The sequence below is a fragment of the Peromyscus californicus genome, unplaced genomic scaffold (genome assembly GCF_007827085.1).
Source record: "Peromyscus californicus insignis strain IS unplaced genomic scaffold, ASM782708v3 Scaffold_8__1_contigs__length_139910024, whole genome shotgun sequence".
In the NCBI taxonomy this organism is placed as follows: Eukaryota; Metazoa; Chordata; class Mammalia; order Rodentia; family Cricetidae; genus Peromyscus; species Peromyscus californicus.
Genome location: NW_026294606.1, coordinates 57856177 through 57928265, shown reverse-complemented (window position 1 = coordinate 57928265; position 72089 = coordinate 57856177). Strand labels below are relative to the sequence as shown.

Below are 72089 nucleotides of genomic sequence, written 5' to 3'. Positions count from 1 at the left end.
TTTGGGTTTAGTCTTCCATGATATTTTCCCATTAATGTCATTTATCCCATTTTCTATTGGCTCATATTACGTGTTCTGTTTTATTTTGTTTGTTTCAGAAGTTTGTAGCTTATGTGATTTTTTGCAAACAAATTTCACTTTTATACTCAAATGTCATTATTATTATTATTATTATTATTTAGAATTGGTGTTGGTGTTGGGGATCTGGGCTGGATATATCTAGGTTCTTGTTATCTTGTTCAAGAACTAAATAAAAGTGCGTTCAGATCAAAAAGTAGTAAGAATACTTTCTCTATTCAAAGCAGAGCGATAATGCAAACCAGGAATGTGCTGTTAGCCAGGCCTGGTGGCACCCACCTTTAATCCCAGCACTCAGGAGGCAGAGGTAAGCCAATCTCTGTGAGTTCAAGGCCAGGCTGATCTACTCACTATGTAGACCAGCCAGGGCTACATAGTGAGATCTGTCTCAAAATGACTAAAGAAAGGAGGAAAAGAAAAGAAAAGAAAGAAGAAATATGCTGTCAAGTTGGCAGCAGGGCTCAGTGGATAGTGGCGCTTTGCCTCTGAGACTGATGGTCTGAATTGGATCCCTGGAATCCACACGGTGAAAGGAGAGAACCAACTCCTGGAGGTCATCCTCTGACCTGCATGCATACAGACATGCAATGAAAATAAACAAACAAATGAATAAATAAATGCAATTTAAAAATTGACAGCAGGCCGTGAGTGAGGATACTCAAGGCACAGATTATTGTTTGGAGATTCTTTTATGGGGTTTAAGAGAAGGAGGAGTTTGGTTACTAAGGGTATAAGTTGGGTGCATCTCCATTTTGATTGATAGTTGTACAGCTATATAACCATTTCTCTGTGTATGTCTCTTTCCATAATGCATTGAATTAATCATATGTATGCCCATATACATAAGACAGCAAGTAGGGGATCCTCCTTAAAAAATACATGTTGGAGATACAGTTTCCCTTATTTTACATGTAACCTAAACCAGTTCAGACAAGATTGTCCTCCCCACCCTTACAACCAGACATAACTGAAGTATAACTAAATGGGATCTGTCTGTTTGACTGTCATTAAGGGAAGCAGAAACATATCCCATTGTTCAGAGAGGGATGTGCATACAGCCTGGGGGTCCCATGTTGCTAACAAGTTGCCCAGTGCATTGTTCAGAAAGGGGTGTGTGCTCAGTGTGTTTAGGTAATCGTCTCAGGCTGTCAAGTGCATTGTTAAAAAACAATGTGTGCATAGCCCAAGACAAGCAGAGCCCCAGCTACTGAGATATTCCCTATGCTTGCCTGCTTCGGCAGCAATAGCTTCCCATTTGGAGTTAGAAAAAACATGGTTTGTTTATGTACCTTTTCAGGATTATATGTGTATGGGAAAAAGCATAAGAAGATTCACATTGAGCTGTTTGTCCAAGGACTGAGAATTCCAACTGTGAGGAGGATTTTGTTTTGTTTTGATCTTCTTTTGATAGTGTCTGATTAGATTTAACTGTCACCTTGATGAAACCTAGAGTCATCTGAGAGGATAGATAGTCTCAATTGAGGAACTGCCTAGATCAGACTGGCCTGGGTCATGTCTGTGAGGGATTGTCTTGATTGTTAACTGATGTTGAAGGGCCCATCCCTCTGTGGGCAGCAGCATCCCTAGGCAACTGGCCCTGAACTGTATCAGAAGCTCAGTATAAACTGACCATGAGCCAACAAGCAAGCAGCATTCTCCATGGCTCCTGATGTATTTCTTTGGCTGTGAAGTGGGTTCTTTAATTCAAGGTAACAATGTGCAGAATAGAAAGCAGGCCTACCTTCAAGTTCCAGCCCTGAGCTCCTACCTTGACATCCCTTAATGATGGACTGTGACCTGGAAGTGTAAGACAAAGAACACCTTTCCTTACCCAAGATGCTCAGCAGGGTTTATCACAGCAGCAGAATGAAACTAGAATGGACAGCCAAAAACATTGTAAAACTCTAGACCAAGAAAAAGTGTACATATGTTCACTTTGGGACATGTCTGCAAATGAGACTAAAAGTAATTGTAAAAATCCCCCCCCCCCCCCGCCCACCTAATGACTGTTTTAGGCAGTCCTTTTGCTTTTCAAGTAGGTTCCAGCAGACTAGAGTAGAAGACAATTGCCAGCACGTGCTGTATTTTGGCCATAATCTTTGAGCTCTTGTTGTTGTGAAATATTAGTTTAAGATGTGTTAAATGTGTTTATGCTGTGGAACATTTGTTTAAGGATACAAGGATGTCTTGCATTCCTTTATGTTGCATTTGTTTAACTCTGTGGAGCTGTGGTACTTTGCCTAAAATACCCGATGGTCTAAATCTAAAATACCTGGTGGTCTAGTAGAGAGCTGAACGGGCCAATAGCTCAGCAGGAAAAAGGATAGGTGGGGCTGGTGGATGGAGAGAATAAATAGAAGGAGAAAAAGAGAGATCAAGGAGCGAGAAAAGAAGCGGCTAGCCACCCAGGAACGAAATAAGAAGGACAGAGAAGATACACAGAAGCAGAGAAAGGTAGGCAAAAGATAGATGGGATCATTTAAGTTAAGAAAACCTGGCTAGAAATAGGTCAAGCTTGGGCTGGGCTTTCATAAGAAATAATAAGCCTCCGTGTGTATAATTATTTGGGATCTGGGTGGCGGGCCCCCAAAGAGTAAAGAGAAAAAAAAACTACACCTTGTCATACTGGAAATATGCCGGGTTTCTCTACTGCAAGTGCTTCTTGATTATATTTATGTGAATATTTATCAATTGATATATTTATATTTGCATGGGCTTTCTGGATGCTTACACTATTTAATGGATTGCAACCCTTACAATCATCAACTTTACCTACAAGGAGTCCATTTCTGTCTCCCCGGGACTGCCCAGCCAGTGGTATACCAACCTCTCCACAGATCGCTTTCTCCTGTACACACATATACATGGTCAATTTTTATTGAAAAGTTAGGACTGTGGGGGCTGGAGTGATGGCTCAGTGGGTCACAGTACTTGCTCTGCGAGCCTAAGGACACAAGTTGGGGTCCCCAGAATACATGCTTTTTAAAAAACCAAAACAGAACAAACAACACCCCCCCAAAAAAAAAGACAAGCATGGCAGTGCATGCCTGTAATCCCTACACCAGAGATGGAGACGGGTGGATCCCAAGAACTTCCTGGACAGCCTGACTAACCTAAACGGTGAGATGCTAATTCAGGGAGAGACCTGTCTCAAGGCAGTAAGGCAGAGACAATACAGGAAAACATCCTGATCTGGCCTCTGTGCACTTGTACACATGCAGGCGTGCACATGCACAAGGGCGCACACACACACACACACACACACACACACACACACACACACACAGAGTTAGGCACAGTAAGAGATTAAAAGAGTCCCTTACTATAGATCTTAGCAACTTCAACATACTATTTCTTTCCTTTCCTTATCAAGAACTTTCACCTTTTTGCTTAAAGGAAGCACCTTGCAGATTCTTTGGCATATCCTTTGGTTAGAGTTAGGGGTTAGGGTTAGGGTTGGGGTTTAGGGTTAGGATTAGGGTTTAGGGTTAGGATTGGGCTTTAGGGTTAGGGTTAGTGTTTAGAGTTAAGGTTAGGGTCAGGGCATAGGGTTAGTGCATAGGGTTAGATTTTGGGTTATGGTGCAGGGTCAGGGCGTAGGGTTAGTAATAAGGTTAGGGTCAGGGCATAGGGTTAGAATTTGGATTAGGGCACAGTGTCAGGGCATAGGGCTAGTGCATTTTAGGGGTCAAGGCATAAGGTTAGAAGTTGAATTAGGGCACAGGCTCATCGTGTAGGGTTAGGTTAGATACTATCATCATTACTTTTGAACTTGAGGACCATTCCTAACTAAGACAGGAGTTACTGGGACATCAGCACTTCTAGACTATAACCAAAATGACAGCTGAAGCGACTGCTGAGTGACCAGCGGGAAGGTAGTGTATACACTGCATATACCCGGGTAAAAGAATAACTCATGTCCCAGGAAGGAAAAGAAAGGTTTTATCTTGCTTCTTTGAGTGGTATACAATGCATAATCTAGATTATTTTATTTCTGGATATTTCCATTCAATACCCACAAATAGCTGAAACTCTGGAACATGTGGGTATGTGAGGTTACTGCACTTACATACATACACACTCACACTCCTGCAGGCATATACACTCGTCTATTCATCTACACACAAACACACTTTGCCACTCCACAAGCCCACACTACTCATACTTTCATACTCCCATTCATGCTAACACACACATACAGTCTATATCACATGAATATCTCACACACACACACACACACACACACACACACACACACATCCATTCTATATCACATGAATATCTCACACACACACATTCTATATCACATGAATATCTCACACACACACACACACACACACATTCTATATCACATGCAATATCACACACATACACACACACGTTCTGTATCACATGCAATATCATACGCACACACACACACACACATACACACACACTTAGTCTGTAAAGCACAACTCTGACTGCAATAAAATGCAAATTTTCTTTTGTGTGTGTGTATGTGTGTGTGTGTTGAGGGTGCATTTTCATGTGGGTGCTGGTGGGCTCCTGTACTTATGGAGACCAGAAGTCAATCTCAGGTGTTATCCCCTGTTCCTTAGGAGTCATTCACTTGTTTCTTGAGACAGGATTACTCATTGGCCCGGAGCTCACTGGTTGGCTAGCTGGCCAGGGAGCAGAGAGACCTGGCCATCTCTCCCTCTGAAGCACCAGGATTACAAGCACTGCCATTGCCAGCTTCTTACATGGGACCCAGGGATCAAACTCAGGTTCTCATGCTTTACTGACTGAGCTAGCTCTCTAGTTCAAAGTGCAGTTTTCTACAGGACAAAAGCTGTTGCCTTAAGGAATTTGCCCACAGTCCTGTAAACAGTCCCCACTCATGCAAGCTGCATTAATTAGACACAGTGGGCCACAGAAAGACAATAAACCAGGAGGAGGATTCCCTGGAATAAAGGGGAATGGGGTTCAGTGGTAGGGGTAGGAAGGTAAGGGGGAATGGAGGTGGACTTGTCAAAGAATAAAAATAATAAATAAGCTCTAAAAGGGGGAAAGACTAGCTAGAATAAATGTGACTACTGAGAACTTATTATTCATATTGTGATGGTTATTGTTTTATTTATTTCTAAATATGTGTTATGGGGGGAGGCAGGGATGTTGTATGTGAGTTGTTGTTCTCAGAAGCCAGAAGAGGGTGTCAGATTCCTGAAACTAGAGTTACATGTGATTGTAAGCATGCCTGGGTGATGGAAAGTGGGATCCTCTGCAAGATCAGGATACACTCTTAACTGCTGATCCATCTCCAGGCCCTAACTAAGGTGGTTAATTTTGATTGACAACTTGACACAATGTTGAATCACCTGGTGTGGTAGTTTGAATGTAATTTTCACCCATAATCTCATAGGGAGTGGCACTATTAGGAGGTGTGGCTTTGTTGGAGTGAGCAAATATGGCCTTGTTGGAGGAAGTGTGTCACTGTGGGGGCAGGCTTTGAGGATTCCTACCCTCAGGATACTGCCTAATGTCTCAGTCAACTTTCTGTTGCCTGCAAGATGTAGCACTCTCAGCTTCAGCACCACATCTGCCTACACACTGCCATGCTCCTCTTCATGCTGATAATGGACTGAACCTCTAAAACTATAAGTGAGACACCCCAATTAAATGTTTTTCATTTACAAGAGTTGCCATAGTCATGGTGTCTCTTCACAGCAATGAAAACCCTAAGACAGAAGTTAATACCAGGAACTGTAGTATGGCTGTGACAGGCTGGACCATGTGTTTGTTCGAAGGAATTAGGACTTTGGTACTTTGTGTTATAAAAACACTGAAATGCTTAATGGGCCATACTAGTAGGAGCATAGATGACAGAGGTGCTAAAAGTTATACCAACTGTCAGGGGCTCGCTCAAGAGGTTTAAGAGGAGAAGAATTTTAGTATGTAGCCTAAAGATCGTTCTTGTGATATTTTGGTGAAGAAAATGGCTGCCTTTTGCCCTTGTCTGAAGAGTCTGCCTGAGGCTAAAGTGAAGAGTTTTGGATTAATTCTGTTGGGAGAAGAAATCTCAAAACAGCCTATTTAGACTCTGTCATGTGGATATTACTGGTAACTCTAATGAAGATTTATAATGAAAAGGAGCATGTTGAGCAGGGTAAATTACAAAATGTAAATTTTAAGGAGAGAAAAAGCACCAGGAAGTAGAATGGAGCTAAATCCTGTGTTCAAGGAGATAAACAGATTAAGAAATAGAATAAAGGGAGTGGTGACCTTAGGGCAAGATCCCACCTAGCTACATTTCCAACTTGGGGAAAGAAACTAAAGAAAAGCTTAGAGCCAGATGTGGTGGGGCACACCTTTAATCCCAGCATTGGGAAAGCTGCCAGATCTCTGAATCTGAGGCCAGCCTGGTCTACAGAGCAAGTTTCAGGACAGCCAAGCTTAGAAAATGAAAGACAGAAAGCTGGTGAAGATATAATTGAGCTAGGAGGCCATGTTCCAGCCCCAGCAAGCAGCAGAACTTGGCAGCTTTGGCCACATGGTTCTGACTTGACAGAGAGTCATGGGATACTTCCAGAGGAGATCTGCTAACAGGAAGTGGAACCAGCACAAGAGAAAGAAGTGTGTTGCAGTCAACAAAGCAAAAACAAAAACGAAAACAGAATTGGAGATCTGAAGAGCATTTTGACATCAGACATGTGATGTAGAGTTTGGAGTTTGCCCATCTGGTTTTCGGTCTTACTTTGGTCCAGTATTTCCTCTCTGTGCTCCCTTCCCTATGTTTTGGAATGGAGATATATATATATATATATATATATATATATATATATATATATATATATATATATATATATATATATATATATATATCGTGCCATTATATATTGGAAGTATGTGACTTTTTGATTTTGATTTTGTAGGGGATTATATTTAAGAGATTGCATGAATCTCAGGAGAGACTTTGAACTTTGGACTTCTAAAGATTGCTGAGACTGTGATAGACTATGGGGACTTTTGAAGTTGGACTAAATGCATTTTGCATTATATTGTTACAAGCCTATGGGGGCCAGGGAGAGGAATATGGTAGTTTGAATGTAATTGGCCCCTATAATCTCATAGGGAGTGGCACTATTAGGAGGTGTGGCTTTGTTGGAGTGGATATGGCCTTGTTGAAGGAAGTGTGCCATTGTGGGGGTGGGGTTTCCTATGCTCAGGATACCACCCAGTGTCTTGGTTGACTTTCTGTTGCCTGCAAGATGTAACACTCTCAACTCCAGCACCACATATGCCTACCTACACGCCACAATACTCCCCTTAATGATGATAATGAACTGAACCTCCTATAAACAAGCCACCCCCAATTGAATGTTTTCCTTTATAAAAGTTGCCATGGTCATGGTGTCTCTTGCCAGCAATAGAAACCCTAACTAAGACACCTGAAAAGGGAATCTCAATGAGGCACTTTCTAGATTACATTGGGCTATGGACATTCCTGAGAGGGATTTTCTTGCTTGGGTGTGCTGAGGTGGGAAGTCCTGCCCTGAATATGGGCAGAACCAGTTCAAGCGCTGGAACCTGGTGTGAATGATTAGGAGAGAGGGAGCTGAGCCTCCTCCCTTCTAGGTGATTCTAGAGTGTGACTTGATAATGAACAGTAGCCATCAGTTTCTTTCTACACTCAGGTGCGGGCATCTCTAAAACAGAAGGAGCAGGAAGTGTAAGGAACTGGCTTACCACCTCCTGGGCACTAGTGTGATGACTGCTGTTATATGCCTTATTTCACTTACAAATGTTATTGCCAGGTTTCTATTACAACCAGAGCAACTGCTTCAAGAGAATAAATATGCAAGTTTAGTTTTAGTCCCCTTCTCAGGGAGGGGCAACTTAACATTATTTAACTGCCAAATTCTGTAACTAAAAGTCAGAATATGAGCCAGGCAGTGGTGGTACATGCCCTAATCCCAAGTGGCAGAGGCAGGCGGATCTCTGTGAGTTTGAGGTCAGCTTGGTCTACACAGTGAATTCCAGGAAAGGCTCCAAAGCTACACAGAGAAACCCTGTCTTGGAGGGAAAAAAAGTCAGAATATAGGTCCCAGTACTCAGGAGGCTGAGGCAGGGTCAGCAGGACGTCAGAGCCACCAAGGGCTGCAGAGTGACACTCTGTCTCAAAAAAATCACTTATGTGCACAGTGTGCAAATTCACCCCTCCAGAGATAGAAAAACGTTGTTTTTAGTGGTCTGGTTTATTGGTAACATAAACTGCTTTAGAATGTATTTCTAAATTAAAAAAAAAATTTAGTTAGGATGATTTGTCGTAGACATGGAAAGCTACTTCCGATTTGAACAAATTAATTCTAAGGCAAGGATTTTTCTAAATGTGTTGTGCATTTTATGTTGTTGGTTTTATTACTTTAAACAATTTTTTTTTACTGTGTATGAGAGTTTTGCCAGCATGTATGTCTCTGTTCCATGTATGTGCCTCGTGCCCTTGGGATCAAGAAGAGGGCTCAGAGCCACTGAACCTGAAGGGACAGACAGTTGTGAGCCTCCATGTGGGTGCTGGGAGTCACATCCAGGACCTCTGGAAGAGCAGTCAATGCTGTCAACCACTAAGCCATCTCTCCAGGCCACACTGTACATTTTAAACCTACATGATGATTTAGATGCCTTTTCACAAACAAACCTAAAGAAGTTTCAAAGAAAGTTCTTTTTCAAAAAAAAAAAGTTACTCTTTTTCTCCACTTTCAAAACTAAAAGCATAGCTAGTTGCTGCCAAGGCTGACTATATGGATGGCCAAGGTGCCCTCTGAGGTGGCGGTGCAGCAGCTGGAGGCCTGTTTGGGAAGGCTGCGGAACCTTTAGAATGCAGCCTCTCTAAAGGAAGCGGGTCACCGCAGCCTTTGCGGCTTCACAGCCTTGCCCTGCTTCCTAGTGTGACATGATGTACCCAGTCACCTCACACTGGGGCTTCCATACCTTTCCCCACCGTAATGGGTGCTATTCCTTCTTAAAATGGGATCCAAAATAAATTACTCCTTCAGCTGCTTTTGACAGGTACTGTATGCATACACTCTTCTTTCCTGAATATTTCTCTTTTCAATTCCATTAGATTTTTGCTTTTAATTGTGTGTGACAATCACAAGGGTAGAAGTCAGTATTTAAAAAAAAAAATCATTCGTGGGAAATTTTTATTTCCACCACAGCTCCCTCCTTCTAACTCCCCACATCCACAATGTGTTTCCCGTCTAACTTGATGTGAAATGTATATATAGTTTTTATTCCTATTGGTAAAATTAGACCTGAACCCTGTCCCTCAGTCATCAGAGTCTATGCCCCCCCTTTTTTTAACCAGTCGGTCTCCGGCCCTTTTTGAGTTTTGCAGCCTGGTGTCTTTTGCCTTCTCTTCAAATGTCCTCATGTGTCATAGACCTTACCATGGAGATTTATCAGACTACAGAGGCCTCTCCTCAAGCCCTCATACTGCACATACCTAGCAACTCTACTTAGGAAAAAATAATTGTGTGTGAGAAGAAAATATTGCTGAGGCCAGTAATTATCCATGCTTGCTTTTTTGGGGGGCAGGGAGGGGGTTGTTGGGGTGGCTCTATAGCCCAGACTTGAGCTCACTTTGCAGCCCGAGCTGATCTGAAACCTTCGGCCTTCCTGCCTCAGCCTCAAGTGCTAGGATTACAGGTCTATACCACCATGCCCAACTCATTCCTTCTTTTCTTTCTATATGAAATGAGAGATTATTAGTCCCCAACCACGTTCCAAACACTGGGAAGAGAAAAATCAGTTAGCAGCGCTGAGGCCCTTAGCTGTTTCCACTCTAGCAGGAGAAGACTTTCACTCAGGTACCAGAATAAGGTGTGTCTAAATTAGAACTGTCCGCGACAGTGTGTCAGACACCCGAGGTCCTCCAGGCTACTATCACAGGACACAGAGTTGTTTCTGTGGTTATCATGTGATATCTCACAAGGTCAGCAGCAACCTGGGAGTGAGCGAGAGACTCATGATCCAGAATGGCAGTGATAAAGTCCTGGACACTGAGCTGGACTCCACAGTTATCAGAAGATCAAAAGGAGCCACGTGGGCATTTTGCGTGAGAACATACAGAGCTCTTCCCTCTGCCCCAGTTCCAAACATGGGTCTACCTACACTGAGTCTGGCCTTGTTTTGACTAGGATGCTCTTTGCAAACCCCTTAGGGTCACTGAGAAGTCTGACTCCCCCTCTACCCAACCTCTGAGTGTTTACCATCTACACACTGCTATAAGTTGGATGCTGTGGCTCAGAGGGGAACAATTTCTCCAGGCCTGGGAGCAAGCCACAGGACAGACTGGGCTGTCCAGTCTGTGCCTAGCATCCCTACCCAGCATACTGGGGGACAGAGGAATAAACAATGAAGAGGACTGGTGGAGGAATTGAGGAGAGAGAGAGAGAGAGAGGACCGAAATAGGATTCAGTGTGCAGAAAGATGCTGAATTAAAAGCAGTTGATTTCCTGGGTTGGTGTCTCAGGATCCCAGAGTTTAACCTTGCACTAAAGGGACAGCAATAGCTGACGCCACTCCCCTGCAGTCCCCTTGGCTTCTTTTGATGCAGAAGAGAAGTCAGAACATTCTAGAGGAGGAAATGCAGGCCCAAATGCTTATCTCCACATCCTTGATACTGAATACAGTGTTTCACATACGTTAGGTGTGAGGGAGGGAGCGAGGGAAGGAGTCAATAAAACTCAGCTTCTTTGTTCTTTTAGTAATTAACAACAGCAATACAGCACATATGCTTTAATATTAGATATACATTATGAGCATATGCACAGATTGGATTAGTTGCTTGTACTTGTGCCACTGCTGAGAAAATACCTGAGAAAAGCATCTTAAGGAAGGAAGGGTTGGTTGTGGACAGTTCCAGGGGACACATCCCATCATGGTGGAAAAATACAGCAACAAGTATGTGAGGCAGCTGGTCACGAGGCGTCTGCATTCAGGAAGCATAGTGATGGGTGCTGCTGCTCAGCTCATTTTCTCTATTCAGTCTGGGACTCCAGCCCAGGCCAGGGGAGACCATCCACATTTAGTGTGGGTCCTACCTCAGTTAATACAATCTAGGCAATCCTTCACAGAAAAGCCCAGGTAGTTGTTTCCATTCTGATTCTAAATACCATCAGGTTGACAATAAGATTAGCAATCATGCGCACACACACCACATACATACACACCACACACACACACACACACACACACACACACACTATACATACCACACATATGCAAACACCATTCTCATACACACACATACTCCACAGCATACACACACACACACCATGCCCACACTATACACACTATATACAGCACACATATACACACACACCATACTCATCACACACACCTACACATACACACCCCACAGGTAATTTGAGGCTAGATCACCACTAGAGGGAAGCAAAGGAACATGACAAGAAATGCAGCTGCCGTGGACCAGCCAGAATTAGAACTGAATGCCATTCTTCAGCCTTCCTTCCTTCCTTCACAGTGGGTGTCCTTCAGGGGAAGCACGAGGGAGACTAGCAAGAATAATAGGGAAGATGGAATATGATCAAAGTATGGTATGATGCCAGTAAAAAATGTCACAATGAAATCCATTGTTATTTCGTACAATGAATACATACTAATGAATGGAGTGTATTGTAGGAAATAATGAGAAAAGCCTGCTTGTCATAAAGTAATGCAGAACTTTGAGTTAAAGTCAGACAGGGAGCCTCTCAGGTCATGTGATCAAGGGCTCTCAGCAGACAGGTATCTTTGCAGAGTTATCTGTCCTCCTGAGCTCAGCCTCTTCATTAACAAAAGGATTGTGTTGATTCTATTCATTGGGTAAACGCTCCGTCACATAAACTGATCAGTGAAAACCTCCCCAAGTGAGCAAAGGACCCTACAGATGATAATGCATGTACTGTTGCTGACTGTGCATTTGGGTCACAAGCTCGTCCACTTAGTTCTGTTCTTATAGTTCCCCAATAAGAGCCCACAGATGGAAGGTTCTAGAAGGCAACGAGCTAATTAGGTCATTGCTTTTAGCGTCAAAGATACTTGGCAACCAGGAGGCAACTGCTGCTGAGTTTCTTAAACGGATGAGTAAAATGGTCACATGCAGGAGACCCATAAACTTACCAACTAAAAATGAGCCCCATTCTTGTCCTTTACCAGGAAGAGGTGAGGGGTGGCATTGTCCATGGCCAACTGAGACATGGTCATCCTCCTGAGGTCGTGCTCACCCTCCTGTGTTGTAATGCAAGCTGTCTACAACCCCGTGTCATTTCCTCTTCCTAACGGTTCCAGGAGGGTGGCCCTGTTATTTGTCACCGACAATTCCTGAGTAGCCACCTGCTGTGTGTTTCAGGCCTTCTAGAGTCAACCAACACACAATGAAGGTCTCTCCCCCGAAGACCTGGGAGTGAGGAAGATAGACAGTGGATAGTAAGCATAATAAATGAGCTAGTTGCGTAATACACTAAAAGGCAATAGCGTTGTAAATTAAGGAAAGCAGGGCATGGAAGATCTGAGTACTGAATGAGGAAACTTAGGAAGACAGTTATGAGAGGTGCTGTCAACATCTCCATGTGGTCACTAACACAGCCTAAATCTAACCCAGCAATCAAGCCCTAGTTCCTACTGTTGACCTGGTAACTTCAACACTGCTTTCTCTTTCGATTCCCAGGTGCACCTAACTAGATACACATTCAAATATATTTCCTCCATACTAGTGGCACAAAAAACTCCAGCACTTCTCCTACAAGCTCTACTCAGTGTGGTCCCCTCTGTGCCAGGCTATTTCCACAGTGACAACTTGATTGGAGCTAGGGTTTTTAAGTTCACGTCACGTGCTGATCCCCTAGAATCGCTTGCCTCCATGGCTGGAATAAACACATTCCTCTTCTACCTAGGGAAAAAACAAACTATTTGCTCATGAGTTTGGGGAAGTGACCTAACAAACCCACCAGACTGTAATAAACAAATGACTGAGGGGAAGGGCCAGGCTTCCCGAAAGTCTAAAGGGCTTGAACTAATTCTGGCATTTAATCATGTTTGAACCATCTAAACCACATGATGGCAAGCTTCCTCTGGCCCTCCTTGACTGCCCAGCCTCCCCAGCGGCTCTTTCTCTTGCTTATGCTTCCTCATCTCATGACTCTGGCAAAACTTCAGGCTGCCTTATTCAACCTGTCGCAAGACACACTCTGTGCCAAAGTAAAAGAAAGAGAATGAAAGGGCCCTGGGCAGGCTCGGGGCCACTGGCTGCAGGGCTAGGCGAGGATGGTGCAGCTCAAGGCTCCATCAATAGACGGAGGCAGGCAGCACAAACGAACCTTTAAATTCAAAGTCTGTCCTGAAAAAAATAAAGATTGAGCTTATTCTTTATATTACGATTCTGTGCATCCATAGCCAAAGGCTCCAGCTACTTACTTTCACACCGTCTTGTAAACAGATATTTGTTGAGCGCCTACTATGTGTCCTTTACTTGTGGGGATGCTGTAAAATACATAATGACTCTTATGACTCAGCAAGAAACTAAGAAAAGACCAAGCTAAAAATGGAGTAATCGAATAGATATTTCTCTAAAAATATGTGCAAATATCCAGAAATAACATGAAAAGATGTTCAATATCATTAGTCATTACACTGAAGAAAATTTTGTAAAATTAAGCAATGTGTTTTTAAAAAATAGTCTGGCAGTTAAATATTAAAAATACACTTACCACATGAGCTACCATTACTCTTATAGTTATTTACTCAAGAGAAATGAAAACATGTCTGCACAAAAAGGTATACACAAAGCTTCATTGCAACTTTATTCATGATAGCCAAAAGGGAAACATCAATGGTCATCAACTGATAGGCAGATATGGTATGCTCATACAATAGAATACTATTCAGCAACAAAAAGGAATAAAGTGCTAATTCATTATACAATATTAATAAGTCTCAAAACACTAACCTATGTAGGAGAAGAAAGGCACAGATGAGTACACAGTGTAGGATTCCATTTACATGAAATGTCCAGTACAACATGAGATAAGAAATATGTTAATAATTTCTAGATCTGGGGATGGGGAAAATGAGCGCTAATGAACATAGACACTTTGGGAGGGGTGATCAGAATGTTGTGAAATTAGATTATGGTGATAATTATATAGCTCTGAAAATATATGGAGAACAATAAATTATGTACTATGGTGATATATTGTGTACCCCAATAAAATTTGACTCAAGATCAGAGAATAGAAGAAGCCAGTAGATTAAACATAGAGGCCAGGCAGTGGTGGCACACACCTTTAATCCTAGCACTCGGGAGGCAGAGATCCATCTGGATCTCTGTGAGTTCAAGCCACCCTGGATTGCATAAGATTGACTCGGTCTAGGAAAGAAACAGAGCCTGGCAGTGGTGGCACACACCTTTAATCCCAGCACTTGAGATCTCATGCCTTTGCTTGGGAAGTCACACGCCTTTAATTCTAGCACTAAAAAGGAAGTGATATGGTGGGTGGAGAAAGGTATATAAGGCATGAGGAGACAGGAACTAAAGCCTTTTCGGCTGAGGAACCCCTTTTGCCTAGAACCCTTTCGGCCGGAGCTCTTTCAGGAGTTGGTGAGGTAAGAGGTGGTGGCTGTGGCTTGCTCTGCTTCTTTGATCTTTCAGCTTTCACCCCAATATCAGGCTGCAGGTTTTTTTTTAATTATTATTAAAAGACCATTTAGCAATTTGTGTCACAATGTACTTTAAAAATGATTTTAAATTTGAGTTTTATGAGGACTATAACTCAATAAAAGTTGTTTATAAAAACATATCAGCCGGGCGGAGGTGGCGCACGCCTTTAATCCCAGCACTCGGGAGGCAGAGCCAGGAGGATCTCTATGAGTTCGAGGCCAGCCTGGACTACCAAGTGAGTTCCAGGAAAGGCGCAAAGCTACACAGAGAAACCCTGTCTCGAAAAATACAAAAAAAAAAAAAATATATCAGCTCCATGCTGGTCAGGGAGGTTTCTGAGTCATCCAAAACAGTGCAGCAGCGTATTGCTGCTGCTGTTAGTTGCCCACCAGAATAGGCAGTAAGGCACTATTGCTGAACCATGCGCTTCGGTTTTAGGCTGAGACCGAGCAGAAATCTTTGCTCCCTGTTGACTGGTTTTCATCGTATCTAGGGTGCTGTGTGGCCTTCTGGAAGAGAGTTGTTACTAATAGCCCTACTCAGCTGTGAGTCCCGTGTGTTACAACACATGCGCAACAGTGGCATGACCGTCATGGGAGTAACTAACCACTTTCCAGGTGGAGTTAAGACTATGGGGATGTTTTAACATCTGCTAGTTCTCCCCTTGGGCTAGGAGTTCTCAGCATTTAAAGATTACATTGTGTCTACCTATGTCTTATTTCTAAAGAAAAATGGAAAGACACCAAAGAGTTCTGCCAGACCTATTGAGACGACTTAAAAGCGTGGGAGCAGAGGATGCCACAGAGATATTTCTGAAGGCAGGGATAGCCTAATGCACCAGGAGAGGGTCTCTGTGAAGTGAATATTAGCAAGATCTGTGCTGTCCTAACACGTGGGAGATCTTCCGGAAGTATTCATGGAAAGCATTAGAATCAGTGGACAGTTGTTAACAAAAAAAAGAAAGAAATCACAACTGGTCAAAGTGTGGAGAATAAGTGCGGTTGTGAAGTGCTCAGGCACAAATAGGACATCTGTATCACATGCACCATCACCCCCAAGTCTGAGGGACCATCACAGAAGAAGAGATGGAAAGATTACAAGAGCCACAGGCTGAGGAGGACCAGAGATTAACAGTGTCTTCTGGACATGACAGGACGGTTGCACTCATGCATTCATAGCCCCCTGTGACTGTCCCCACAAGACCAAGCCAGTCAACATTCTGGTAGAGAGTGGGGAGGGGCTCGTGGGCTCCCACTCTACCTGAGGAGCTATTGATCTATTGATCGTTGGTGGCTTCTGGGGGGAGAACATTCAATTTAAAAAAAAAAGAAAGAAGAAAGCAGAAGAGTATTTGGAACAAAGAACACAACTCTATGCCTCTCAACCATACTCCAACCGAGTCAGCATTTGGTTGTGAGAAAATAGCTTTGAAAATCACCCTGCTTTCTAGTGGCTAGATGGTTTTGGATTTCCCTTCCTCGTTTTGCAAATGTGACACTTTTCCTCATCACTTGCTCCTGTGTTTATCCAGTTCTGCAGATGGCTCTGTGTGGATTCCTGTCCCAGCACGTGGGTACATGTATTTACCACATGCATCTGAGCAAACGGATTCCCCTGGCACATAGCACTGCTAGTCCAACGTTGTGTGCACAGTCAGAAGGAACTGCTGCCTGGGGCTGACGATCTGAAAGCTGATTATTACAAAAGGAAGGGAGACTGTCCGACATTTTTTAAAAAGTGTTTTAATTCTTCTCCTCTATTTTAGGAGAGAAATGGGAGAGTAGAAGAATGACTGACCTAGGTCAAGGACTCACACCATCTATGGTGCGATGCATGTCCCATGAATCAGTGAATCAGCATGCAAACTGCAGAAACACAGTCCAGCCTCACAGCACAGAGCAGCTTTCCACACTGCAGACAACGAATGCTTAGAGCACCACAGAATGGAGACTCAGGCTAAACTCAGTTATCAGCAAAGATAAGGGATAGACTGGAAGAGGACCATAGACACACCAACCAGAACCCAACAGCTACCACTAAGGAACCAGAACTGGATTCTTCTTGTATGTGTCCTTAGAAACTGTCTCTCCCCACAACTTCATGTACTCATTAAATGATGTGTATTGACTTTCTGCATTACATCAGTGTACTGAGAAAGTTTCAGAGACAGGCAAAGCATAGGCTCTTCACCATTCCACAATGTAAGGGGAGATTTGAACACAGGTAGATAGGGTGAGATCAGATGCCCCATGCAAGTTGAATGTGCTGCATAAAGTTATGAGGGAATAAGGTGCTCCCCCAAACAACTCCTAGACCCCTCATTCTGGATGTTTCCTGGGGACAACTGATTCAAGACCTGCACTTCCTCCTTCCTTTTTTTTTTTTTTTTTTTTTTTTTTTTTTTTTTTTTTTTTTTTTTTGGTTTTTCGAGACAGGGTTTCTCTGTGTAGCTTTGCGCCTTTCCTGGAACTCGCTTTGGAGACCAGGCTGGCCTCGAACTCACAGAGATCCGCCTGGCTCTGCCTCCCGAGTGCTGGGATTAAAGGCGTGCGCCACCACCGCCCGGCTCCTCCTTCCTTTTTATATTAATGGATTGTTTTACTTTTTTAAAAAAATTATTACATTGATTTATTGTGTGTTGGTGTGTGTACATGTGTGTCTGTGTGTTTGTGTGTGTGTGTGTGCATGTGTGTCTCTGTGTGTACATGTGTGTCTGTGTGTTTGTATGTGTGTGTGCATGTGTGTCTCTGTGTGTCTTTGTGTGTTCATGTGTGTCTGTGTATGTATGTGTGTGTTTACATGTGTGTCTGTGTGTCTCTGTGTATGTCTACATGTCTCTGTGTGTGTCTCTATGTGTGTGCGTGTGTATGTGTGTCTGTGTATGTTCGTGTGTGTGTGTGTGTGTGTGTGTGTGTGTGTGTGTGTGTGTGTGTTCTGTGTGTATACACCTGCCATAGTGCTACTGTGAAGGTCAAAGGACAACTTCCAGGAATCAGCCTCCTCTTCCCCATCATGGATCCCAGGGATTGAACCCAAGTTGTCAGGCTTCTCCGTAGGGACCTTACCCACTGAGCCATAGCAGCCTCCCATTGATAGTTTTCCTATGAAACATCTCCAAAGTCAGTAATCAGTAAAGTATAGCCCAGGTACAGCAACCCAGCCCACTACTTGTTTTTATAAATAAAGTTTTGTTGAAACACTTTCATTCATGTAGGTATCATCTCTGACTGAATTTACACTACAGTGCCAGAGCTAAGTAAATTATATGCCCACAAGGGGGGAAATCTTGACAACATAGCCCATTACAGAAAAACCTCGCCAAAATTTGTAGTAAGAATAGAAATTTGGCCAGGTCTGGTGGCACATGTCTCTAATGCCAGCACTTGGGAGGCAGGTCTCTGAGTTAGACACTTGGTCTGCTTAGCTGGTTCCAGGCTAGCCAGGGCTACATAGTAAGATCCTGTCTCTTATATTTTTGGTTGTGAGCCTAACCTTTAACAGCCGAGCCATCTCTCCAGTCCAGGATCCTGACTCAAAATACAAACACCACCAAAAAATCCACCCAACAACAACAATTTAAAAAGGTGTAACAACAAAGGCCTCAGAAATATAAAATTATAAAACCTGTTTGACTCAACTAACATGTTCTAAGTATTTGGAAGCATAGTGCGTGATGAAAAATATTAGCATAAATACACACCAATTTTCCCATTCACTAATACAAAGTCACTGACTCTCCAGTGAGCATCTCAATGGAGTCAAGGGACCTTGGGTTTTTTGTTGTTGTTGTTGTTGTTGATTTTTTAAATTGGTTTCTATTTGATTATTGTTTCTATTATCACCTGACAGTTTTATGAAAAATAAATGTTTAAGAATAATTTATATAGAAATATCTAAAGTTAGAAGGGTGAGGAATTCTATAAAGTATAAAAAATATTTTTTAAAGTTAAATAAGAATGGTTTTGAAAAAGGTGTTATGATACAATAAGCTTGACTTTGACCAAGTTAGACTACTAGACAAAGAACAGCTGAACTACAGCCCAGTGTATGCAAGAATTTAGTAGATGAGAAAGGTGGTGTTTTTATGTTGTGAGAAAAACGTGGATTGCATGATATCATCAGCAAAGGTTTAGGTAAGGATGGTGGATTTAGCATGTGCATCTACTTTCATGCCTTCCCATACCCTCACAAAGAAAAGGCAGGCTGGAGAGATGGCTCCGAGGAGAAACGCACCCACTGCCAAGCCTGGTGACTGGAGTTCGACCCCTGGGACCTGCCCAGTGTCCTGGGGGAGGTGCGGAAACACCAGCAGGTGAAACTGATGGAAAGGAGTTCTGTCAGGAGTGCAGGTCTTCAGAGCAGGTATCGGGACCCAAGGCCCCGCCTCCCCTTGCCTTTTCTTTCCTGGCCTCCGTGAAGTGACATAAACAGCTTTGCTCCATCACGTACTCCCTCCGTGACCTTTGAACCCATCACAGAGGCAACAGGCCGAGCACCTAAGAGCTGAAACTTCTGAAACCCTGAGCTAAAATCAGCCTTTCCTCCCTTTAAATTGTCTCAGGTACGGGAAGTATGGGGGTGGCTGTCCTTGCCACCTTTCTTCCTAGTGAAGCAGGGAGTTCTATGGCTGTGACTGCAGAGGCTCAGCCTCTAGTCAAGGCCAGGTACACAGACGCCACTTGTTTCGTACTGGGTAAACGAGGGGACCCCAGAGCTGGGCAGACGTTCCACTGCAGAGGCCCCGACAGCGCCACGGCTGATGAGGCTGAAAGAGCAGGCAGGAAAAGAGTTGGCTCAGCCAGGAGGCCCACTTCAGCTATTCCCAGGGAGGTAGCTGTGTCGGTGTCAAACCCCCTGAGGCCAGCACCAGTCAGCTCCAGGCTAAGGGCCAGAAAGTTCAGAGAAGAGCCAGGACTGGAGCCAAGAGAAACCCAATTCAGCACAGGCAGCAGCAAGCTCAGTAGAAGCTCAGTGGGCAAAAGGTGTCACTCAGTAACCGCAGAAACCAGCATGAGGGAGGAAGGGCGTGAGGAAAGGTGGGAGGCAAGGATCCCAGAGTGACTTCTGCTTCGGAGAGCTTTGTGGACCAAAGCCAGGACAGGGACACTCTCCACAGCCTGACAGGCAAATTCCTGCTGCTCCGGGTCCTTGGATGCCAGGAACTGATGAGTCTCTTCTTTGACAGTTAACAAGCACCAGACGAAAAAGAAATACTTCATTTCAGAGAGCCACAAGGGACCTTAGAAGTTCTCCGTGTAGCCAAAGGCTTTCAAGCGGTATGATTCATGTCTACCAGCTGTCCGGGCACAGAGACTTCTCTGGTTTCACTTGTCCATTGAACCCCAGCACCACACTAAGTGCCTGGAGCACAGCAGGTCCCAGTAATAATGCAGGATGCACGAAGAAAAGGGGAACCCTAGCTAGATATTTTGAGGAGTGTGTGTGTGTGTGTGTGTGTGTGTGTGTGTGTGTGTGTGTGTGTGTAGGGCTGTGTGCATCTGTGTACAGGTTTGATCACCCATATGTGTATGTGCCAAAGCCAGAGGTAGCCACATGATGCCTGTGATGTCTGCCTCTATCACTCTCCACCTTATTTTGAGGCAAGGTCTCTCTGAACCTGGAGCTGGTTCTTTCATGTAAACCAGCTGGCCAGTAAGCCCCTATGATTTGCCTGTCTCTGCCCTGTTTCAGTGCTGGGGTTGCAAACACATTGTACCTGGCTTTCTTGTGGGTCCTAGGGGTTTTGGACTCAAGTCCTTATGTTTACATAGCATCCATAAAAAGCCAGGCATGGCTGCCCAGGCCTGCAGCCCCAGCATCAGGAGGCCAAGTCAGAGAGTTCCTGGGAGCTCGTCAGCCAACCAGCCTAGGTGAAATGGTAAGCTTCCCTCTCAGTTAAGACCCCGTCTCAAGAGAACAAGGTGGAGAGCAAGAGAGGAAGGTACCTGGCATCCTCCTCAGGTCTCTGTATGCACTCGGCCTCACATACTTATGTACATGCACTCCACACAACACATGCACACTCACTCACACACACCCCGTTTATAACTTCTCCACAAAATTCAGTCCAACCCTCATTAATTAACACCAGGGCTGGCATCATTGCCATCACAACTGATGTAATAATTGACCATAACCAATGGAAATGAATGAATGTGCAAACCCTAAAACGACACCACAATTTAAATCCCTGCTTGTTAAAATCGCACACACAAGAAGACAAAAATCAGACACTTACTGGAACATGTACTTCTTTTCACACATTCTTCCCAACACTGTAGGGAAGACCAAGTTATATCCTATTCTCTTGACTCAGGGGCATCTTTTATTTCCCACTAGAATCACTCAAAATTCATCTATTTATTTAGAATACAGCTTTCTTTCCAGATGTGTACCATTCTGGAAATATAATACATTAAACTACATAATGCAAACTACCTTTTTGAAAAATAAAGAATGAAATTAATTTGATAATATGTTATTTACCCCAATACATCCAAAATATTATTGGTTCAATATGTAGTTGATATTACAATCAACTACATGAGATATTGTACTTTATTGTATATGTATAGTAAACCAGTTTACTCAGTAAGGACTGCATATAAATCAAGTGTTCCATGCTTATCAGTATCTGGTAGCTATGAGGGTACAAATCTAAGAACCTGTAAACAGTACTATCTTAATTATGGGTTTTATTGCTATGAAAAGACACCATGACCGTGGCAACTCTTATAAATGAAAACACTTAATTGAGGTGGCTCACGTACAGTTTCAGAGGTTCAGTCCATTATCATCATGGCGGGGAGCATGGTGGCATTCAGGAAGACATGGTGCTGGATGAGTAGCTAAGAGTCCTACATCTTGCAGGCAACAGGAAGTCAGCTGAGCCACTGGGAGGCATCCTGAGCATAGGAAACCTCAAAGCCCACCTCCACAGTGACTCGTTTCCTCCAACAAGGCCACACCTCCTCCAACAAAGCCACACCTTCTATAATGCCACTCCCTATGAGATTATGGGGGCCAATTACATTCAAACTACCACAAGTACCCTATCTTGTTCACTGTTGACTCAGGATATCACTCTTTTTTATAACATACTACACAACAGAAGCTCAGTAGGTATGTGCCAGATGGTTAGATGATAGAAAATGGTGCATGGATGAATGGAAAGATAGATAGTTGGAGGGATGAATGGATGGTTAGTTGAATGTACGGGTGATGGGTGGAAGGATGGATGATGGTTAAATGGTTGGATGGGTAAATAAATGGATTGATGGATGAGTGACAGGTGAATGGATGGATGGATAGATAGGATTTCCAAGTACATAGTTAAGATTAATCTTTTAAACTCTGATAGTGCTTGTGAAACTGGTCTGTGACGCTCATCCACAGTGACTTATCCATAAACAGGCAATTGTGCCATTACGCTGTTGCTTTGTCTTGGACATCTATCAGAAATGTCACAGGCTTCAACACCAACAGTAAACTGTTTATTAAAAGCATATTCTGTAGTGACCTTGGCGTTCTGTTCCCCATAGACAGAGTTTCACGGTTGAAGACTTGGTAGGAGGGGAGCTGAGTTAGAACAAGAGAAAGTAGACAGTGGTGCCGTTTGAACCACCTAGAACCTAGATTCTTGTCATCTCTGTCTCTATCATCTGGGACTAGTGGTCCCAGCTCCCCCCCCCCCCCCCCCGAATCTGTTTTCTCATTTTGCAGCCTTTTCTTTAATGGAAGGCTTTGGGAAAAGCTCCATCTCTACAATAGAAACAAACCAGTTGTAGGAACAGCTCCAGGACCTGGAGCCTCTGCCTCTGTGGCACAGGGAACCACACTTACTAGCACTGTCTGAAGTTTCCTCTCCCACTGAATTCAGTAGAGTCGGTCAAGGCCCCCACCCCCTCTCCTCCAACGAGCTCCGTGGGACTCTGCATCTTTGCACTGTTGGATGGGAGCTCCTTAAAGCAGTATTGTGGTGGAGACTGGCCTTTCCTTGGAGCACAGCGATGGCCAGAGCAGCCAAAACTCCCATGACACCATTGAGCAGAGATGGAGATGAGGAATAGAGCTGCTATGGGCCCCATCGCAGTGCAGATGGCAGGTAGATGGAACCAGGTAATAGTGGGGAGTGTAGGTATTGTTTGGCCCAACATGCCCTGTTTTGTTGTTGTTGTTTGTTTGTTTGTTTGTTGTTTACACATGGTCTCACTAGGAGTCTCTGTTAGAACTCATGATGCTCCTGTCTCAGCCTCTAGAGTACTGGGATTGCAGACGTGTGGCATCACACCCAGTCAATATGCCCCTCTCTAGTTAAGTGACCTCACTCATGTGGGTTTGTAAAAGCATTTTTAAGCTTAATGAAATAGACATAGTTCCAATGCAGGGAATGAAGTTGCACTTGTAGTAATAAGTATCTCTTTTCCTGGTCTCAGAGTAAAATAAAGCCAACTCAAGTTTATACCGAGTTCTTCTCACTCTCGTCTTACCTCGGCTTCCAGTGCCAGATAAAATCACTTCCCAAGTCAGCTGCCATTGAAGCTATCTCACTTCACACATTCCGCCTGAGTCATCTTACTACAGCATCCCCCATAAACCATGTGCTCATCCCTCAGTCCAACATTTCCATACCCCAACACTGTATCCTCCATTCAGAGGCCATGGATTCTAAGGCCACGTGCCCAATAACATTAAAATGTGTTTACTATCTTCATAGGACCAGTGTATGTCTGAGGCAGGTGATTCCTAGGCTTGTCACCAAAGCCCTATATTCTGCTGGGGAAATGCTATAGATGGGATCTGGAATGCCTGCAAAGGCCCCAGTGTTAGGGACTTACTCTCTAGCCTGGCACTCCTCCTCTGGCAGACACCTGCTCTCTCTCTCTCTCTCTCTCTCTCTCTCTCTCTCTCTCTCTCTCTCTCTCTCTCTCTCTCTCTCTTTCCCTTTCACTTTTGACCATGAAGCAGGTGAAGTCTTCCTCCACCAGACGCTCCCACACCATGATGTAGTACTTTCTCCTGAGAGCAACAGGGTCAGCCAACTATGGGCTGCAACCTTCAAAACCGTAAGCCAAAGCAAAGTTTTCTCTTCGTAAGGTGACAGTCTCCTGACTCATTATGTCAACAGAAGGCAGAATAACATGGGCATGTTTATAAAACTTCATTATGCTTTTTTCTCAGAATAGTTCCGTGTTCATAGATCAGGACATGAAATGTAAGGTTCACTGAGCTTTCTGACATGAGGCTACATGAGGATTTGGATTAAGGGAAGCAATGCATGATGGATAATCTGGTAAAACTGGCTTCCATCACCTGCATGGGCAATAGCTATTAGTTATATCAAGGGCAGCAACCAATCTCCAAAAGGCCTTAGTAACCGCCATAAAATGATGGCTGGATTTCTGTAATGCCTGTGGCCTACCATTCTATTTCACCATGAGTAGGCAGAAGAAAGCTCTCTACTTTCAAAGGTTGTTACTCCATCTTTCAAAAATCCTGAGCTCTTGGAATTCACAACTGAGAACCCTAAGAGTACAAAGACTTAGGATCTCATTAGAAAAATGTTAATATCTCAAGGAAGCATAGACATGCTAAGAGTGTGTGTGTGTGTGTGTGTGTGTGTATGTGTGTGTGTGATTTTACCATATCTTTTTGTGCTGACAGAGAGTAGACCACAGATGGCTTGCTCATCACAGCCATAACAAGATTCCAGTTCTTGTAATTCAATGACTCATGAGGCCCTGGGATACGTAGTTGGAAATTTGATGACGTAGGTGATGCCCCAGCAGCTCCCTCTGGGAATAAGACTGTCAGTAAACAGGCTGAGCAGCACCTCTTGGAACCCTTCAGGAGGACTCCACTGACAGCATGTGCACTATGTCTATAGACAGCATTTTCTTTGTGCATTTCTCCATAGGGCGATCTTGGCTCTGGTGAAGTCTCCAAGGACTATCTTGGCTCATAGTACTGTATGTTGGTGCTTTTTTTTTTTTTTTTTTCTCACTTTGACACAAGCTAGAGTCATCTGGGAAAAGGGAGCCTCAGTTGAGAAAATGCCTCCATTAGACTAGCCTATAATACTAGTGCATATTTCTGGGAGGGTCCAGTCCATGGCAAGGGGTCCTGGGTTGTATAGAAAAATTAAGCCGAGCAAGGCAAGACAAACAAGCCATGCCTCCTTCGTGGTCTCTGCTTCATTTCTGGCTTCCAGGTTCCTGCTTGAGTTCCTGCCTTGGCTTCCCTTCGTCATGGTCTATAAGCTGTAAGATGAAATAAACCCTTTCTTCCCCAACTTGCATTTGGTCATGGTGTTTATCCCAGTGACAGAAAAGCAAATCGGGACATACTGCAATAAACTGGGGGGCCAGCACCCTTTTGACATGTGGATTTCACTCCTTGTTATAGAAGTTCTATTTCTAGTCGGTTTATTTTTATATATCAATCTTGTCATTTGTCACAGCATGGTGGATATTTAGAGTATTGTTATGCTGGCTAGTTTTTACATCAATTTGACATAAGCTAGAGTCATCTATGAGGAGGGAACTAATTGAGAAAATGCTTCCATAAGATTAGGCTGTAATTAGATCTCAAAGGGGCCTTCAGATTCCAGAGCCATGTAGGAGGGTGTGATGTGTACATGGACAGGAAGGTCACCCCAACTCCTCGGGGCAGGAGCTGCTGGGGAGGGTTAGAAGGCTAAGTCTGAGATGTGCAAACCCATCCCGGCCTCCTGAAGCCCATCTGGGATATGCAGTGTGGGAGGCTGGGTGACTACAATGTTATTTGCTTCCATGTAACATTATGCCCATTTTGGCAAATACTAAATATAGTGTTAGCTGTGAATGACTCACCCAAACTTGAATAAAAGAGACACCAACTTTGAATGGCACTTACTATTTCCTAGCAGGAAGCTATGAATGAATTTCTCTCTATTCTCTATAGGTATGTAAAACAAAAGAGCACTCATCAAATGTCTCCATAATTGACTGAAATCATAAAACCCCTGTTATAAACTGACAGGATCTTGGCAAGAGCTGGAATCTCATTAGAAACTGCCAAATTCTCAATGGGCTCAGAGATTCAGAGCATGTACTACTCTTGCAGACGACCCAAGATGGGTATGGGTTACCAGCACCCATGTACACTGGCTCACAGTTGCCTGTAACTCCAGCTCCAGGGGCTCCTGGGGTGGAGGATATTTCCAGAGTCCCTGATTCATAGTCTTTTAATGACTGATGATAATACAATAAGGAATGATAACTAACTCCAGTTTCAATAGGGCCAGAGACCATTTGGGGATCGGCTGGACACCAACCTCAGGCCTCCACAAGCATGCCCACACATGCACATGTACCTCCAAGGGCCCCCTCACATTCACCTGTACATACTTACACACAGGCATACACAAATACATCCACATAAAAAGTAAAAGAAAGTAACTTGGGTGTTTTCTCACTTTCCTTACTATAGCACATTTGTTCTGTTAAACGCCTCCTAAGGGAGGTGAGGAGAGGGTAAAGAACCTGCTGTACAAGCATGAGGACCTCAGTTTGTGTCCCCAGAATCCACATAGAAAAAGCCAGTCATGGTGGCACCCACCTATAATCCTAGCACACACTGGGGCTTGCTGGGCAGCCAGCCTAGGCAAATTGGTGACTGCCAGGATCAGAGAGAAGCTTTGCCTCAAAAAAAATAAATAAATAAATAAAGTGGAGAGAGACTGAGGAAAGCACCCTCAGGCCTCTACAAGCATGCTTACACGTGCACATGTACCTGCATGCACACATTGCACACATGTGCACACACCACATATGCATGAATGCACAAACACACACATACATGAACATACATTGTAGACGAATTTCTAAACAGTCTTATTAAATAAAAAAACATGGAGCCAGATCTAGGGGTGAAAACCTGAGAGATCAGGGAAATAGGGAAAACCACAGCTAACCTTACCTCACCAACTCCGCAGCTTCCAAAAAGACCTACTCCTATATACCCATGCCTATATGCCTTTCTGTTCTGTTCTCTCACTCACTCTCTCAGCCCAGCTACATCACTTCCTCTTCCTGCCCAGCTCTGTCACTTCCTGTCTGTTTGTAACGACCTCCAGACTTCTATGGTTGGTGCTGGGATTAAAGGCGTGTGTCACCATACCTGGCTCAGTTCCCCAGTGTGGCCCTTGAATTCACAGAGATCCAGATAGATCCCTGCCTGCCAAGTGATAGGATTAAAGGCATATGCTCACATTGCCTGACTTTTGTTTAATATAATGGCTGGCTTTTTCCTCTGATCTCCAGGCAAGCTTTATTTATTAGAGCACAAATAAAATATCACCACAGTACATGAACACACATACACATATATCCATTTTAAAAAGAGGCATCATGGCAAAGGTAAGGGAAATATGCCCTCCCCCACCCCTTGCCACCTGCGACAGGCAGGAGAGCTGACCTTGGGGGCATGAGAACAGAAGAGCTGGCCCTGCCTCTCATTGAGTGCAGCAATCCAGAGGGCAGGCCCTGCATCTCACCTGGGCAAAACAGTAGAGCTGGCCCTGAGCCGAGTGGTGTGAGTGCGAGCTGGACCCGAGGGCATGAGAGCAGGAGAACCGGCCCACTCCTTGCTGTCTGCTACATTGGGTGAGCTAGCCAGGGCAGTGCTGGAGAGCTCATTCGGGTGGTGATGATGAGGGAGAGCTGGCAGACTGACGAACGCAGCTACCACCCAGGCCCAGAACCAGGACTATAAGGTAGCCCACCCCAACACCCACCTCATCTGTGAACTGCTGGAGCGTGTGAAGGGTCCAGACCTGCAGAAGGGTCCAGACCTGCAGATTCAAAGCTAAGGATCTCCATGACAGAAGGCAATAATAGGATATCCAAGAGGCATCCCAGTGAGGACTCAGTATTGATAGTATAGCAGACGCCAGAGGCCTCAAACCAGACCAATGACTCATTGCAGTGAACACTTACAAGTAAAACTGTATGGACTGAAGGGTAAACTGTGTGACTCACTGGGTTGTACTACAGCTTCCATGCTGAGATTTTGTTTGTTTGTTTGTTTTGTTTTACTTTTAAATTTTGTTTGGGGGGTTGTAAGGGCAGAGGGTAGAATTGAGGCGATGGGGAGATGAGTGGAATTGGGATGCATAATATGAAATCCACAAAGAGTCAATAAAAAGCTAATTTTGGAGAAAAAAAAGAGCCATCAGGTAGCTGGATGATTGCTTAACTGTAGGCATATTTTAAGAACTTCCTTTTATTTAGTTTGTCATAGGTAATATCCTAAGATGGGGGTGAGGAGCTGGATAGTTCCCAAGTGTCTGATTCACAGCTTTTTAATTACTAGTGCAAATACAATAAGGAATAGTAGCTAGCCACCAGTTTCATTGGGGCCAGAGATCATTCAGGGACTGGCCAGACACCAGAATGGCTTCCTATAGGAAGTAGATTAAGGCAGGAAGATTGACAATTGAAACACAGAGTACTATTTGACACAGTGAAAGCGTCACTGGTTTGGAAGCCAGAGATCCTGCTAAGAGTCTTGTATTGACTACTTCCCTCTGGGAGACCCACTCCTGCTTTCTTATCCTTAAAATAAGTGACTAGACCCTGTATTCTTGGTTCCCTTTCAGCTCTGGAATTCTAGCATCTTACTTGTAATCCCAGCACTCAGGAGGCTGGGCAGAAGAACCACGGAGAGTTTGAGGCCAGTTTGCACAACATAGTAAGCTCCTTGACTCAAACATTTAAAGAGAAAAAGCATTCCCAAACTATGTGGCCCTTCTTGAACATAAACTGACAACCATTTGAGTAGCATAACAGCTCACACCTGTAATGCTCACATTTGGGAGTCATCACATGTTGCTGCGACCATGACTTCCCAACAGTACTGGACTGTCACCCCTCAAACTGTAAGCCAAAATAAGCCCTTCTCCTCTTGAGTTGCTTTATATTTGGACACAAGAGCAGAAAAAGTAAGTTATACACACAGGGGAAAGACACTGTGAGTGTTTGGTCACTTCCTGTGTGGAGAAGGGAGTCCTGGAGGCAGGACCCCAGGCACAGTCTCTTGAGCTTCCAATCCCAATGCTGGGGAGGCACAGACAGGCACATCGGTGGGGCTCACTAGTGGGCCAGCCCAGTAGACTTGGCAAGTTCCAGGCCAGTATGACACCCTGTCAAAGAAATGAGGTGGATATATTGTTATCTAAGGAACAACATGAGTGCAATCACACACACACACAAACTCACTGGTACACACACACACACACACACACACACACACACACACACACACACACACACACACACCTGGCCTGCATTGCCGTGCTACCAGGTAGAACATTCCTGTGCAGCATCAGTGACCATCCCACGCACCACAACCCAGGCATTCCAACCACCCCACCCATCTTAAGGCTTCTAACAGCTCTGAGCTCCATCCTGTGTGCCCTCCACGCTCCCACTATGCCTTAACTCCTCCTTTCATGAATATTTAAATGATAAGTTTGTTCCTTTGAAGACACACATGTTCACAAATAAATTTTTTTCTGACCCCCTGGAGCAGTCGGGAGACTTAACTAAAGGGAAAATGTGTGCAGAAGCATCTGAGAGGTTCCTAAACAGTTATCTAAGGAAAGAGGACAGCCACCCCAAGCCAAAAGAGACCTAGAGCTAAAAGCTCCCCTGCTCCAAAGTGTCATCCCTCCTAGACCATGGTTGCGTGATAATTTTATCACACCATACATAGCTATGAACTGTTTATAAATGACGATACTATGGTATTACTTTTTAAAAGCTGTCCTGTTTGCAGGGTAGGGTGGGTGGGGAGATAACTCAGTCAATTTGGTGCTTGCCTTGCATGCATGCAGACAGAAGCTTTATCCCCAGAATTCACACTTTAAAAAAAGGAGTGGGGGGGGGGGTACTAAAGAGAATGGCTTAGTGCTTAAGAGCACATACCTGAATTCAGTTCCTAGCACCTACATCAGGCAGTTCCCAACTGCCTGTAACTCCAGCATCAAGGGATTTGATACCTTCTTCTGGTCTCTACAGGCACCTGCTCTCACCTGTACAGACACACACATCTACATATAATTTTTAAAAAAGAATAAGAAGTTAGTCATGGTGGCATGTGCTTATAATTCCAGAACTGGGAAAGTAGAGGTGGTTGGATCCCTAAAACTCACTGGCCCCAGTCTAGCCTATTGGTGAGCCCCAAGCCGGCGAAAGACTCGGGCTCAAAACAAAACACAAGGTGGATGGCTTCTGAAGAACAACACTTGAGGTTGAACTCTGGCCTCCAAATACACACAGATACATGTGCAACTGCATATATAGGAACTACACATAAAGATGTGTTATTTGACTAGCTGACAAAATGGCACAGTTCTACATAACTTTTCCATTTGCAATAATACTCTGCAACCCAGAACAGGGTCTGAGGCCACAGTACAGAAACTAGGGGACAGTTGAAGGTCATCTTTCCCACACTGGGGTGATGGTATAGAAACAGAAGACAGCACTGGATGGCTGGAAGGACTAGAAAAGTCCTCGAACGCTGGCCTCAAGAGGAGCAGGAGCCAACTTTGAGAACTCACCTCTCTTCCCAGTTTCCTAGCCTTGCATTTTACTCCCCCACAGTGAATGTGTGAGATCCTGGAGGATGAATGGACTTCGTCTGGCTGTTCTGAGATGTATCTTAATTCAAATGCTTTTGCCTCAGTGAGTCAGAGGCAGGACAGCCTCCAGCTCCACATCAGCTAGTACTTTTCCATGCCTTCCCCTGGATTATATAACATGGCACACTTTTAGAAACTTGGTGTAAGTTACATAGACTCCTTCTGAGCTGAACTTTCAGCTTTCTCGTTCTACACTCTCAGATTTTCAAAGGATGAGATGCCAGTGTGATGGAACTACGAACAGAAGTGAAAGAACAACATATTCTCACTCTGTGTAAAGGAATAGTTTAGTGCAATTGTCTTAAAATATCTACTTCTTGCACCCGTGTTTGTATTGGGATGGATGAAAGAAGCTGAACGTGCCTGGGTTTTATTCTGTTGCTTCTGGGAGAGTTCCTCTGCTGGGATACTTTAAGTGTAACATCACAGGTTAAGGTACCATTAGTTCATACTAACGCTCAAGTGACTGTATTCGTTACTTTTTCTCACTGTTGTGACATAATGCCTAAGGAAGGGGTGCTGTTCGGGCGCACACTTTGAGGGTGATTCTACATCCTGTCAAGCTGATGGTCAAATATCAACCACCACAATGGCGGACGCAATATCCAGAGAAGCTTGTGTAGGAAGGAAGTCTGATGAGGTCATCTTAAGCAAACTGGACTCTAGAAATAAGGAGAGGTAGGACAAGAGAGAGAGATTAGTTCATAGAAATGCTTCAGAGTTCAAAGAGAAAAAGCTGCGTACACAGCCTTCAAGTTCATATTACAAGATGACTAACTATAAGAACCGAAGTCTTTTGGTCCCACCTCACTTCTTAAAATGTCTAGGGTCACCCTTTTGGAACCATGTATCTAAAACAGCCCATTGTCATGAGTGACAAACTTTACCAAGTCCGCTCCCATAAGCACCTCAGAAACCAAAGTGCAGCCATTTCATGCCAGCATGTCTTAGGCCTTCAGTAAAGCCACCTGCAAACTTACTATTAAGTCTAGACAGTGGGCAACAATCATGAAACTTGCTTGGTCCAGGCCCAAAACGTTGTGCCAGAGCCAAACAGGAATTGAAAGCAACAAAGAGCAGAGCAGGATGGAGTGAAGCTGGTCGGTTGCCCTCCATGAGACTCATGTCTGGTTTCTTTTCTTCCCCTGCCTACAAGCACTGACATGGTATTTGTGTGCCATCCCCAAGAGCCCTCACATCAATCTCACACTACTTTTAGCCACTCTCCATGGCCATAATGTCATAAAATATGCCAAGAACTATAGCTTAACTCTGGCTTGTGATGTTCTTAGCCACAAGATGATTGTAGTAAGTGGCCAAGACATGTCCTGTTAAAACCTGTCTCTATACCAATGACACCTCCTGAGGCACATTCTCCATTATAGCTGCATTTTATGTGACTAATAATCTTATACCTTTATTAGTCAAGACACTCTACAAAAAACTGATAGAATTAATATATATCGTGAAAAGAAATGTATTAGACTGGATCACATGATATGAGTTGTGTCCAGCAATGGCTGTCTGCATCCCATCATGCTCAGATCATGAGGCTGGATTCCTCAGCACTTCTATGTGACACTGAAGGCCTGGAGGAAGTCTGGAGAGCTGCTGGGTTTTAGTCCACATTAGAAGACTGAAGAAGCTGGGCTCTGATGTCAGCAAAAGGTTACCATAGCAGCAGCAATAGAGTAGATGCACTCATGAACAAGGAGTGAAGGCAGATAGGCAAAAGCATCAATTTGTCCATCAGACCTCCTTATATATGAGATCTCTTATATATGGAAATGTGCCTCCTCCACTTAATCCTTCCTGTAAATACCATCACAGACCTTGAGAAGCAAAAGAGTGGAAGAGTGGAGAGGTGTTGATATAGAAGTCCTTGGGTCCTCATCCCTGTTCCCAGAATAAAAAAAGTTGGTGTATGTACTTGCTCTGTATCTCACTGGGTAGTCTGGCTTCTCTTGGAGCCAGGGGCTCTGTGCTTTATGATTGTTAAAGGACATTTTTAGTTATCTACCTCCAAAAAGTCCATTAAGCTGGTCTAGAGAGGGTAATCTCCCAATAACCAACACTATAGATTCTAGAAAGCAAATATCCTGGCTATATGACAAACACAGGACTATACCAACTAAACCAACAACTATAAGATAGGCCCCCTGAATCCCTTTCTTGAATGTTTGTGGAGTCTGCATGAAAACTACACCATAATAAGACCAGACTACAAATTCCAGTGACATGCTGGAGCCAACTGGACTTGCTCTTAAGAACCGATACTAAGCATCTTTTCCCAGATCCAAGGAATATACAGCATAAAAATTGGCAGACACTACAATCAGGTAGTGATTATAATTTTGTTGGCTTTTTCTCTTTCTCTTCCTTCCTTCTTTTCTTTTTTCCCTTCTCCTTTCTTCTTTCCTTCAATGACATATCTATATCTATCTATCTATCTATCTATCTATCTATCTATCTATCTATCTATCTACATATATATATGTGTGTGTGTGTGTGTGGAGAGAGAGAGAGAGAGAGAGAGAGATCTGCTTTTACATAAGAGTTGGTAATATTGCTTGCACATAGCAAGCTGAGTAGACTTTTTACCAATCAAGGAACAGAGAAGAAAACCAGTATAAGCTGCTGTGCTGCCCAGGTAAGGCTAATTGAAGTCTAAAAAAATGGGTTTTTGGCAGTTGGATTGGGGTGGAGCAGGGCTGTGCAAGGGCAGAGCACCAATTGTCATTGGAATGAACAGTATGTGTCAGGCTGTCCAGCTTCACATAGGCCAAGGAAACTGGCCTAACGAAGGCAGAGTCCTCTCTCTTCTCTTTTCCCATCCAAGGAGCTCCCATGATAGGTTCTGTCTGTAGAGTGAGACACTGAACCAAGAATGGCCCCAGTACTTGAAGTGGTATAGGTAGAGACAAAGGCTGCTGAGGCTGGCTGGCCAGCTAGTCTTGCAGAATTAGCAAGTTCCAGGTTCCGTGAGAGATCCTGCCTGAAAAAATAACATGGAGAGCAATTAAGGAAGACACCAAGGTTGATCTTTGACTTTCACATGCACATGTACCTTCACACACATTGGCACATACACATGAACACATACAGGTGCATACACCACACACTAAAAAATTGATACAATGACGATTGCACACCTACTTAGATAGCTAAAATCAAGGGTGATGATAATACCAAACACAACCTAGAGTAGTAAGCAACAAGAACCGGCCCCTCTGAGGATGGGATACAAAATTCCACAGCCACTTCTACATCCTACCTTTAAGAGGCTAAGCACATTCTCCGCATATGTTCTAGCCCCCTGTTCTTTGGTGTTTACTCAAATGAGTTGAAAACATATGTCCACCTAAAATCCTACTCTACCCAGATTCTTACAGCATCTTTACTCACTACTATCAAATGTGGAAGTAGCCAAGATGTTCTTCTGTAGGTGAGCATAAATAAACTGCAGAACATGCAGACAATGGGATAGGATTTGGCACTAAAAATGAGTGTGCTACTGAACCATGTGAAATGGCTATTACTAAATGAAATAAGTCCATCTAAAGTATTTACACACTGTGCAATTCCAGTTAGATTACATTCTGGGAAAGGCACATATACTGATGACCATAAGATCAGTGACTGTCTGGGGTTGGGGAGAAGCAAGGGTACACATAGCACTGAGGACTTTTAAGGCAGTGACACTATTGTATAGGATATTACAGCGGTAGAGACATGTCATTATGCTAATGTCTAAACCCATAGAATGTCCAACACCAAGATGAATCCTGATGGAAAGCATGGACTCTGGGTAAAATTATATCAATGTGTGTTTATCGATTACAGTAAACATAGCTGTGCAATGCAGGATGTTGGTAATCGGGGAGGTTTAGCATGTCTAGGGGCAGATGTGATTTGAAAAATCTGCTTATTATGTAGTTACTTCCTCTTAATTAAAATGGTCTTGGGCTGGACATATGGGTCAGCAGTTAAGAGCACTTGCTGCTCTTGCAAAGGAGCCAGGTTCATTTCCCAGCACCTGCATCTGTAACTCCAGATCCACCTGTCATAGGTGCTAGAAACTGACCTCAGTTCCCCTGTAACAACAGCCAGGAAGCTGGGCTTGACTTCCATGTTACAACGGCATCTGCTTGTAGCAAGAAATAGAAGTCATGATTATCTTTTAAAAGAGCACATGGTTGACACAACTGGTCTTTAGCTAGAACTAGATCAGTGCCAGGAACCACTGATGCACAGACTCCTTCCTCTGGCTGCTGTGTGCACCATGTGACCTCTTCCTCAAGGACTTATTCCTGTCTGACTATCCTCCATTTCTCTATTCTCTCTTTGTTCATTTCATGCTCCTTCACAGTTCCAATTGGCATAGCTTCTTCATAGCCATTCAAATGCCTTCCAAACTAGGACCTTATCAGTGCCAAAGCCCATTTTTAATCCAGATTCTAAATAAGAAAATCTGATTGCCCAAACTTTTGGGTCAAAGGTTATAGATAAAGCATCAGATTCACAGTGAACAGGTCAGATGACCACCACAGCTCAATGTTACCATAGGAAAATAGAGTCACATGTTTCAAAAGACACCCAAAAGGCAGGTCCAACTTGCAGCCCATGGGAAGCCTGTGCTCCAAGATAGCAATAAATGAGACTAAATACAGAATAGTAGACTTATTTAAAATATTATAAGATGGTGTGTGTGTGTGTGTGTGTGTGTGTGTGTGTGTGTGTGTGTGTGTTAGAGAGAGAGAGAGAGAGAGAGAGAGAGAGAGAGAGAGAGAGAGAGAGAGAGAGAAAGAGAGGAGATTACATGGTGCTTGGTGTAAAAATGGCAGAAGGTTAGTGACTCTTGCTAGAGCTGGAGTTAAGCCATTCACATAGAAGGTGTGAGTAAAACAGAAAATGCTCAGTATACCTCCACAGCTGGCTCACCGGCTGGGCTATCTGAGTCAAATCACTTAAGCCCCAGCTCCGGCTTCCTCAACTGTGAAGTAAGGAGTTGTGCTCCATAGCTAAATTTTCTTTCTTCTTAGGAAATACAGCATTTACTTAGTTACATACAATGTAGAAAAATGAACAGAACCCGGGTGTGCGTGTGGTGGATATAGAAGATGGTACAAACTTGACACTCAAAAGCAGCAAAGACCTGGAACAAAGGGTATTTACAGGACCCGAGGGAACGTGGATACTAGAAGGACTATGTTTCAGGGTATTCGTCCACCTAGGTCTACAGAGTTCTTGAAGAAGATGGTTTTATCTCAACAGCTATTTGCATAGTTATAGAAATAATGGCAGTAATTGAAGAACCCATTTCTCACTCCCACATCCTCCTCTTCCCTGCCGTCTTCCCTTACAGGATCCTGTTATGTAAGATCCCTAGCATCTTGCCTGTATTAAAAAGGCTTACTAGTCAAAATACCACGTTTGTTTGTTTGTAGGGCATTTTTTTTTATTCAGACAAAGTGTCATGTAGCCCAGGCTGACTTTGAATTCACTAAGGACAACCTCGAATTTCTGATCCCCTTGCCATTACCTCCTGATTGCTGGGATTACAGGGATTACCTCATGAGTTCCTATGGATATGTACAAAATCAAAACTCGAGTTCTCTCTTGTCAATTTTGTCAGTTTGATCACCTAGTCCAGGGCTTGAACCCAGGACTTCACTCATAGCAGGCAAGAATTCTGTCTACTGAGCTACATTGCCAGCCCCAAGTGCCACTTTTAACACTTTTAACTGCTTTCAGTCTGAATATTCTAACACCTTATCCTTCCATTCAGTTACTGATCAGAACAGAGTGAATGTGAAACACATTTATACTTTAGTGTGAATCAAACCAGTGAATCACCTCCCCCAAGGAAGTAGCATTTAGCCACACTATGAAAAGCAAAAACATGTGTTATTTTTAGGCAAGTGGTCAAAAATACTCCCTCTTCTTCCCTCCCTCTTTATCTAACTTTGTATTTACTGAGAAGGGCCTTCTTGATGGCATCACATACAGAAGACCTGCACTAAGAGGGTGAGGGGAGGCCAGAGATGTCACCCAAAATATGCTTTGGGGGCATATGGATAATTTTTAAACTAAAAGCAACTGGAGTTTTTAACTTTTCCCTTACTTCCTAAAACTAGAGTAAGAATTTCCCCCTTGTAAAGGCATTTTAATGCTACGATTACAGTGGAAATTTCCACTGTTAAGGATGATTCTGGAGGAGGAGGAGGAGAGCTGCAATCTAAGACAACTCCAACTGTTTGCTGCAGATGTGACAGCCCTTCTTTGACTCACAGCAGCTCCTGTTGTCGGAACTCGACATTCAAAAGCCCACAAGCCCCTTTCTTCTCTTAGCCTAAGACAACCGGTTTGATAGGCCTCATTTTGAGCCACATTTTTTATGAGTTCCTTTGGATATGTACAAAATCAAAACTCGTCTTCTCTCTTGTCAGTTTGATCATGGCCCCCTAGCTTTGAACCTAGGAAGGTATAGAGGGACAGGCAATCACAGAGTAGCAACAGCTCTATGGTACCAGTCTGTCCACTACAAAGAGATGGTGGGGGTAGTCTTAGAAAAACTCCAAAGCTTTTCCAGGTATAACAGCACAGGATCTGAGAAAGATGTTTCTCTCTATCTCTGGAGGGGTGACCTAAATAAGAAGCCCCTAGAACACCCATCTGGCTTTGTTCAGGCTCATGATTGGTCAAATCAAAAGTGACCTTCTGATCACAACTGTGAAACAGAGGATTGTTTCTCTAGGATCCTGAGACAGTAACTGTTTGTCTTCAGCATCGGCACAGCAAATGCCTAAAACAATTCTAAATAACCAAGTCAGGATTTCCTCAGAAACCTGGGTGTCTGAAAAACTGGCAAGCGTGTGTGTGTGTGTGTGTGTGTGTGTGTGTGTGTGTGTGTGTGTGTGTGTGTGTCGGACTCTAAAGCAAAGCCACAGATGAGCACATCAGGCCCTCTGCTCAGGGTAGCAGATGCATCACAGCAGGAGGAATTGACAGGCTCCCACTGCACTGCCTTAAAGATTAGCAACATAAACTGGACCTGCTCATGCCCAGGTTATGGAGGGGCGAGAGGTTAGAGGTGGGGTGGGAGGTTGGGTGGGGGTGGGATGGATATCAAGCAGAATGCTTCTTTCACAGCACACACAGGGTAGCATATACAACCCCAATAAACTATAGCCCTTTCTCCAGATGATCCCTGCTTTTTTAAGCAAAATATTGCATGAGGTAAAGAAATACAAGCACCAAAAAGATGTGCTTCTGTGAAAATTAAGCTGAATGTTTTATGAAGGTTCAGTTAGATTAACTATTTTACCATAAAGAAAACAATTTGGGATTTTTAATTCTTTATGTTATTCCATTTAGTGTGTGTGTGTGTGTGTGTGTGTGTGTGTGTGTGTGTGTGTGTATGTGTGTTCAGGTGTACAGGCACATGCACGTGGAATGCATGCAGAGATCAGAGGACAACTTTTAGGACCCAGTTCTCTCTCTCTCCTCCTTGTTGAGGCCACCTCTCTTGTTTCTGCCTTGCTGTGTGCTCCAGGCTCCCTGGCCTAGAACCTTACCAAGTAGGCTAAACTGTTAAATGACCAGCCTGCTTCCAGGGATCTACCTCCCATCTCACCATTTCTGGGATTATAAGTATATGGCTCTTTATATGGATCCTGGGGATCTAGACTCGTGTCCCTCATGTTTACAAGGCAAGTACTTTACCCACTGAGTCGTCTCTCCCGCCCCTCGGCACTTCTGTATTCTCACTCCGTTATATCAAATCCAAACTGGAAAATAAAAACAATATGACTACCATTTATGAAGATTCATAGAGACTTTTAATCAGTGAGAGAGAAAAAAAAAACAATGGAGACTTTTCATCAGAGAAACTCTACTCAGAATGCCGTTCATATGGGCCATCAACGTTGCTCAGTAGAGACAGAGGCTTGCTGCCAAGCCTGCCGATCTGCGTTCAATCCCCGACACTCACGTGGTGGGAGAGCACTGACTCCTGCAGCTTTTCTCTGACCTCCACAGCGCACCGAGGCGTATGCACCGAACGCTCACCCAGACGCTAACCAAATGTAATAAAAAGTTTTGGAAAGCCTGGCACCAAAGACTCAAACATGGTTGCCCTGATGTCTTAAGTGAGAATGCTGTGGTGTGTTAGCTTTGTTCTTTTCTTTCCTTCTTTAACTGCCTCTTTGATTCTTCAGCCGATCACTGACATCCATCAGGGTAGATAAGGGAGCCTGCTGCACAGATTCCATTCCACCTGGGTGGACCTTAATGGGAAAGTAAGTTTCCACCCAGAAAACGAGTAACAAGCTGGGTGGAGGAAAGTGGTGGAACCGGGTCACAGAAGCATGAAGGTACATGACATGTTAGGGAACTGGTAGAACATCAACTGTGACAGGGACACAGGGCTGGTAGGGTACCTGAGGTGAAAATGTCAGAAAAGCACACTGGTCTCAGATGGTTCCAGGCCTTAAAAATCATGCTAAGACAGCTGGACTTAATCCTTGTGTGTCACAGGCCTTTTTGGGGTTCATGTTCTAATACAAGCCTGGAGTTAAGTACAGCCCCTGAACTGAAGGAAAGGGTGCTCAGACTCTCAGCAAGAGCCTGGGCTCAGAGGTGACAATGTTCTGACAAACGGGCAGAAAAGGAAAAAGAGGAAACGTGAGGAAAGGCCTAACAGGCGTTTTGCAAGTAAAATTGGCAGCTGTGAAGGCAGTTTTGTTTGTTTTGAGGAGTAGGGAACTATGTGGCCTTCTTCTAGGTATGTATTATCTTAACAGGGACAAATGAACACTAGCTGACTGCTGCATATAGCGTACAGAGTGTGACTTTGAGCAGAAAGCAAGAGCGGGGCTTGAAGTGAGAAAATTCCTGACCCTTCTAGTTCCAAGTGAACTGAAATCAGAGAGGAGAGCTATGGAAAGCCCGAACCCCCCAGAATCAGTTACATGATGGCCAGAGGAGTGGAGACCTTGTCTCTGTTGTTGTGTGTTCCATGTTTTCACGCCAATATAATAGACCATGTACCAAAAAACTAGAACTCAAAAATCCTCTCTAATAGAACCAGACAGTTTGTACCTGTGCCAGCTGACCTTGTACATAACAAGACTATTAAATTGAAGTCATTTAACTGCACTGGTCAAATGTGCCAAGATAAGCTTTAGTTCTTCCAATTCTAGAAAAATCTTCTGAGATGCTTCCAGCAGAATTCAAGCTTTAAGCTCTTTTCTGTGACTCAGAAGATTCAACTGTATTTATCTAAACACAAATCTAAACAGGTTTGCCTACAGGCTACACCTTTCCTGTCTGTGGTAGTTGATTGCAAGGATTCTCACTAACATTTGAAAACTATGATCATGTGGGTCTTGCCTGTGTGGTGCTTTGACTGTAGTGAGAAAAACTGATACATAAATAATTATGTGTTCTAGTTTCATTTCTGTTGTTGTGATAATCTATCCTTACAATAAGCAATTTAGGGAAGAAAAGGATTTATTTCAACTCACAATTCCAGGTTGTGGAAAAGTCAAAGCTGGAACTTCAAATAACAAGTCGTATCATGTCCACAGTCAAGAGAAGAGAGAAATGAAGACATGCTTGCTTGTTTGTGCTCAGCATGATTTCTCCACTTTTACGCAGTTCAGGACCCACTTCCTAGGTAATGGTGCTGCCCACGGTGGCCTGAATCTTCCTACGTCAATTAACTTAAGACAGACCCTCACAGACATGACCACAGGCCAACCTAATGTAGACAGTCTCTCATTGAGACTTTCTTTCCAGGTGATTCAAGGTTGTGTCAAGTTGAAAATGAAAGCTAACGTCATAAGTAAAAATAAATGTCATGTGGTGGAAAGAGATTACACTAATCATTAAGAGAAGCTAAAATTTAACAGCTGATGTTTATGGAAGTATTACCCATGCTTCAGTGTTCTCTGTGTCCTTCTTCCTCATTTCTTATTTGTCTGATTCTACTCCTTGGCCACACCCAATATTTATTTCCTACAGTAAGTAGCCTTTGTGCCTTGTCTGAGACTCTCCTGTTTGTTCCTGCCAGCCTGAGACTGGCTGTCTCTGAGGTCTCAGATGTATGTGTAAACTAACCAGAATAGGCCTACTCAGGAGGACGAAGCCAAGCTGAGCAGAGCCTAGCTTAGATTTTTGTCAGAGCTGACCTGTCTGCTCCAGGGTGTTACCTCCCCGAAAGTGGCTAGAAGGAACGTTCTATGAGAAAACCCAGGAGCAGACAGAATGGCAGCAACACGGGGTCTCTCTTGAATGCATCCAGACTCCCCTTGCAGGAAACTGTTGATCTATTTGTCCTGAGGCAAACCAACCCGGTTTCCTCTGGACTATGATGTTATGATCCTTCCTGAAAACTTGCATTAGAAATATCAGTTCACAGCTCATGAGAGGATCCAGGAACTAAGAGAAAAGCATTCAATTAAGTTCCAGCTCAGAACAAAGTCTAAAAATTGACTTCAACTCCATGTTCTAGATTAGCTTAGATTTTTGCCTGAGACCAGGTCCTCAGATCTTCTTACTCGGATATTCTGTAATCTACACTCACTGGGAAAAAAATTAAAAGTGAATGTATTACTTATTATATTCATTGCTGTGGCAAAATACCTAATAAAAGCACCTTAGGAAAGGCAAGATTTGTCATCACTCACAGCTTGAGGGTGCAATCACCATGGTAGGACAGCGTAGGAGCTGGAAGTAGGCAGCTGGTCACAAGTGCCCACAGTCAGGAAACAGAGGGATGAATGTGGGTGCCCAGCTCCCTCTCTCCTTTTTATTCAGTCTGGGAGCCCGCCCCATGTGGTACAGTCCACATCCAGTACGAGTTTTCTCTCTTCAGTTAAATCTTTCTGGAAGCACTCTCATAGACATACCTAAAGGTGTTTCCATGGTGATTCCAGGTCCAATCAAATTGTCAGTGAAGATGAACCAACACAATCAATAAAGAAAAGGATAATTTATACCACCATATTTACAGACAGTATCTTACTTAATCCTTACTATGACCCAATGAGGGGTTAGTCATAACCTCATTTAGAAGTAAAGAATCTAAGATTGGGAGAAGTGAAGTCACTTGGTGAAAGTCACATCACTTGAAAGTAGCATATCTCAGCCCAACATGATACAAAAGTCTTCGTACATCTATCTGCCAGCTCAGATCTCAGTTCGAGAAAGTGCAGCTCTGTGACAATGTTCTAGCTACCTACCTGTTGCTGAGATAAAACACTTTGACCAAAAGCAACTTTGGGAAGAAAGGGTTCATTTGACTTACATTTTGTACTAACTAGTTTTACGTCAACTTGACCCAAGCTAGTCATCTGAGAGGAGGGAGCCTCAGTTGAAAAACTCTCTCCGTAAGATGAGGCTGTAGACGGACCTGTAAGACAACTTCTTAATTAGTGATTGATAGGGCCAGGCCCAGTCCATTGTGGGTGGGGCCGCCCCTGGGCTAGTGGTCCTGGGTTCTATAAAAAAAGCAGGCTGAGAAAGCCACATGGGTTGAGCTAGTATGCAGCTAGATGTTTCTCCAGTCTTGCTCAGTCCTGAGGTCCAACAGATCTCTCCCACCTGTGGTCCTGCAGCCACTTATAAAATAATCACTCAGAGGCTGATATTAATTACAATCTGTATGGCCTATGGCTTGAGCTTCTGGCTAGCTAACTCTTTCATCTTAAATTAACCCATTCCTATTAAGCTATATGTTGGCATGTGGCCATGGCATTACCAGTCTGCTGGCATCTTGTTGCTCCTTTGGTGGCAGACTGGTGTCTCTCCCACTCTCCTTTCTTCTTCTGTCCTTTTTTTAGGTGCATGTGTGCATGTGGAGGCCAGACATCAGGAGCAGGTGTCTTCCTTTTTTTCTTGTTGAACCTGGAGATCAATTTTGCTGGCTGACCAGTGAATCCCAGGGCTCCTGTGTCTCTGCCTCCCTAGCCCTAGGATTACAGCCATGCCTGGCTTTCTTATGTGGATGCTGGGAATGGAACTAAGATCCTCATGCTTGTGTAACAAGCATTTGCTGACTAAGCTGTCTCCGCAGTCCCATATCCAGGTTTAATCACATTTATTCAATGTTACCATCGTCCCTCCAAGGTAAGGATGAAAATGATACAGAATGGAAGCAGGGGGAATGACAGGATTGGGAGGGGAGGGACCTGCAGAAAGTTTCTCAGTGTGTACGCATACATATTTTCACACTTGGGTTTAGTTTCCCCTAATCCACCTGACTCACACCCTTAAAGGACCAGCCAAGGCTCTACCTGCTGTTAATACTGTTTCTCAGGAAAACAAGAAGCTGATTTGTAGTGATATTTGTTCTGCCCAATCCCTTGGGCTATACAGCCCAAAGGAGGTGGTGCTTCCTGTCATTGTAGTGACTTCTTAAAAGGAGAAGGAGAAGGATCACATGCCCCTGCTCCCTGTTCCTACCTGCGAGGTGGATTCGCTCCTGGTCAGATCAGATGAGGACTTCAGCTGTCTACTCTGTTCTGTATTCATGAGTATGTTTCCTCTATTTATATATTAATAAATTCTGCTACCCATTTAATAGACTCACGTGGGTTGATCATAATACCAACTGACCACATTTTCCTGTGTTTGCTTGTTTGTAGAACTTCTCAGTATAAGCTCAATGACAGAAATGGTGTCTCACGCATCTGTAAGTCTCCTACACTTAGAACATCATCTAGAATGAATGAGTGAGTGAGTGAGAGTTAGTGAGTGAATTAGTGAGTGAATGAATGAATGAATGAATGAATGAGGGAGGGAGGGAGAGTTAGTGAGTGAGTGAGTGAATGAGTGAGTAAGTGAGGAGTGAATGAGTGAGTGAGTGAGGAGTGAGTGAGTGAATGAGTGAGTGAATGAGTGACTGCACATTTACGGTGCTCACAACCACCCTGCAAAGCAGTTCTTTCTTAGCTCCATTTTTTGTCTATTTGCTTCACTGGGTCTTTTAAATGGGGTCCCAAGTAACCCAAGCTGGTCTTGAACTCGTTGTATAACTGAGGATGATCATGAATTCCTGATTCTCATGCCTCAGTTTCTCAAGGGCCATGTTTACAGGCATGCATCACCACACCTGGCTTTTTAGCTCTATTTGGCTGATGTGGAAATCAAGGCTTAAGAAATAGTGACTTGCCCAGGATCACACTGGTTGTTCCCACATCTGGATGTCCCCACTGGGCTATATTGCCTCCCAAAATTGGCTGTGCCTTTACGAAGTCCCCCAAGAGAGATTTTCTGAATTGTACTTTTTATTCCCCACATGAAGTTTGACATGTCTTGCTATCCAAAGATGATGACATGGTCAGACAAAGGAGTATCATGATTTATGTTAGTTCTTAAGCTGACCCCTGAAAGACATGGGATTAAAGACTGAGGTGTTTTTTTAAAGTTAGGCTGTGTTTTACATTATAAGATTCATAAGAGATGTTAGAAACAAGGCATAGAAATCTGTGATTTAAAAGTGTGTGTGTGTGTGAGTGTGTGTGTGTGTGTGTGTGTGTGTGTGTGTGTGTGTGTGTGTGTGTGTGAAGTTGATAAGGAATGGGGTATGCTGATTAACTTTTTGATTGTCAGTTTTACATAACCTGGGAAGAAAGACTCACTGTGAGGAATTATCTAGTTCAAGTTGCCCTGTGGGACTGTCTGTGGGGTTTGGTCTTGATCGATAATTGATGTAGAAATACCCCACTCATTGTGGGCAGCACCATTCCTTAGGCAGGAGTACCTGAACTATGTAACAACAAAAAAAGCTAGCTGAGAAGCAAGCCCCAAGGATGTGTTTATTTCTCTTTGCCCTTCACTGTGAATGTAATGTGACTAGCTGCTTTGACTTTCCTACAATGATGAACTATATTCTGGAACTGTAAGCCAAAGGAGACTCTTTCTTCCCTAACTTGCTTTTGGCTGGGGTATTTTATCACAGAAACAGGAATTAAACTAGAACACCAGTCCAAGTCCCATTGCTTCATAAGCATTCACTTCATGTAGTGGGAACCAGTTTATATCTAGGACTCAAGGCCCTGGGCAATTACAGTGCTCATGTCCCATAGTGACCATCAGCGTCAACTGTCAGATTTAGCAGCAGATCTTCCAACAGCATCTCTTCATAGCTTTCAAGTGGTTTGAATTTACCAGAGGGGAAAAAAGAAAAACAGTTAAAATTATGTGTCATGTAACATTTTCCCTTCCTTTGGCAATTTTAAATTTCCATGTATTCAAGTGTAATTCAATACATGCATCCACACAGATTAAACTTGTCAAAAAAAAAAAAAAAAAAAAAAAAAAGGCGGCAAGAGACACCGGTTGTTTCCAAGACTTGTTGCTAAAATCTTCCTTTCTCCTCTCCAGAGGGGCAGAACTGAGCTGCTTGTTGATAGTCAGCATTCGGGGGACACTTGATAAACTTGGCATCTATTTTTAATGAATTATTGTGTCTTAAAGGCCAAAATGAAAGGTTGTGGAACACAGTTCTATCCTAATACCAAAGGACATGAAATAAGACACATAATACATATACATCTGCATAATGAGATTTTTTTACAAGTTGATGCGCTTCAAATCCATTAAAGTCACTTTTCTTTGGAATGCTCAAAATAGTCCCATCTTTGGTTAATGGGACCCCTGAGCCTTTTGCTGTTCCCTAGTTATCCTTAGTGGTTTCCTTGCTGGTTAAACTACATGACCTTGGCTCCTCTTGTAAATTCCCAGCTCCATTCTGCACCTGTTTTTTCTCCACAGCTGTCTCATCTCATATCCTTGCTGCATTACCTTTGGTTTCAACTTCCCCCAGCCTCCACCACACACCAACCAGGCCTGGGGAGATGGCTGCCTAGGTAAGAGCCTTTAGTGTGCAAGTATGAAGACCTGAGTTCAAATCCCCAGCATCTACATTAAAAATAAAAATTAAAAAAAATTGTTCTGTATAAAATGGTCAAAAAGGCAAAAGATAAAAGGTGTGTGTGTGTGTGTGTGTGTGTGTGTGTGTGTGTCTACAAAGTTGCAGTTTATTTTATTTTGGGCTGCTTGATGCATGTGTGAAACAATGTCCAACAATAAACCAGAACTTTATTTTGCTGAGTTGTTATAACAAAACATAAAATAGAAATAAAATACCAGGCATGACCATGTACACACATATGTAACCCTAGAACTGTGGGAAACGGGGTCATCAAGATTTGTAATGACTGGTCTAAATCCGGGTTCATTAACAGATATTATCTCAAAGGAATAAGGTGGAGAATGATAGAACAGGCCACCAATATCATGTGCACTATGCATAACATACATGCAAAATATATACATACAGAGACACACATACATGTACACACAAAGAAAGGAAAGAAAAAGACAGACAAACACTCCAGACTATTGTTTTCCTCCTGTACAACAGACCTATACATTTACCAGACACTGGGCACTACCATCTGTGTGCACACTGGACACATCCTAAGTTCAGTTTTTTTACACAAAAGCTCATCATCTCTCCCCAAAACCTGGTCTTTACTCTGCCCTGTGTAGGTGCTAGAACTTGGAATCGAGTGACAGCCAGACTGTTAGGAACATCTGGAATCTAGTCACACCATCATGAAAAGGTCTTCTGTGTGTTTGGTCTGGCTGGACAATCCTCCCCCACCAGGACAGTGTGGTGCTGGGCTTTCCAGCATCTGAGAAACTGTTGAGGACTCTGAAATAGATGTCGTGCCACAACCCTCCATTTGAATGACCCCAGGAGGAAGCTCTGCCTGGATGAGTAGGGCAATGGAGAAACTGGCAGAGAAAATGGTTTCCTGCAGTATGAGGCTGAGACTGCTCCTACTTTTCATACCGTTCCTGGACAAAGAAGTGGGAGAATAAGAACTCAGTCAGCTGAGAATCCTCTCTGTGAAAACTGACCTTTAAATGGGGAAGAAGTTCCCTGAATGGAGTAGAAGGCACTAGAAAGATTATTGCTTTCCTGGAAGGGACAGTAGAGACACTGTCCAAAAGCAGAGCAGAGGGTTGACAATGACTTGGATGGCATGGGACACTATGGGAGATGACCTTCCACCATGCAGACAACTCAGGGATGAGTGGGGAGAACGGACATCTCGCTGAGAAGTCACAGGAGCCCTTGCAGCACAGGCTAACACACTGTGATGAACTTGTACTCTCTTGGGACAGGATCTTGGGGCACACCAGATACAAAAGCCATCCTTTCCTTTTGTTGCTCAAGCCCCTGCTCTCAGCATCTGCTTTCCTAGATGCATCCCACCAGTGACTATACATTGCTCATTCTAACTATCCAGTGCCTCACAAGCCCTGTTCCTCCCCTGTAGCTGGGCTCTCTCCTTTGCAAAGAGTTGATTTCCTGGATAACTGCACAGACCCCTGGCTGATCCTCTGATCTTAGCCTCCCACCCCTTCCAGCTCTCTTCTGTTACAAACTACTCCAAACATTTTTAAAAACTCTGTAGTGTGTGTGTGTGTGTGTGTGTGTGTGTGTGTGTGTGTGTGTGTGTTCCATATGTGTATGGGTTCCTGAGAAGGCCAAAAGAGGGCATCAGACCCCTTGTTGCTAGGAGTTGTGGGTAGTTTGAGCCACCTAATATGGATGTTGAGAACTGAACTCTGGTCCTCTGGAAGAGCAACAAGGACTCTTAACCACTGAGCCATCTCTCCAGTCCTTACAAATATTTATTTGCCCCTAAATATAAATATCAAAAGTAAAGATTACACTCAGCTTCAAATATTTTTTGAGATAAAATATATTTCAAAATGCTCCCCATGAACCAAAAATTACATTTTAGAAAATACACAAAAGAAAATGAGGAAAGTAAGCAAACAGATTCAGTAATACTTTCTAATCAATCATTTCAGCAACAACTCCCGAAGCCTGCAAAGTTACTGAAGGAGGTTTGAACTGGGTACAATACTGATGTTTTATTTAGACCAGTCGAAACCACTTAACTCTTACAGGAAGTCTTAATTACCTAAAGGTAATTAAAGGAAGGAAAAGTAAGGGGAAAATAAAATCTGTCCAGAATGTTATCTTTGACCACAGAAAGCGGAATCAAATACATTTATTTCCTAGTTGAATCTATTTTATATACTCCTTGTACCTAGCTGAGCTATCTACATCTTCCTGGGTTTTCCATTTCCCATTCAGCCTTGGGCTACAACACAGCCCTGGATGATCGACAGGCACTGCTTAGAAAGTGACTCTGGAAGTCAAATACGGGCATCAGAAGTACAGAGCCAAACAGCAGAGGTGCTTGTCCTCGTGGCAGCGACCCTGCTGCCCAGTTGTACCTGGGACTGTTGAGGGGCAGCAACGGTGTGGACTGTGGTAGGTTCTTGCAGATCACAAGAATGATGGCTAATATTGAGTGTTGACTTGTAGGATTGCTGACTGGGCATGTCTGTGGGGAGTGGGTTCTAGATTAAGCTATTTGAACTGAGAAGGCTCATTCTAAATGCAGGCAGCACTGTTCTGTGAGCTGGACTACATAAAATAGAGAAAGCTAGCTGAGTGTCTTCATCACTCTGCCTCCTGCCTAGGGATGCTCTATGACCGGCCTGATATTCCGGCCACCCTGCCTTTCTGCCATGGCCGGTAAGCCAGAACAAATTCCTCCTCTCTTCCAGTGCTTTGGTCATAGGGATGAGAAAAGCAACTAATACAAAAACAGCTTTTTTAAAAAAAAAATCAACTTTCATCAGGACCCTGTGGCAGAGGTTCTTAATTCCAGATACACAGGTTAGGGCAGAGGTAGTTCAAAGTCTACCTGAGCTGCAGAATGAGTTAAAGGCCAGTCTGGGCAACTCAGGGAGACTGTCTGAATTTGTTTAAAAGAGTTGGGACTATACCTCAGTGGTAGACATCTTGCTTAACATCCCCAGTGAAACAACTGGGGCAAGACAACTTCACCAGTGTAGTTCATGCCTACAATCCCAGTGGTAATCCATGCTTACAATCCCAGTGGGAATCCATGCCTACAACCCCAGTAGGAATCCATGCCTACAACCCCAGTGGGAATCCATGCCTACAACCCCAGTGGGAATCCATGCCTACAACCACAGTGGGAATCCATGGCTACAACCACAGTGGGAATCCATGGCTACAACCCCAGTGGGAATCCATGCCTACAACCCCAGTGGGAATCCATGCCTACAACCCCAGTGGGAATCCATGCCTACAACCCCAGTGGGAATCCATGCCTACAACCCCAGTGGGAATCCATGCCTACAACCCCAGTGGGAATCCATGCCTACAACCCCAGTGGGAATCCATGCCTACAACCCCAGTGGGAATCCATGCCTACAACCCCAGTGGGAATCCATGCCTACAACCCCAGTGGGAATCCATGCCTACAACCCCAGTGGGAATCCATGCCTACAACCCCAGTGGAAATCCATGCCTACAATCCCAGTGGGAATCCATGCCTACAACCCCAGTGGAAATCCATGGCTACAACCCCAGTGGGAATCCATGGCTACAACCCCAGTGGGAATCCATGGCTACAATCCCAGCAGCTGGGAGGTGAAGGCAGAAAGTTTACAAGTTCAAAACCAGCTTTCAGCTATCTTGTGAGACTCAACCCTCTCGCTAAAATAAATCAATAAGTAATTTTTTAAATAAATAGGAGAAAAAGGTTATCCTCAAGGCTACTTGTGAAATAAGTCCAGCAAGATGGTTTAAGAATCTTGGTTATTTTTTCTGTTTTCCCATCAAAGCAAATTAGCCTCAGAAATGGCATTCCAGACGGCCAAAGGTTAGAAAAGTGTGCTGCAGATGCTTTGAATTCTTCGTCATCCCTGAGTAGAGTTCATTAGGGAAGTGAGTGGGGAGGGGCTCACAGCTCAAAGGGCCAAGCAGAGTGGTCCCCTCAACACCATCCCCACTCCCCACTCCTGCTCAGCAGCTATCTCTTGGAATTAAATGGTCAGGGTGGAGTGTATTTTGTAGTTGGTGGCGACAGTGGTTTTGTTTTTTTTGTTTTTGTTTCATTTCTGTTTGCTTTGTGAGTCTCATATGGGCAAGCACTGAAGCCGCTTATTTGCATATGGCTTGCAGAGCCAGGGTGAGCTGAGGACACAGGCTCTGTCTGGCTTGGCAGAAGCAGGAAGTCGGCTACAAGAAGCCAATGCCACTCTCTCCTAAGCGACTTTTTTTTTTCCTTTTCTCTCTTGTCATTCGTTTTTGTGAGAAAACCTAGGTTTGCTTTTCAAACAGAGCACCACAGCTTAGAAGAGGGTAAAAGAAAAACCAAAGACTCTGTTCCCTTTCCCATTATCTGGAGATTCTTGAATCATCACATTGGAAGGGAGTTAGAGGCCAGTTGCAAAGGGCAACTCGGAGAGGATGGTGGGGAGCACTGACAGAGGCAGGCAGTGCTCCCAGCACACTTTTCCACACAGGCAAACTCATGGCGGGGGATGGGAGCCTCTGCAGCCACCTGGCACAAAACCAGACCTGTGTTACTTTGTTTCTTCGTCCTTCTACCTGAAGTGGCCTGACATTCCGCAGTCAGTCCTGCCTAGGTGAGTCTGAGCCTAGGCCGGAAGGAATGCCTCTCCCTGTGGAAGGAGTGTGTTCCTTTCTCACTGGTGTTCAGATGTGACTCCAATTGCTCCGATTATTTCCTCCAGATTTGAATCTCTTTCTCTGATAACTGTCTTTGTCCAGCCTCCGTAGACTGCAGCTTGCCGCCTGGTACCTGAGACCCCATAGAAGATGTGTCCAGACAGAAGGAATGGGTGACTTTGCTCTGCTGTTGATAACAGAGAGACGGCAAAGGAAACTGTTTCAGTGAGTGGCTTATGGCCAACATTCATGTCACCTGTGCCAGATGAAACCAAAAAAAAAAAAACTTCAAGAGAAGCAGCACATGTACCTAACAAGGAGTATTTATATGCTGCCTTATTCCGAGAAACAAAACCGACCGGGAAATTGCAACAGCAATAAAGCATGTGGCGACATTCAAATACGCATATCAACTTCACTTTTATGAGGCCCTTTCATCACTTTATAACTATCCTGACTTTTTTTTCCCATATCCAGGTGCAATGCACCTGGGACACTGGAAAGCCATCTCTTCCCAAATGTGAAGAAAACTCTTAAGGATTGGATAATGATTTCATAGATTCCCAGTTCTTCCCACAGTCATGTGACCATAGACTCATGTTTCTTATAAATATCCACATCTAACATTGTAATTATATTTTCTAATTTCACTAATATTTTCTCCCATACCAAACTGCTTACTTATTTTTAAAGATAAATATTTTATCTTTTCTAATTGAAGGATATTAGGGAGGGAAACTGGAGAAGGGACTGGAGAGATAGAAGACTGACAAGATAGATAGATAGATAGATAGATAGATAGATAGATAGATAGATAGATAGATAGATAGACAGATAGATATAAACATACATACATATATTTTATTTACTTATATTGAGATTTCTACATTTTTTGTTGTTGTTTTTCCTTTATTTCATTTTACACACCAACCACAATAGATAGATATCTCTTACCAATGTGGATACATCTTGGACCACTTCATCACTATATAAACATCATAGGCCAGATGGTGGTGGCACAGCCAGGCAGTGGTGGCGCACGCCTTTAATAACAGCACTCGGGAGGCAGAGGCAGTCAGATCTCTGTGAGTTTGAGGCTAGCCTGGTCTACATAATCGAGTTCCAGGACAGGCTGCAAAAGCTACACAGAGAAACCCTGTCTCGAAAAATAAATAAATAAACATCATAGAGTATACTTACAGAAATCTAGATTGCATATATCAATCACTCAATGTGGCCCTCTCAATGAAATTAAAGACATGATAAACATGAAGTATATGAGGCTACTGTTTACAGGAAATTTATGTAAGTACAATGGGTACACTCTAAAATAATGGCTAAAGTACAGAGAAAGCTGGTATAGTCCAGCTCTTGGACGGTGGAGCCAAGACGCCTGCCTGGATTACACAGTGATCGGGAGCCACTTAGGGAAACCACATCAGAGAAGGAAGAGGAGGAGGAGGAGCAAGAGGAAGAAAGGGGAGGAAAGGAAACAGGAGCAATAGGAGGAGGAAGTAGGGGAGGAGGAAGAAGAGGAGAAAGGAGATAAATAGATAAACCATTATGATGATCGAGCTTTATTTTCAACCTCATTGGGTCTAGAATCACCTAAGCTACAGTCCTCTAGGTGTGCCCGTAAGGGCACTTCTAGGAAGGAGTTAACTGAGGGGAGAAGACACTCCCAAAGAGTGGGCTGCACCTTCCCACAGTAGCAGAACTATCAGGAGGTCTGAGAACTAAGCAGTCTCATCCACTTGCATGGTCCTCTTCTTGCTGGTGAGTGCATCTGTCCTGATGATGAGGCTGTAGCCCTTTGCTGAGGGTATTGCTTCACCAGCCTTCCAATGTAGCCTAAAGACCGGACTTTACATGAACCTTCCAGGTCTTCATCACTAGTACAGCACTGTTGAGGCAACTAGCTTTGTAGACTCAGACTCTCCAGCATGCAGATAAGCATTGCTCAACTTTCCAACTCATATCAGTTTTAAGTCAATCTGATAAAGCCCCTTAACTATATATGTATTAACACACATACATACACATGTCTACTGGTTCTGCTCCTCTAGAGAATTTTGCCTAATACAATCAATAATACAGTCATTTATTATCAAGTATTAGTGCTATACATAATTGCACATGTTAGAAAGCACAGTGAGTTCATCACACCAATATCTCCAGGAATACCTGAGTGGTACATTTTGCTATAATGTTACAGCCCTGCTGCATGATAGGAATTTTACAGTTCTAGATTATAGAAGTACCATTTTGTTTATGCAATCTATCACTGACTGAAATATCATGATGTAACTCCTGTCTGCAAGTAGACAGAGAGATAAAGAAATAAATGTATGAATGAAGACACAAATGAATGGGTGGATGAATAAGATAGAAGGATAAGAAAGATAGATGGATGATTGATAGATGAGAAGTTTATACATAGGTAAATAAACACACAGAAACTTAGATACTCAGATATTCTAGGAGAAAATTGTGAGTTTATTTATTAGAAACTCTTCCATGGAACAAATTATCCAGTTATTTAAAAGATCAAACAACCAGGTCTCAAGGCTAAAGAGATGGCTAAGTGGTTAAGGGCACTTGCTGCTTTTCAGAGGAGCCAAGCTCCACTCACAGCACCCACAACTGGACAGCTAACAACCACCTATAATTCCAGATCCTAGGGATCCAGTGCTCTCTTCGGGCCCCTATGCATACCCACTCACATGTGGGCATTCACACACAAAGATCACACACACACACACCACACACACACACACACACACACACACACACACAATTTTAAAAATATTTTTAAAATAACCAGGTCTCAGTATTTTGTACTATAAGTCATTATAGACCACCAGATCCAAATTGATCATATTTATTTTATAAGTAAGAAACCCACTCATCACTTTTTTTTTTTTTTTTTTTTGGTTTTTTAAGACAGAATTTCTCTGTGTAGCTTTGTGCCTTTCCTGGAACTCACTCTGTAGCCCAGGCTGGCCTCGAACTCACAGAGATCCACCTGGCTCTGCCTCCCAAGTGCTGGGATTAAAGGCGTGCGCCACCACCGCCCGGCTCACTGTTTTTTTCTTATTGGTCTTCATCATAGCTTGTCCTTCCCACAATTCAGTATTCTTTTAGGAAATACTTGGAGAACACATTATTAAATTTACCCCTCCCTTTGCCGCCAGCTCCACCGTGTCATTCACCAAACTGACCCAAACTCACAGAGCGATGAGAAGTAATATTTGTCTAGCTTGTTGGGACAGTGGCAAAGATAGATTAGTAATTTTGGACAAGGCTATGGGCTCCTTCAGATGAAAGTTGTTTGTCTTATGACATGACTGTTATCAATTAACCTTCAGTGTATTGCATGGCCTGCTCAAGCCTGTAATCTCCTACCCCCCCCCCCCTCCCTGTAGCCTTGGAGCTCCCCGGCCAGCTGCCCTAGTCTAATTAGTAAATGTCAAGAGCCTATGAGAAAGCCTGTCTCAAAGAAAGTGGAGGGCCTTCCTGAGGATAACACCTGATGCTGTCCTTTGGTCTCCACACATATACACATGTGTGCATGTGTACCTACACACACACACACACACACACACACACACACACACACACAGGAACACACCCATTAAATGAGTGACTATGTGCCAGAGAGATAGCTCAGCCAGTAAAATGCACACATGTCTCAACGGACCCCAGATCCTCAGCTTTATGGCAACAGAAATCATAGTAACCCTATCCTAGTCCAAGAATGTGGGTGGTTAATTCTTCCCAACCCAAATGCCAATTTTTGGGAGTATTTGCTAAGCATATAGGAAGTTCTTACATGTTCAGAAGAACTTTGACTATTTGTTCCCCAACCAATTCCTCATCTTTTTCCATGTCTGGACCAACTAGAGCACATCCAGGAAATGAAAGCTAACTATAAGCTCCACAGTGTACTACAGGAAAGACAGAGGGAGAGAGGGAAGAATAAGGAGAGGGAGAGTAAAACAGGGATGAAGAGGGGCAGGAAGAGGGGAGAGAGGAAGGGAGGAGGAAGAGAAGGGATCTGATGTGGCATATGTATGTATGTGCATGGTAGCTGGCACTTTTGTAAACCACTAGACTCTTAGGCTGACAGTTCCTCTCTCTTTTTTCATTGAAAATTTTGCACATGCCTACAACGTGTTTTGATCAAGGCCACCTCCCAGTCCCTTGTCCCAATCCACCCCCCCCCCCCGACCCCACTACTAGTCTCTCCCAAATTATAGACCAATTTCTCTAATGATCACATACACAAAGATTCTCAACAAAATACTTATGGACTGAATTCAAGAACACATCAAAAAGATTATCCCCCATGATCAAGTTGGCTTTATCCAGAGGTACAGGGATGATTCAACATACATAAAGCATTAAAAGCAATCCACTGCTTAGACTCTTGGACAGAGACCACATGATTATCTCATTAGATGCCAGAGGGGCCTTCAACAAAATCCATTATCCATTCATGATAAAACTTCTGGAGAATCTAGGAAAACAGGGGATGTAGCTCAATATAACAAAGGCACTATGTATCAAGGCCACAGCCAACATCATTCTAAAGGGAGAAAAACTCAAAACATTTCCACTAAAATCACGAACAAGACAAGGATGTCTTCTCTCTCCCCCTCCCCTGTTCAATATAAAGCTGGAAGCCTTAGCTAAAGCAATAAGATGAGTGAAGGTAACAAAGGGGACACAGATAGGCAAGGAAGAAGTCAAAGTATTTTTATTTGCAGATGGTATGATTTTATACATAAAAGACCCTAGTGAGTCCACCAAAAAGACACCACAGCTGGTAAACACTCAACAAGGCAGGAGAATAGAATACAAAATTAACAACAAAAATCAGTAGCCTTCCTGTATACCAACAACAAGCATACAGAGAAAAAGATCAAGGAAACAATTCTATTCAGATCAACCTTGTACTGGGCGGTTTTGTGTGTCAATTTGACACAAACTAGAGTCACCAGAGGAAGGAGCCTAAGCTGAAGAAATGCCTCCATGAGATTGAGCTGTAAGGCATTTTCTCATTTAGTGATCAACAGGGGAGGGCTCAGACCGTGGTGGGTGGTGCCATCCTTGGGCTGCTAGTCCTGGGTTCTATCAGAAAGCAGGCTGAGCAAGCCATGGGAAGCAAACCAGTAAGTAGCACTCCTCCATGGCCTCTGCATCAGCTGCTGCCCTCGGGATCCTGCTCTGTTTGAGATCCTGTCCTGATTTCCTTCAGTGATGAACAGCAATGCTGAAGTGTAAGCCAAATAAACCCTTTCCTCCCCAACTTGCTTTTTGGTCATGGTGTTTTTGTTGCAGCCATAGAAACCCTAAGACAAACCTGAAAAAAAATAAATAACTTGGAATAAATCTAACCAAGGAAGTGAAAGACTTGTACTGAAAACTTGAACACACCGAAGAGAATGAAGACATCAGAAGATGGGAAAGCTGTCTATGCTCATCTCTCTTAAAGGGATTTTAGTTCATTCTGTTACTTGCTGCCATCAAATCCTCAGTCAGACTGGCTGAAGAAAAATGGAGATTTACTATATAAACACAAGCAGACAGGAATATGGGAAGTTTTCATAGTTCAAGGTGTACTGTGGGCCTAGATGCTGTCTCCACTCATGTGTATCACAATTAAGTGTTTTTTCTCTCTTTCCCCTGTTCAGCACTCTCATGCAAAGGAAATTAGGGAAGGTGAATTTAATAAGGGCCTACATGGACTCTAGCCTCGAAGGTTAAAGGCTCCTTGTGCCCCAAATCACTGACCATCTGCATTCTGGAACTGGAAGAGATGGGCAGGGGTCCATGGGACTGCCAGAACTCTGGTCTTCAATGCCTGTCCTGTGCTCTTGGTCTTCAGGAGATATTTATATTTAGGCACCAGAAGATTTTTATATTTAGGCACCAACATCATTCAAAGCGCCCACAACTTTGGTTAAGGAGGAAAAACAAGCTAATTTGCTGGAATTGAAGGCTGACCAGCCAGATCTGGTGTGGGCTTGTCTCATTTCATGAAATGTATTTTTTGTTGTTCTTGTTTTTCTTCACTGGTAGGCACCCTCCACATGATCCTGTGGCTTCAATAATGCCATTCTGTCATCTCACGTCCCCTCCCTGGAATGTCCTCTAAACTCCAGACTTGTATCTACAACCTCCCATTTGCCTGTCTTTCCTTGAATCTACCACAATCATGTCAAAGGTGCTGTGTCTCAGCTTGAACATTTGAACCCTGCTGCTTGCTTCCCCCAACTCCCAGCACTTGCCACTGCAACTAGTGGCCATTTTATTTTTATGTATATATGTATTTACACAGGGTCTGATAGATCCTAGGCTGGCCTCAAACTCACAATGACCTTAAACTCCTGATCCTCCTCCTGCTGCCTCCCTAGCACTGACCTTACAGGTATGCACTACCACACCCAGTATATATGGTGCTTGGGAATTAAACCCTGGACCTCCTCCATGTTAGGCGAGCACTACACCACCAGGGCTACAACCTGGTCTAATCAGTGGTAGTCTCATTTCTCTTCTTGCTCAGAGCCCAATGTTCAACTCTTTCTTTCTTGTCTCCACGCCGAGTCCATCACCAAGCCACCTCCACAAGAATGGAAGGCCTTTTTGCTTCTACTCATGACTGTGCCTTCCACTCTAAGCCAACGGGTTCTTTATAGGGCTATGAGAAAAACCAGAAAGCCAGTCTCCCCATCACTTAGCTTCCAATTCTACTCCGCCCCCTTTCTCCACTCCAACATAATTTTTGCTTTATTGTGGTAAAATATACATTATGTAATATACACTTACGAGAGACAGAGAGAGAGAGAGAGAGAGAGAGAGAGAGAGAGAGAGAGAGAGAGAGAGAATTTTGTATGCCATTTTGCACCTTTCCTGAAACTCACTCAGTAGCCCAGGCTGGCCTTGAACTCACAGAGATCCACCCGGCTCCGCCTCCCAAGTGCTGGGATTAAAGGCGTGCACCACCACCGCCCCGCCACACCTTGCTTTTTGAAACAAGCTCAGTACACCTTGATTTTTGAAACAAGCTTTCTCTCGGGCCTGGCCTCACCAGTAGGCTAGGCTGGAGAGCCAGTGAGACTCAGGGATCTGCCATCTCTATCTGTCCAGCCTTGTATTCTAAGCATGGGCCACCACACAAGACTTTTACAAAAAGTTGCTGTTTTTAAGTACATACCTGAGCGGTCCTGATTACATTCATGTGTGTCACCATCACCACCATTTATCTTCAGAACTTTCTCATCTTGCAAAACTGAATTTCTATACCTGTTAAACAGTAACTCCTCATTCTCTTTCCCTCAGTCATTCCCAGCAATGACTCCTATCAGTGAAGTTACAGAATGCCTGTCCTTTTCTGCGGGGCTTGTTTCACTTAGCATGATGTCCTCAAGGTTTATTCATGTTGTAACCTGGGTCAGCATCTCGTTTCTTTTGTTCAAGCTGAATAATATTCTACTATACATGTGCACCACATTTTCTTTGTCTGTTAATCTGCCAATGAACTCCTAGGTTGATTCCACATTTTATCTATTGCTGTTATGAACTGTAGATATGGAAATACCTGTTTGAGCCCCTGTTTTTCATTCTTTGAGATATATACCCAGAAGTGTATACCTTGGATCATATGGCATTCCATGATTAAGATTTTGAGAGACTGTCCTAGTTAGGGTCTTCAATGCTGTGAACAGACACCATGACCATGGCAACCCTTATAAAGGAAACCTTTAATTGGGGTGGCATGCTTACAGTTTCAGAGGTTTAGGTGGCGTGCAGGCAGACATGGTGCTGGAGCTGACAGTCCTTACATCTTGACTCAGAGGCAACAGGAAATCAAGTGATTGTTGCACTGAGGGAAACTTGAGAAAAAGAGATCTTAAAACCTGCCCCCACAATGACATACTTCCTCCAACAAGGCCATACCTCCTAATAGTGCCACTCTCTTTGGGGGCCATTTTCTTTCAAACCACAACAAACTAACTTCTCTTCTAAGCCCTTTGGTGACCGACCAGCAGATAAGTGGGTGGTGAGATTCTGTCTGATCCTCCATCACCTTTCTGCATTCCCCTTACTCACTCAGCTCCTTCCAGCCTTGCCAAGCTCCTCCCCAGCATCAAGACAAAGGTCTTTCCTGCTTCAACACCATCACACATTATAGGCACTGCCTATAGCTGGGAACTCCCTTTCTCCTACTTTCTACTCTCTTCCATGTCTGTTTAAAATATCACATCTCAGAAAAGCCTGACCTAACTCTACCCACTTCTAACTCAGATGCCCTGAAATAGCCTTGTGTTCCTATGGATGGGGACCCTTCTGGATGGACCTCTCCCTCTCACCTACAGCATGGTAGAAGGACTACAGAGTTGTGCTGAGTGATGAGCGGCAGCTGTTGTTCTGGTTGCATCTGAGGTGGTATGGACACAGTGTGCTTTTTCTCCAGTGGTTGCTAATTCACCCGGCTGCAGTGATCCAGCACAGGTCTGCCCTCCCTATTCTAGATCCCGGGAGGAGCAGCTCTGCTTTGCAACAGGCTGCAATGCTCGTGAACTATTGCACTCTCGGCTAGTCAGGTTCCTAGGAAGGAATATTCAAGGACAAGGTCAGCGGGTCAACTCTACTGGCTCCAGTCAAACTATTCTTGGCCGTAATTAAAACAGAAATGAAAAAGATCCAAATAAAGGGACCTTTACTTTCTGTTTGGTACAAGGGACCAAACTTTCCATTCTGTAACCCTTGTAACTTGTTATAAGACCAAAGAATCAAATGAGGTCAAAAACAAGTTTCTGTCCTGCTGCATTTGACTTAACATTGACATAACTTCCTGCTTTATGAAGGGTACTGAATGTAAGCAAAGGTGTGCTGTGTACTGAACAGTTACCTCAGCTCTCTACACCTGTGCAGCTGTCTTATGACTAAGTAGGCTCAACATGAAATGCCTGACATTGTGGCCTACAATCTTGAATGAGTAAGTTACCATGCCTGGCCCTCAGTATCCTTTTTCATGCTCACACCATCACTGTAAAAACTACCTCAGAATTGGGTTCAAGATCAAAGTCAGGTTGGAGAGATGGCTTAGTGGCTAAATGCCCTTCAGGCAGCTCACACCTTCAATTCCAGGAACCCAATGCCCTCTGACCTCCTTTGTGTACCTGTACACACATGATGCATATAAACTCATGCAAGTACACATGCATAAAGTAAATATATGTATATATGTATACATATATATATATATATATATATATATATATATATATATAATGCAAAATCACCTATTCACAAGAGTTTTATTGTTATTTTGAGGCAATGTTTCATGTAGCCCAGGCTGGTCTCATGTAGCCAAGAACTCCTGATTCTTCTACCTCTTCTCCTAAAAGCTGGGCCTACAGACAGGCACCACCACACCTAACTAATATAGTACTGGGACACTGAACCCAGGGCGGCATACACACTAGGCAAGCATGCTACCAACTGAGCTATAGCTCCAGCCCAGGTTTTAGTGAGTTTTAATGAGCGCTAACAACTACATTTATAAGTCTCACTGAAAACAGATCTTTGAGAGACTTCCGTCATATGAGCAAAAGGAAATGTGGGGTTTGAGGTAACTTTTCAGATCCTTGAAGCCTCACAAATGGTCATCTTCTCTTCCTGGGTGCACAGCTGCGTTGAGCTGTCTAGAGCTCAGAGAGGAAGCAAGGGGACACAAACAGAGGAAGCAAACGTCGAAGCAAGCGGGGGTGGGGGATGGTGTTTAGTCCCTCAGCTTTTGTTCTGCTCTGATTCGGTGAGGTCGCAGCACATGGAGCCCGCACATGGGCATATCGCCTGCCTGAAACTTAAGAAGCCCTGTCCGGCAGAGAGCTAGCCTTGGGGAATTTTAACGTGAGCAGGCACCTGGATATTTAGATGCTTGTCTTGTGAGTGCCTCTTTTCCTAGTGACTTTTTATAACATTTGGGGAACCAGAAAAAAAAGACATGTGTCTGCTATCATGCCTTTACAGAAAAGTCAGAAGTGAAGTGAAATTCTCCTAGTTTCTTATATTTCACTCTGGAATAAGAAAAACTGTTTATTAGCCGGGTGGTGGTGGTGGCGGCGGCGGCGGCGGCGGCGGCGGCGGCGGCGGCGCACACCTTTAATCCCAGCACTTGGGAGGCAGAGGCAGGAGGATCTCTGTGAGTTCGAGGCCAGTCTGGTCTCCGAAGCGAGTTCCAGGAAAGGCACAAAGCAACACAGAGAAACCCTGTCTCGAAAAAAACCAAAAAGAAAAAGAAAAACTATTTATTGTATTATATCTGCAGCGATTCTAAGCACATACAAGTTATTAGCTGAACTTTTTTAACTCTGAGGTATTTAACAGTGTTTAAGACATGAATGCCTACATTTACTCACATTTTCCATATATGTAGCTGTAAAGCCTCCTTTGCTTGAATCTGAATTAAGGTATCCCCAAAAATAGATGAAAAAAAAAAACAAAAACCAAATTTATACAATTTTGCCACAGTTACCTCTCTATTGCTTTGGGAGTATTTTCCCCCTCTTTTTCTATTTTTCATGCATCTGTGGTTAGTTTTAGCCAAATGTAGTGGAGATCAGGCATGTGGGAATGTCTGTAAAACTTCTGCCCAGCGTGGAGGTCTTTGTCTGGCCCTCTGGCATGAGGGAGCTCAGGCAGCACATTCTTGGTGAAAAGCCCCTTTCACAGAGAGAGTGCATTCAAGGAGAAAATCGAGCTTGAATCGCTGTGTCTAAGGGCAAGTTTGAAAGACAAATGCAAGGACTGGATTCCATGGGAAAGGAAAGGAGGAAAGAAAGGGTCCGGGGACTTGCCAGAGGAGGGCTGGCTGCCGGGAGAATTCTTTCAATGCTGCCAGGAACCTTGCGAGTCATACACTTTTCTCCCCTGGGAGAGACCCAGGGCAAAATGACAGAGCAATGACCGGAAATGCTTTTCGTTACCGGGGGCCCACCAAGAAAGCATTCAAAGGCTTGACGAAAGCCCCTTTCTCCTTAAGGAAGCAACTAAGGCCTGGAAAAAGATGAACCAAAAGCATAAGCATAGACACTCTTCACCTGGAATCCCTGAACCTCCACGAGGCCCCTGAATGAGCTCTTGGAGATCAGCCAGCACCCCAACTAACCCCGAAGCTGAGTTTCGGCCACATTCAGAGGACTGTGTTATGACACTGGCTTGGTCATAGTTGGAAGACATCTCATCATCATTGCTCTGTGTGTACATCATGTTCTTCCCTAATGCAAACAGAGCTGAAGGTACCCAGTACATTTTTGAGATACTGGTTCTTTCTTAATAGCTGGGATACCTAATCTTTCTTGCTATTTGGAAATGTCTGGTCTATGATAAAACACGGATGTAGTGCCGAGTCTTTAATCCCAGAACTCTGGAAGCAGAGGCAGGTAGATCTCTGTGAGTTTGAGGCTAGCCTACTCCACATAGCAAATTCTGAGCCAGCAAAGGCTACATAGGGAGACCTTATTTTAAAAAAAGAAGGGGAAGGAGAAAGGAAAGAAGGAGGGAGGAAGAGAGAGAGGGAGAGAAGGGGGGAAGGAAGGAAGAAGGAAGGAAGGGAGGAAAGAAAGAAGAAAGGAAGGAAGAGAAAGAAAGAAAAACAGATGTAGTAAGGCAACATACTTTTTAAGTACCTTTTTGTTCAAATCTAGATGGAATCTTGCCCTTTGGACACAGAAAAGCCTTGTTGCCCCTTTGGGCAGGACATGGTGCATTTGTGCTCTGCTTTGAGGCAAAGACTTGGTGGCAATGTGATTATAGTGAACTGAGATTAATCCCCATCTCAGGTCTGCCCTTTTCCCTGCCTTTCTCTGGAATGAGTAGACAAGATCTTATTTTATAGTATCAAGCTTTTCCAGATACTGAAAAGGCAATGCTTCTGGGTGTATCATGGCTGAGCACTGGATATATAGTTCCTGGCTAAGAAATCTGGTCCTTTCGGATAATTACAAGTACACAACATGGGTTAAAAAATCAGAGCACATATAATCCCAGCACTTAAGAAGCTAGGACAGGAGGATTGCAAGTTTGAGGGCAGTCTGGGCTACATACTGAGGACCTCTCAAAGGACAAGTAGGAAAAAGAGCAGAAAACGCGAAATAAGGCATCCCCATTTGAGCTTTTACTTGGTTGTTTTGTTGTTGTTGTTGATGTTGTTAACTCACTCAAATGGTCATCTCTAGAGAGTGAGATTGTTAAACTTGAAATCTTAGGTTATTGGGATTCAATGAGAAAGGCTTTATTCCCATAAGTTGTTAAACAAAATGCAACGTCTCTGATCATTGTTTTTCTGTATTGGCATTTGAGCTAATACTAGTGTCTGTGTAAAGAATGGATAATTCTTAAATATCCAAGTGTGGTAACAGCAGAAGTCAGGGCTGGGGAGATGATGCAGCTGGTAAAGGGCTTGCCCTGCAAACATAATGGCCTGGGTCTTATCATCAAAATGCATTAAAAAAAAAAAAAAAAGCTAGGTGTAATAGTGAGCTCTTACAGTCTCAGCACCAGGGAGACAGAGGCAGGCAGGTCCCTGGGGCTTGCTGACTGGCCAGCCTGGCTAGCTGGGCAAGTGCCAGGTAAGAGTAGAAAATGCTACCTTAAAAAGTGAGAATGATTAGGGTGGACACCTGAGATTGAACTCTGGACACACACACACGCACACACACACACACACACACACACACACACACACGCACAGAGAGAGAGAGAGAGAGAGAGAGAGAGAGAGAGAGAGAGAGAGAGAGAGACTGAGACCCCTTTATAGATTTTATAGATGTCCTTTTCACTGGTTTGTCTTCTGAAAGTGACATTTGCTGTCCTGCCTCTCAGATAAGCTTCCTCCTTGGGGTGGCGGAGGGCTAAGAAGAGGAAGGAGGAAGGAAGTTCTCTTTAAGCATCTCCCTATCTAGAAGACTGTCTTCGATCACAGCCATAGTTCTGTTTAGTGTTTAGTTTGTCTGTGTTTGTTGCAGACAATGTCCATTCTTCATTGTACCGTATGTAAGCTTTCTCGGGGGTCTGGAGATAACAGTATCCAGTGAAAAGCCAAACCAGTAACTGAGTCCACCCTCGTCAGAAGGAATAGAAAACCAACATGTTGGGTGTGGTGTCATTTAGCCACCTCTGAGCAGTGTACTTCAGGACATGGTCATTGTGTCTGTAGTGAATAGCTACGGGCTCAGGGAAGGAACTATGCAAATCTGCTCATATTTTGCATTTATATGTCTATGGGGAGGTATGTGCCTTCCCCAGCCCAAGATGAGGGGTCAGAGGTCAACATTCAGGAGCTGGGTCTCTCCTTTTTCCCTGTGGGTCCCAGGGAATAAGTTCAGATTGCCTTTATCCACTGAGCCATCTTCTCAGCACTCATATTCACACGTCAACAGTGACCACTGATGTGTGTGTGAATTTGTTGTTTATTCGTATGTGGGGGTAGGGTCCAATTCTGTTTCTCTGGAGAATCCTGACTAATCTGTGAGCTAAACGAAGAAGGAACAAGAAGTTCCAAGAGAAGTTTATACCAGGGTTCCAAGAACTATGAGATCACAATGTATGTGCCATGTGGAGTGTTTATTCACTCGTCTATTTTTCTTGATAAGTGTCTATTGAGCATCTACTGTCTGCTAGACTCTTAGGTCCAGGGAACCTAGAATAAACATGACTGACCTGGCCTGTGCCTAAGGAGTTTATAATCTAGTTGTAAGACCGTCAACTAACAAGCAAATCATCACACTGATAATGGATTCCTTTAGGAAGGTGAATAAGTCAGATTTAGATCTGGAGTTGAAGAATGATTTCCATCCTGTCTCTCTCCTTGTGACTTGGGGGACTGGAGTCAATAGCAGTGCTCAGACTCGTTTAACAGTGTCTCGTTCCCACAAATAGTAATTGCTCAGACATGGACCCAAAGCTGGCCATTCAGATAGGCACAGAGATTTTTCTGGAGTCCTCTGGCAATCTGGTCCTGACTCTAAAGACCACAGAAAACCAGTCTCTCTCTCTCCTACATGAAAAAGGGGGGATTTGTCACTCCCATAGCTACAAGCAGCCATTTCATAACTATAGCTAGAGTTGGCCATATTTCAATACATAGCAGGGTGAACAAGACCAATAAAGCTGCTTTTGCTTTTTCTCTTTCTTTTTTTTTTAAGTAGAGTCTCATATAGCCCAGACTGTCCCTCAAACTTGCCACATAGTCAAGGATGGCCTTGAACTGTTTCTCCTCCTGCCTCTACCTCCTGAGCGCTAGGATTACAAGTGTGTGCCACCCCACTCACTTTATACAATGCTGAGGATGGATACCAAGAGCTTCATGAATGCTCTACCCACTGAGCTTCACTCTCAGCCCTACATGTCCCTACTCTGTATGTCAGACTAACCTCTGAGTTTTCTCTCCTGTTACCTAATTTATTTTAAGGACACTTGAATAGGAGCCAGGATGGGGTTAATCCTGACAGTATCTACTTGTGTTGAGTTGTCATGGGTGGCTCAGGAACCAGCTTCTCTTTCTTCAAGGGGGCGTGAGGATAAGAATAGTGTGGACACAACCTCAGAGGGCTGCAAACCATCAACCCCAGGCCTGAGTCTAGCACTTAGGGAGCTCCTTCCTTAGATCTTGGGCAATTAAATAATAGATGAGCACTCTTGAAGAAAGGGTAAGGTCCCATCATGGTGGATCTTTCTGCTGTACTGAGGAATTGTGTTTCATTATGAAGGAAGTGGTGGGGAGCCACGGAATCATTTTGAGCAGAGAACTTCTACTGTTCAGAAAGATGATGCTACCAACAATGCCAGGCTGAGGTAGGGCCACACTGGAGGCAAAAGAAATCAGTGGGAGTTGTATCGAGAGAGAAACAAAGGACAAGGAAAGGAGCTAAAGTCAGTAAGAACTGGAATGTAGAAACGTTACGGATTTGAGAGACAGCCATTTGGTAGCTAAGCAGATGGCAGCTGGGGGCAGGGTGACGGGCAGAGAGCAGGTAGACCAGAAATTCTAGAGAAGAACCAGCAAATACACCTGTCTGAAAACTACCTCCGTTCCTGAAGATTTCCCTTTCCTCATAGGAAAGGGGCTTAGACCGTTCTTTCGGCCTACCTCCTGTTGACCCAACCCATACTCCATTCTACAAGCTGTAAACTTCCCAGAAACTAGAGTTCTGTCTCATTCACCATTAACCCAACAGTCTCTGAAAGAGAGACTTATTTAAAATATTTTTAAGTTTGCACACGAAGTAATGGGTTTTATAGGATATGGACCCTTAACACATTTATTGGCCTGAATAGGGATAGGCAAGATATTTTGTCCTTATTTCTTGACGATAAGAAAGCCAAACTGACTGATACAAACAGAAACTGTATAGAATGTGCCAGAGAGAAAGCAAAATTATCGAGAAATGCCATTTATCAAGCATCACCAGTTCATTGAACTGTCTTTCACTTTGTTTACTACTGACTTAATAGCCAGCATCTAGAATATATATGGGGTGTGTGTTAGTTATATTTCTTGTTGCTATAACAGAATGACTGATGAGGGACAGTTTAAGGAAGATAGGATTTATTCTGGTTTAGAGTTTGAGAGAAAACAGTCCATGGAGTCAAGGAAGGCACAGTGGCAAGAGTGGGAAGCTGGCCGATTGCAGTACACCCACACACAGAAGCAGAGAGCGACGGATGCTGCGGTTCAACTTGTTCTCTCCTTCTCACTCAGCCCAGGACCCTCGCGCATAGAATGGCACCACCCACACTTGGAGTGCGTCTTCTCTCCAAAAGTAACCCAATCTAGACCCTCCCTCATGGCTGTGCCTAGAGGTGTGTTTCCATGGTGATTCTGAATCTTATCAAGCTAACAGTGAAAATCAACTCTCACAGGGGTTAAAAATATCTGACAAAAGATCTTCCTTCCATGAATGCTTTTCATTTAGTAAAACGAAACACTTAGTATTAAACATTAAACATTAAAAACACTTGTGCTGGGCAGTGGTGGCGCACAACTTTAATCCCAGCGCTCGGGAGGCAGAGGCAGGCGGATCTCTGTGAGTTCGAGGGCAGTGTGGTCTGCAGAGTGAGTTCCAGGATAGGCTCCAAAGCTACACAGGGAAACCCTGTCTTGAAAAAACAAAAAAACAAACAAACAACAACAAAAAAAAAAAACCTTAGTATTTACTAAGTGTCTAACATTATTCTAGGCACTGTTTTGGGATATGAGAAAATAAATCTTGGTGCTGGCAAGATGGCTTAGCAAGTAAAGGCCTGCAGCCAAGCTTGATCATCTGAGTCCCACCGAGGGAGCCCATATGGTGGAAGGAGAGGATGGACTCCAAACAGTTGTCCTCTGATCCCCATGCACATGTCATGGCATGTGCACACACATACACAAAGGCACATACATGTGCAAAATAAATACATTAAAACATAATAAAAAAGAAAGCAAAGTGTGATCTCAAGCTGCGAAAAGCCAGACTGTGGGCCAGAGCACCAGCATGAAAAACAAGCACTAGACAGTTTCGGAAAGTCTCACTTGGTCCCAGACGTTCCCAGTCCGGGCTGTGTGTATAAGTAACACATTCCCCTTCTGTGAGGAAAGAGCTCATGCAGTGACCCAAGGACACAGTCCTAAGGAAGGACTCTCTTTCCACTTATACAGAAGCCTCCCACACATTTTTTTTTTTTTTTTTAGCCTCTTCGTCACTGGGGCTCCTGGCACTTATCCACAGTGGATGAAATGACATCACACTCTGAGAAGCCACGGCAGACGAACGTTAGTGGTCAAGCATAAGCGTGAAAAGAGCATTGCTGTGTCGAGTCAAAACATAGTGTGGAGATGGGGCCGTCTGTGGGCCTGCGTACTGAAGCCAGAGCCAGCTCAGAGGATGGGCAGAGCCCTCCATGAGGAAGAAAAACAGGAACCCTGACTTCATACCCATCCATGTCTGGGATTTCAAAATCCGAACGTCTTGGAAGCTCAAGGCCCTGGTGGCACACCCATCAACAAGAGACAGCCAGCATGGTGTTGCACAGCTTCCTGCAGCCTTCCTTCTAACACACAACACATCATATTCACTTTGCCTGAGCAGGCCATCACAGAGCAGTGTGAACACACCTGAGCATGCCATCACAGAGCAGTGTGAACACACCTCACCATCATCACAGAGCAGTGTGAACACACCTGAGCAGGCCATCACAGAGCAGTGTGAACACACCTGACCATGCCATCACAGAGCAGTGTGAACACACCTGAGCAGGCCATCACAGAGCAGTGTGAACACACCTGAGCAGGCCATCACAGAGCAGTGTGAACACACCTGAGCAGGCCATCACAGAGCAGTGTGAACACACCTGACCATGCCATCACAGAGCAGTGTGAACACACCTCACCATGCCATCACAGAGCAGTGTGAACACACCTGACCATGCCATCACAGAGCAATGTGAACACACCTGAGCAGGCCATCACAGAGCAGTGTGAACACACCTGACCATGCCATCACAGAGCAGTGTGAACACACCTCACCATGCCATTACAGTGCAGTGTGAACACACCTCACCATGCCATCACAGAGCAGTGTGAACACACCTCACCATGCCATCACAGAGCAGTGTGAACACACCTCACCATGCCATCACAGTGCAGTGGGAACCCAGCCAGTACCTGAAGCATCTCAGCTCAGATTCTGATCCTTGTATATGGCAAATTATAGTGGTTTTCTATACACACAAGGTTTTCTGCTTTTATAGAAATATGGTGGTTTAGAGCTGGTTGGTGGTGGCACACGCCTTTAATCCCAGCACTCAGGAGGCAGAGCCAGGTGGGTCTTTGTGAGTTCAAGGCCAACCTGGTCTACAGAGCGAGATCCAGGACAGGCACCAAAGCTACACAGAGAAACCCTGTCTCAGAGGGGGGAAAAAAGCAACAACAACAAAATGGTGTAATTGTGGAACATAAAGGCTTTAAATATTTTCCTACTGTCATTCTTTGGCATTTAAGTATCGAATAAGTCTGTCTGTGGAATGTATTGTATTAACGTGTTTATTTTCTTTTTCATTAAAGATTTATTTCTAAGTATGTGCCCATGTGAATCCGGCTGTTTGCATGTATGAATACAATGCCCACAGAGGCCAGAAGAGGGTGCTGGATCTCCTGCAGCTGGAGTTACAGGAGGTGGTGAGCTCTCTGATTTGGATGCTCAGAACTGAACTCAGGTCCTACCCAGACACTCTTAACCACTGAGCCATCTCTCAAGGGCCTAGATATCTGGTTTTCAAAATTTCTATTTGAATTTCTATTTCTGACTTAAGTGTTTGGATTTTTTTAAATCACTAAATGAATTGGGCTTGGTATTGGGACAGATTTTCCAACAGTTTCTAAATGATACGAAATACACTCTGCCATTTTGAACTGCACATCTGTAAAAAGTGGCATTCTTGGTGTCGGTGCTTATAAAGTAAGCTACCCATTAAAAATCAAAACTAAAAAAAAAAAAGTCAGGCATGGTGGTGTATAACTTTAATCCCAGCACTTGGGAGGCAGAGGCAGGTGGATCTCTGTGAGTTTGAGGACAACCTGGTCTACATAATGAGTTCCAGGACAGCCAGAATTACGAATAGAGAGACCTTGTCTCAAAAAAAGAGACACCTATTGACTCTTAAAATGTTGATGATGCTGTGTCCTGCAGTATCTGATATTCACTGAAGATTTAATGTTCCATGCAGACTAAGAAAACACATCCATTTTGTTAGTGTTCAGTCACATTTACCTTTAATAAATGGTGAAATTACATATACAGCAAAGAGCTGTTTTAAAATACATTTCTTTATGATTTATTATCAGTAAATGTTTAGCCAGTATCTCATATACATACATATATATATATACACATATGTTTGATGTGATATACATGTATATATATATGATACACACACACACACACACACACACACACACACACACACACACACACACACACACCAGGGTTGTGTAAATACTTCTCAGCAAGTGGAAGGGGTCACAGGTGAGAAAAGAAGCCATGATCTCAATGACATGAGTATATATTGCTTTGTGGCAGTGAATTGTTTTAAAATCTTACCATCCAGAGAGTCACTGAAAGTTGTTCCCTGGCCTCTGTACATGAGCTGTGGTACACAAATACCTGTGCCAGTGTCTCTGAGTATACACAGACAATTTTAATAAGAACAACATTGATGAGAAATGAACATTTTAAAATACTTTTAAAGACAGTTAAATTATTTTTCAACTTTTTAGTTGATAAATATAAATATTGTAGGTTAGACTTCAAGCAGAATACAGTGCAAAGAGCTATAGGGATAATTACTAGTGCCTCAAGAATGCTTGGAACCTCCCAGAAACTCAGGAGTGAGCCCTTCAGCTATGTATTTCTTAAAGGGGTGTCTGAGAATTTTAGTAAACACCTACAGCGTGTCCAGTGTCTGAGAGTGTATACAGTCAATAAGCTGTGCTGAGCTTTGAGGAACTTGACTGTCTGGGGAATAGCTGGGTTTCCTGCACACTCTCTAACAAAACTTCCTGTTGGTGACTGGCTGGCTCTTCCCTCTATTTAGAGAACTTGGTCTGTCTGATTCAGGTGGTCTGAGGCCCACTTCCACTTCCGGAGATGAGTCACAGGGAAAGGAAGTCAGAGTAAATCTGTCTCAGTCACTGTTTAATCTAAACACAGACCAACAGTTGGGACAGCCCAAAGCCACTGAAGAGAACAACTGTTGTGATATATTTGTAGTCTTCTCCTTAATGGCAGAGCAAAAGAGACTCTTGTCTCTGCCCCTTTCCTTCCTGCTTGGCTCTGTCATCCGACTCCATGATGCCTGGAACTACAGCACCTGTCATCCATTGCCTGTGACAGGTGAAATGGCCAACACACTGGAGATGACAAGAAAGAAGGGAACATCACTGGGACTGGACTCCCCAAAGCTCCCTAGCTCCAGGGCAGAGTGTTTATTCTAGGGTCGTAACTAACACATAGGAACTTTCCCATCAGCCTCTAACAGGCATGTTATCACTTCTGCCCTTTGACCCGGCAGTCACTTCCAGACATTTGTCATAAGGACACGGCTAAGCATTTGCTCAATGACTCAGTCGTGGTTATAAGCAGCATAGGAGTTGTTCTCGATAGTAAAGATGAATTCTAAACCAACTCAACCATCTGAGAGTAGAATGTAGGTTAAATTACACAGCTGCCCAGAATACAAGTCATCTATTAACATAGTGGTGTAGACAGTATATAATGCCATGGAATGAAGCCAAGTGTACATTGTTAGATATACAAATCACAAAACAAAATACATATTGTAGTCCCCTGCACACAAAGAAAGAAAGAGATAAGGAAAAAAAGATGCATGCACAAAATCCTAATAGCAAGTATCAGTGGATGATGGCACTAAGTAGACTTTTTACATTTTGTTTTCATTTATTTGCATTTTCTAATTTTTCTGCATGTGACTCCTTCCTTGTGTTTTCTGCTGACCTTAGAATAGTACTAGAGCCAGATCAATATTCAACTAATCCATAGTTAATTAGAATGGGGTTCCAAAGAGATCATCTTGGTCTTTATGCTTGTAGGTGATTCTTACACTGGAGGGTTTGGGAAATGAACTCCCCTCACAAACAACTTGATTCATCTCTTGTTGTATCTTCAAAATGCAATTGCTGTGGGTTAATGAGATAGTCATTTAGTATAGGGGCTTGCCACCAAACCCAAAGACCTGACAGCAATATCCAGAACCTACATTCATGGTGGAATGAGGGAATCGACTCTCACAAGTTGTTCTCTGACTTCCACATAGTAGACATGGCACTGAGTACACACACACACACACACACACACACACACACACACACACACACACACACACACACTAAAAAGTACCCATGCCTTACCCAGATTTTCTTTTAGGTTTTGCTATTTTTTTATTAATTAAATTTATTAATTTATTTTAAATCCCACAGTTTCCCCTCCCTCCTGTCCTCCCATTCACTCCTTCTCCCCTGCCTCCCCTCTGCCCCCTGCCAAATCAAGTCCTCCTCTGTTTCTGTTCTGAAGCCTTGCCCAGATTTTCAAAGCACACACCCCTTTCTAGAAATCTGGGTTGGACTGGAGAGATGGCTCAGCAGTTAAGAACACTGACTGCTCTTCCAGAGAACCAAGGTTTTATTCCCAGCACTCACAAACTCCAGGTCCAGAGATTCGGCATCCTCTTCTGGCCTTTGTGGGTACTGAATGCATGTGGTCCACAGACATACATACAGGCAAACCATCTAGACACACAAAATACATAAATAAATAAATCCTTCAGAACATTCAAAGTAGATATCCAGGTTGCAGAAGGCTGCTCACCCACCTCTGCCCTGCCTGCTTCATCTGCCGCCCCCTTGGTGTCCGGAAGCACCTCTGCCCTGCCTGCTTCATCTGCCTGTTGGTGTCCGGAAGCAGCGAGGGAAGGGGTCCGAGCCAACCAGGGAACTTTGAGTTGCTGATGCAAGGACACAGGAAGGAAAGTTATCTAAGGAATAGTCTTTAATCCAAGCCCAATTTAGTAGCTACTAAATCCATACCACTCTTCCTCCAGCTCAAGAGTGATGATTTAGGGGCTCAAGAAATAGTTCGGGGTTAAAAGCATTTTCTTCTCTTCTAGAAAACCTGAATTCAGTTCCCAGCATCCATGTCTAGTAGCTCACAACCTTCTGTAACTCCAGCTCTAGGGAACCAGGTTCTTCTTCCGGACTGTGCAGGCACCTGCACTCAGGTGCACAAACACATACACACACACACACACACACACACACACCTTAATTTTAAAAAAAAGGACACAAAGTTGAGCAGGTAGGGTAGAGGAGGGCTAGATCTAGGAGGAGTTGGAAGAGGGGTGTGAATATTATCAAAGAACACTGTATGAAATTCTCAAAGAATTAATTTTAAAAAGAAAAT

General features: G+C 43.7%; 1 long non-coding RNA gene across 3 annotated transcripts; it reads right to left on the bottom strand.

Annotated features, from left to right (window-relative positions):
* Nucleotides 1-26751: 26751 nt before the first annotated feature.
* On the bottom strand, nt 26752-57933 carry LOC128104146 (uncharacterized). Of its 3 annotated transcripts, XR_008215897.1 has the most exons (5): nt 57856-57920; nt 34546-34605; nt 30381-33456; nt 29743-29867; nt 26752-28958 (listed from the first exon to the last, which is right to left on the bottom strand). It is a non-coding gene; the product is annotated as an uncharacterized LOC128104146 (long non-coding RNA). The 3 variants fall into 3 exon arrangements; XR_008215895.1 differs by having other exon boundaries at nt 29743-33456; XR_008215896.1 differs by lacking the exon at nt 34546-34605 and having other exon boundaries at nt 29743-33456; nt 57856-57933.
* Between the last annotated feature and the right edge of the window lie 14156 nt (nt 57934-72089).